The 62,500-nt window shown below is 41.7% G+C and overlaps 2 protein-coding genes across 3 annotated transcripts; both read left to right on the top strand.

Moving 5' to 3' along the window:
- Positions 1 to 18,170: 18,170 nt before the first annotated feature.
- On the top strand, positions 18,171 to 25,351 carry LOC311059460 (GTPase IMAP family member 8-like). Of its 2 annotated transcripts, XM_084077396.1 has the most exons (10): positions 18,171 to 18,290; positions 19,789 to 20,472; positions 21,041 to 21,521; positions 21,829 to 22,115; positions 22,459 to 22,686; positions 23,076 to 23,234; positions 24,450 to 24,472; positions 24,684 to 24,716; positions 25,143 to 25,210; positions 25,302 to 25,351. In XM_084077396.1, exons 1-8 carry the CDS (start codon positions 18,266 to 18,268, stop codon positions 24,702 to 24,704), a joined length of 1,908 nt encoding a protein of 635 aa, XP_083933522.1. In that variant the 5' UTR covers positions 18,171 to 18,265; the 3' UTR covers positions 24,705 to 24,716; positions 25,143 to 25,210; positions 25,302 to 25,351. The 2 variants fall into 2 exon arrangements, with proteins under 2 accessions (XP_083933522.1, XP_083933521.1); XM_084077395.1 differs by lacking the exons at positions 24,684 to 24,716; positions 25,143 to 25,210; positions 25,302 to 25,351 and having other exon boundaries at positions 24,450 to 24,659.
- Positions 25,352 to 29,079: 3,728 nt separating this feature from the next.
- LOC311059458 (uncharacterized protein) lies at positions 29,080 to 43,031 on the top strand. Its single transcript, XM_084077392.1, has 14 exons — positions 29,080 to 29,200; positions 31,226 to 31,909; positions 36,104 to 36,584; positions 36,932 to 37,218; positions 37,590 to 37,823; positions 37,918 to 38,085; positions 38,450 to 38,526; positions 38,618 to 38,667; positions 38,786 to 38,997; positions 39,497 to 39,735; positions 40,359 to 40,475; positions 40,671 to 40,818; positions 41,429 to 41,470; positions 41,596 to 43,031. The coding sequence occupies exons 1-14, from the start codon at positions 29,176 to 29,178 to the stop codon at positions 41,844 to 41,846; spliced, it is 3,015 nt and encodes a 1,004-aa protein (XP_083933518.1). The 5' UTR covers positions 29,080 to 29,175; the 3' UTR covers positions 41,847 to 43,031.
- The last annotated feature ends 19,469 nt before the right edge of the window (positions 43,032 to 62,500 follow it).

Here is a 62,500-nt window from a genome sequence, read left to right as displayed (position 1 = left end):
GACCAGATTACTTCAGCAGCCAGCGGCCGCAGGTGTTCCATATGTCTTATGATTTATGGACGGCGTCACCTTGACTTCTGTTCTACTGTACTTTAACGTGTATCAGTGAAACCAAGATGGCCAGCCAGGCCAGGCCATATGTTCTAATGGCGCTTTCTGATCATTGGGTCATTGTTGATTGAAAAGCAAATGAAATCGGTGTGGTCTTGTTTTTTGTGGTTGCTTCAGCTTCCACTTTTAACATTTATGTGGCGTCCATATTTTGGTGAAAATAGCCACACACTGCAACGCGTTGTCCGCTTGTAGTTTGTCTATTTTCCAACGAGTGTAAAATAGTTGCATAGTTGGTTAATGTGAATGAGTATGACAAGGAGAACCTTTTTCTTTTCTTTCCTTTTCTTTTCTTGCCTGAAGGTTCCAATGCAGAAAGTAGTGTAAAGGGAGTCGTAAACGTTGTTTACGTACTATTTCATTTGTATTATGTCTTGACTTCATTGATAGTCCACAATGTAAAGAGACTGTCACGTTGTGTGTTGAGTGTGGACCCAGAAGCAGACGAACAGCAAAGGCTTACAAGAAGGACATAATAGCATGGCAGGACCTTAGATGAGGAACACAGCGTAACACAATGGCTGTAATCAAGCAATAACTGTACAGAGTGAGTCCATTATGTAGGCTACAAGCTGATTGCTGAAATGGCCACAGGTGAGCAGTAGTCAGAGAGCTGCACTGCTGATGAGTGGAGACAGGTGTGTAACTGGGATTGAGGTGAGCTGTATAGCAATGTGGGAGTGGTCAGAGTAGAAAGACAGAAAGCAGGCAGAGAGACAGACAAAGAGAGAAACAGACAGGTGGAGAGACAGAACGTGACAGAGACATGAAACATAGGGTCAGGGAGTGACCTTTTGTAAGTAAAGGACCACCGGGTCTGGGAATCGAACCCAGGACTCGCTATCGGGCATCAGAGCCTTAACCACTGGGCTATCAACCGCCTCCCCCTATTTATGTGACTTTTTGTTCAATTTAGAGTCTTGTGTGATAATGTTCTCTCTGCTTTATATAACACGTCATCAGAAAACTTTTTTCCCTTCTTTTTTTACGGTGCAGGGGAAAACTGGCTTATTGATACAAAGCATGATTTAGCATCCGCTTTTGGCCAAGCGTTTAAACGCTCCTCTGGGCTGGGGTTGGGGCACCTACCAGCGGGGAATGTTAAATGGGAGGAGGTGTTACACATCCTCCCTGTGGGGAGCAAACTCTGCAATCTCTTGCTGTGTGAGAGGAAACTGGTATATATGCTGAGTGGTTAGTGAGCCCGCCTGGGGAGCCATAGCCCCCTGGTTGTCTCAGGTACGATCCCAGGCCAGGACAGCAATGTGTCGACGTGTGTTTCCTTGAGCAAGACTCTTCACCCCTAATTGCTCCCCGGGCGCCAATGGAGGGAGAAGGCTGCCCACTGTTCCTGGTTGATGTAGGATGGGTTAAAAGCAGAGGACGAATTTCACCTATGTGCATATATATACATATATACATATAATGTGACAAAGATAACTCCCCAAAGGAGTAGGGACTATTCTATTCTAGGGCTGGTACGCTGTCTATTCTCTGTGGGAGGTCATTATCAGGGCAACAGTGATGCTGAGGCGGTGGGTTCGCGTTAATTAAAAACTGTGCACTGCATACAGTAGTAAGCATTAATGTAGCCGTGTCATGTGAGGAGAGTAAAGACACGATGGCTGCACTGTACAGAGAAACATTCCTCAGTGTGATCTGCCGGGAGAATAATCAGACTTGTTCCCAGCACTGCTGCTTACATCTGAATGCAAATCTGGCTCTGTAAAATATACTGTATATATATATAAGGTCTCTGCAGAACCAGAACTAGAAACTTTCCCCCCCCCACCAAGCATGCTTTGATGAAAAAGAACCCAATATTGATCACATGAACCCTAGCGTCCCTATTCTGTGTGTGTGTGTGTGTGTGTGTGTGTGTGTGTGTGTGTGTGTGTGTGTGTGTGTGTGTGTGTGTGTGTGTGTGTGTGTGTGTGTGTGTGTGTGTGTGTGTGTGTGTGTCTAGGCTACAGATGTAAACTTTTGTTTTTCAAATTTGGTAGCCAAGGGCATGTGCACAAGTTGGTTGTGAGGGGCCTTCAAATGGCCGGCCAAACAGTTAGTGTCATGATTTATGACTTCATCTGCTTGACCCAGCACACACATGTGCATCTACGTAAGCATATTAATATCCGTTATACGATGACCATCAAGTACTTTATCAGAGATACTGCGGCCTGTGCACGATGATACAAGATATATATGTTCTGTTCCTATCCATTCTGTTCTTGTCCTTGTTCCATAACACTGTACAATACTGTATATATTCTCTATGTGTGTATTAAACTTGAGAGCTTGTCGTGTGATACTGCCTGGTGTCAACTGGTTCTCCGTGCGAACGACTCAACAGAAACCTTCACTCACCACTACAGCAAGGTACTGCTCAATATCAGCTACTGTATTATAGGAAGCGGCTCAATTTGGAGGAGGCGTTGTTTCCTTTACCCATGATTGTTGTCTGCTGTGTTTGACAAGTATGCCAACATTATTGTATGTAACAATGTTCTGCCTTATATGCACTTTGTAACTGGCTGTTTTCCCATTATCTGACTGCACTGGCAGTGTTTATGTCCTTTGTACAAGGCATTCTTGTACTTCAGTTTATGTGGACATAAATAAATATTGTGTGTGTGTGTGTGTGTGTGTGTGTGTGTGTGTGTGTGTGTGTGTGTGTGTGTGTGTGTGTGTGTGTGAGTGAGTGAGTGTGAGTGTGAGTGTGTGTGTGTGTGTGTGTGTGTGTGTGTGTGTGTGTGTGTGTGTGTGTGTGTGTGTGTGTGTGTGTGTGTGTGTGTGAGTGTGAGTGTGTGTGTGTGTGTGTGTGTGTGTGTGTGTTTGTGTGTGAGAGTCTCGGCCTGAGGATAGAAACTGGGCCTGCAATGTCATGGCAATCTGCATATGGCTACTCAGAAAGAGAAAACAAGATAAGGCCAAACGACAACAGTTCAGATTTCAGTTCAGAGTGATTTTTTTTCTCGAGTTTATGAGCCAAGACTTACATGTACAATGCAATGTAATGAACACCCTGTCTGACTCAATGCATGTTCCGGTCATTACTAGTTCCAGATTACATACTTGTTGTCCTGAACTAAGTATATGGGCCATCCAGTGTTTTCTCTACATGGTCACAAAAGCTAACACACACTATGTATGGCTGTAATGGCTCTGTTTGACAGCTGTCTGTATAGACAGGAACACATTATGGCAAATTAGCAGCCTATACCAGAGGGTGGGATAACAAAAGAAGAGGCGTGGATCCCCCCATAAATCTCTGTAATGGTTACTACAGCCTACATTTAGTTTACCAAACAATTCCCTACAGTACTGTGGTTTAGTGGTATGTAACTAGGTACATGTACTCAAGCACTGTACTCAAGTAGAATTTTGAGGTATTTTTACTTTCTTCAGTATTTACAATTTTCAATACTTTTACCCACTACATCTCAGAGGACCATATTGTACTTTTACTACTTTAGTTACTAGTTACTTTATAGATTTTGATTATTAGGTTATTATAAAACACACTAACCACTTCAGCCCTATATATATTTCACCCATTTGAAAATAGCAGATCTACAAGCTTGTAGATCGGCTATTTATTTATACATTTTGAACTTGCGACATTCTGCACAATGAGTACTTTTACTTTTGGTACGTTAAGTATATTTTGATGCCGATACTTTTGTACTTTTACTGAAGAACATTTTGAATACGTTGCAGTATTGATACTTTTAATTAAGTAAAACATGTGAGTATACTTCTTCCATCACTGGTGAGGATGAATTTAGTCTTACCAGTGGGTTCAGAGCAATAATGTCTGTGTGGGGAAAAGGCAAAAACTTCAAAATTCTATCCAAAGTGGTTATTGACTCTTCTCTCTCGTCAGTGCAATACAAATTAGAGTCTGAGGGTAGCAGGGAATGACTTTATTGGGAAATTCAAAGCTGCTTTGTGAAACAGACTTTTATACCACACGTAGCCCACAAAGCATGGAGGCAGAGTCCGATCTGGCCCAAATTTGCATCACACATTGAGGGGCCTTTTTCATTTGAAGGGCCCCATCTGTAATATTTTGATCCAGGGACCCCCAGAAGTAAAGGTTTGAGTAACAAAATGTTCGCTTTAAATATATATATATAAAGATTTGCACAAATGTTTTCAAAAATAGCCAAAGTGTAAAAGGTTAAAGTGGTTAAAATGATTGTGATGTTATCTTAACACATTTTGCTGGGGACTCCCTGGAACACCCCTAAGCAGTGGCGTGCACAGACATTTTGAGGGGCAGGTGCTCAAGTAAATTATTATTTTTTTGTTTACTTGGTCTTCTCTTTTTTCCCTCTACACCTATACCTCTTTGCCAAAAAATAGCCGATCTACAAGCCCAGTTCTCCTCAGAAAAGGGATGCTAGGTTTCGAGTGGTTATGGTAAAAAAAAAAATCATATCGCATAAAGATTTGGCGGACCCCCTGTAGTAATTCTGAGGACCCCCTAGGGGTCCCGGACCCCCTGTTGAAGACCCCTGCTGTAAACTGGAAAAAAAGGGCACTTCTGGTCAAGAGGGCAAAGGGCAGGTGCTCGAGCACCACCTAGAGTCTATCTGTGCACGTCCCTGCCCCTAAGGACCCCTGGGGGTCCCCGGACTCCTCTTTGAGAACCAATGCTCTATACAACGGAGAGCCAAAATCGATTTCACGTACACCCATAATGTCACTGTTGCCGAAACCCCCACTGCATATTGAATAAAACTGTATTGCATTTTTTTAAGCCTTACATGCAACTTGATGAGAGGCTTTCAAATCTACTGTAGCTCATCATCATATTTAGCTGATCGTCTCATCCATGTCTGTTGACCGTTAGATTTGAGACTACAAATACTGTATAACATGGAAGTGTTCCACAGGTTTTTCTTTTTAGTGCCTATGGGTTGTCTCCAAGTGATGCTGCAGCTTTGATGGCTGTATAGATTTTTCTCTGACAGCCCTATCATCAGTGTTGTGTGAATTAAATGGTTTTGTTTGTTTTGACACACAGAGGACATGGTAGGCAGGGTGAACAGACTGGATGTGGATGCGTCAAGAGAGAGTCAAGTAGAACCTGAAGTAGAAAGTAAAAAAAAAAAAACTGAACCTAACTATACTGTTTGTCCACATAGGGTCGATTGGTAAAAGGTAGGGTAAGTGATATTTTTTGGTAATTTTTCTTTTATTGTTTAAAAGGTTAAAGTACTATATTCTGATAGTAATCATTGCTACAGATCGTTTGTTCGGTCACAGGGGTCTCTCCAGCTCTTTAGTAAACAAACTATAGTACATTTTCAGGTAGGTGACAACATTTAAGCCAATCAGGAGAGAGCACTGAAGGCACTGATGCATTTTCTGTTTAATTAAGAGCTGAAGAGACATGGGAGACTCCTTTTACTGAATAAACACTCTATAGCAATGAGTATCAGAATATAGGGCTATTTAACACTTATTTTAACCAAAGTAAATCACTTTCCCTACCTTTAAGGAGGAAAGAATAAGTAAAATAACCATACTAAAACGGATAGTTCCAGTCCTTGACCCAAACTTACTAAATATATTAGGAATTAATCACATAATTATATAGCGAAACAAAAATCTACATAATATATTTAAACATTGGGTGAAAAAAAGGGAAAACATTTAGGAATGGTTTAAAAAGGAATATTTAGGTACTCACAAACCTTAAAAACAGGTCTATGATATTTATTTTCATTTTATTTCTTTAATTGTTTAACATTATTTTGTTTATTATTAATTTGATTTTTAGTTTTAAAACTTGGAAAAAGTAAGGACGCTACATAACTAGTACCAATGGATTCTACAATACTAGACAAAAAGTGTCAGCTTTTTCTAGTAATGTAGCATCCGTCAATACTTGTTATGTAGCGTCCTTGCTACTTGTTCTGTAGCGTCCTTGCTACTAGTTATGAAAGCTGCTCATTTGTGTTATGTAGCGAGGTTCTACCTGCTTATTATGTCTGGCACTAGTTATTGTCTCTGGGAATTTGTTCTGTACGTGTGCACCACTTTGTGTATGTTCTGAGTTGGACACTCGTTAGTGTGGTATTGTCAGTGTCTTTCACAGAGAAACCTTGAAACACTGGAGAATATCTCAAACAAACAGTGTGGCACATGAAAGACCTCCCACATGGTTTGTATATAATGGTATAGCCTTAGTGTGTTAAGTCCTCAAGTTCAATAGTCCTCCACAAAGTCCTCCACACTGACAATACCACAGTGTTCTCTGCGGTATTGTCAGTGTGGTATTGTCAGTGCCATCCCATCAATCATTCCGTCATCCATCAACTCTGCCTCAGTCACCACACGTTTTCTAATCTCCAGTCCTCTGATCATCTCCCAGCGCCTGCACATCAGTCTCTTCCCTTTTGGCTCTGCTCCAGCCTGGTTGGTGTTTGTACCACTGACTATGTTAAAGTTGGTAAGTGGAACAGGAGAGGTAAGGTTTTACATTTCACTCATAGATATTTTATGTTAAACACACTAGTTTGGAGGTGAGTGCCACCCCCACTGTATTTGTCAGTTGGTGTATTAGGGTTGTATTGATTTGTTTAGGGCAGATGCGTTGTTCAGTTAGACTTTATTTGTTTTATTGATCACTTTGATTTTCTGTCTGTTTTTGTTGACTCTCCCTTGTTGACTCTCCATTTTTTGTAAATATTGAATTCGCTTTAGATTCTTTGTTCAGTTAGTGATTATTTGTTTTATTGATTATTTAGTTTTGTGTCAACATGATCCCCTTCCCCCGGCTGCACTTCTTCCTGCTCCGCTCCGCTCACCAGCTGAGGCAGCCAGCAGTACGTGCAGCTCACCGTGCCGACGCTTGCATGCGCTCCGCTCCCTCGGTGTAGTGGCCCGTGGCCCAGTTGTTACCGGCGCCAGTCTGACCGAAGACAAAGTTGTCCGGTCTGAAGATCTGACCGAAAGGACCAGACCTCACCGCGTCCATGGTGCCCGGTTCCAAGTCTACCAGCACGGCCGCGGGGAACAAACTTGCCACTCGTTGCTTCGGTGTAATAGACGTTGATTCTCTCCAGTTGGAGATCGCTGTCCCCGTTGTATGTCCGGGTAGGGTCGATGCCATGTTCGTCACTTATGACCTCCCAAAACTTGGATCCAATTTGATTGCCACACTGGCCAGCTTGCATACTGACAATTTCCCTCATGTTGCCAATAGTAAAAAATCTTGGGCTGACGTCATGCACACACAACACAAGCCGTTGCCTTAAACACTGATTTGTACATACAGTACGTGTCCTGAATGTGCCATTGCTAGCCCATGGTTGCTGGTTGGCACCGAAGGAAAAAGTGAATGGAGTAATCTTCTCTCCTGTCAGTCTGTGATTTACCGTTTTTCCTCTATGACTTAGATTGTGTAAAAAACATTTCCTCATAGAGGAAAACACATTTCCTGAAACTCTAAGCTCATTCACTTAACAGTTCCTCAAAATCCTACACTACACCATTAAGGCAGTTGGCCAAAACACTATTTAACTTCTCGTTGTGTTCAGTCTGATTGCAAAACATTAAACACCGTTATCATGGTCTAGATGCATTCCTCTGTGACATTCTACTCAAAACTGGTTTTATTTTTCAATCCAATTTCCCATTCGTATCGACACACTTGTTTACCCTCATATTAGCTGAAAAAGTGACTCTATGGAGTTCTGTTGTGTTATGGTGTAAGGAAGATGTACTGTATACCCACAATTGATTCCAGTCATTTGGATTCCATAGAGCAGTTTACAGTAGTTGCAATTTAGTCTTAAACCCGAGAGGCAGCAATGCCCTAGAATGCCTTGCCTGCCAAAAACCCAGAGAATAACATTTCTATTTAGAATAAAGCGAGCAGTTGGGTCAACCACTTGTCAAGAAGTTTCCAGGGAGTTTGGTTGTGTTGCCTTTGTCTTATCTCACTACAACGCTGCCTGTGAACACAGTTTTTCCATCTCAAGCTAATTAGAAATCAGTTTTGTACAATCATGGTGGATAGCAGGCTCAAACGTTTAGATGTTGTGATAGAAAACACTTAAATCTTTTGTTGTGATCTTAGGCCCAATACTTCATAGTTTCATGAACCCACTGAACCATACAGTATGACTGTGTTTGTTGAACTTCTGTTGAAAGTCTAAGCCAGTATTTTCACTCAACAGTTTCACCGAACCTGTTGAACTTCTGCTGTACTTTTCTTTCTGTCCCTATGTAAGTCAGAGCTTCCGCGCAACCCCTGTGTTCATTCAACCATGATATATGTAACTCTGCTTCACCTTGTGTGAACTCAAATCATTACTCACACGTTGAGTCCACTACACCTGCTGTGCTGTATAAATGAGTGTAAACACTAGTATAAATGTGCTGTATACATTCATTTGACTTGACTGCTCTCAGTACCCTGTTTGAACGTTGTTGTTTTTTTGAACATGGGTGGTCAAGCGTGTCCATCCACACACGTCGTCTGGTTACCGAAGACAACACCCAGCCACGGCTGGGATAGATAAGATCTATAAAATCTATGTGTAAGAGCAGCTTGCGGTTCATTACTTCGACCACTCTGTTCGTGACTGAACCCTCAAAGGATTTAATCAAATCATTTGAACACATTCTTCTCATCGATCAATCATTTCAGGTTTCCAGCACAATGTGCCTGTGACATGCCTAGTGTTCTGAGCCGAGGAGCTGATGCAATGTTTTAAAACTACAATCCAGGATTTATTTTCATGAATAAAACTTCATTTTAACGAGGCTGTATGGTAGAGTATGTAAATACAAGCCCAGTATCTTTTGTAGCCTTTATCTGTGGCACAATAGTATTGTAGATCGTTTCGTCAAGTACATATTGTTGTGCTAAATAGGGTTAAAGTGGTCAAACTGTCCCTCATTTTGCAGAGGACCCCCTGGAACACCCTCATTATGCCTCAGTGATTTGTATGAGGGGAGGAGAGTTGTTATCAAGCCAAGTCCATTTTATGTGTACAGCAAATGCCTGTGTAAGCTCAATGTGCTTAAAATACCACAATAGTAGCAAAATACACCAAAGTAGCAAAAATACACAGTGGCCACCCTAATCCCCCACCAACACACATACAGAAAGCCTTGAAATATGTCTCTCTCACACACACACACACACACGCACACACACACACACACACACACGCACGCACGCACACACACACACACACACACACACACACACACACACACACACACACACACACACACACACACACACACACACACACACACACACACACACACACACACACACACACACACACACACACACACACACACACACACAGACACACACACACGCTTTCTAACCATCAAAGGTCTGGGAGTACAAAAAGATCCCCACAAATCTCAGGTCATCACTAGGTAATTTGTTCCAAAGAGCAGAGGGGTCCCTATAGAGACCACATGCACCCTCCTCACCAGACCCTACATGTTTCTTAATATGGCCCGGGAGGGCCACTATCTGGTGATCGGAGAGACCTGATTGGTCTCTGAGCAGTGAGCAGGTCAGAGATGTGTTTTTAAGCATTGATCGTTATCAGATGTGTGCAAGGGAAGTAGGTGTTATCAGACCAGATTCTTATCTTTCCCATGTGAACATTCGTTGTTCCAATTCCCTCATGAGAACCACGGCTTTATAAGGCTGGTGGCTCAGCCAGTAAGTGCACAGACCTTTCTACTGAGCATGAGGACCTGTGTTCTAATCTGACCCCCGCCTTGTCTTGCATATCACTCCTCTCTCTCTCTCTCTCTCTCTCTCTCCCCCCCCTCCCTGGGTTTCCTTTCTCTCTACACTGAACTCTCTGACATAAAGCATAAAACTGACAAAAAGAAAATCTTAAAAAGAAAAATATAAAAGAATGATGGCCTGCACATACAACAACCTAAATATAATTTATTGCAGCAACCAAACAGAGTAACCACCAATTTCCTTTTGTCTTTGACTTATAGGGCTATACAGCACGCTGCTGTAGCCCTATACATCAAATCGCCAATACCTGTAAATATTGTGTGCGTGCAGGCTTGTGCGTGCCACTGTTGATTTCGTTGACTAAAACTATGACGAAAAATGTTCTACTAAACTAAAGACTAAATATATTGACGAATGAAATCTTATATTTTGTCGACTAAAACTAGACTAAAAGTAAAACATTTCAGGTGACTAAAATATGACTAAAACTAAACTGAATTTTACTCAAAAGACTATGACTAAAACCAAATCAAAATTTGCTGTCAAAATCAACACTGGTGTGTGCGTGTGTGCGTGCGCACGGCTGCGCGTGCGTGTCTGTCGCTGTTCATTCCCTATGGTGCTGAAATGCGTGTGTTTTGCTACTTTTTCCAGCAAGTCATATAGTAGGCTGGTTATTGTACAGTTTATAGTGGGGGTGTGGCACCCACCGGCAAAAACTTAAAGCTCACTGTGAGCTTGTAGATCGGCTATTTTCAAAATATTTTTGTATACATTTTGAACTTAATATATAAGGGAAATAAGGGACATTCTACACAATGAGTACATTTACTTTTGATACTTTAAATATATGTTGATGACGATACTTTTGTCCTTTTACTCAAGTACATTTTGAATAGAGGACTTCTACAATGAGTATATCTACATTGATTGCCGTACACTATTTTTTATTTATTTTTACTTTTTGAGTACTTCTTCCATCACTGATATCAACATTGAGTGACTGAATGCATAATGTATTCTGTGACACTACAAGCATCACATTATATGTGTCATCTCTCAGGTATATGGGCGTAGAACAGGTCAATGTTCATGTTAATTCATTAAGACCTGAAGAAGCATCTGTGTCACTTTTTCATTTGAGCTAAAAAGCATTATTTTACACTTTGGCTATTCAAAAATAGCAGATATACAAGCTCATAGCGCGGCACCGAGTGCCGCGCTACAAGCTTGTAGATCTGCTATTTTAGAAAAATCGAGAAAATGTGTGCAAATTAATATATTTACATTATTTTAAAGCAAACATTTTTAACTCTTTGCTTCTGGGACCCCCTGGAACAACATATTTTGAGATGGGGGGCCGCGGTCAAATACATATAATTTTGGGGGTCCTTGACATGAAAAAGTTTGAGCACCACTGATATAGAAACATAGGTTTTTCACAAAACTGTTGGGATTTAGAAGACATTTTGTAGAAATCAGCTTCAGTTCTTTTAATTCAGTGTTACTCAAAAGAGAGGCTTTTTGGATTTTCACTTTGGACACACTGGGCCCCAAAAGGGCTCAACGACGAGGACTTTGATTTGCGACCTTTTCTATAAGTTCTCTTGAAATATTATGTTGCCTTCTACTTTATGTTACCACATATCACATGTGTCAGTGGCTTTGCCATAAAATGCTCTGTATTTTTACCTTTGTTCTGACATCGTTCCGCTCGTGAGTCATACAAACCTTTTCAATCACGGTGGCATTGTTCATTGCTTTCTTCTTTATGGTGGTAAGTTACTGTAGTCTGTGTGCAGACTCTATATTTCTATTTTAAATGTGCTCTTGTGTCCAGAACCTGGGATTTTATCCTTTTGGATGTGCATGCTTTGTGAACTTCTTGCTTGAATATGTAGTATGTACAGTCTACCAACAGTCTATCAACAAAATGCTGACGATATAACAATATAATTATCGTCGCTGCCTTTTCACAAGATACCATTGAAAAAATCCTGTGTTTTCCAATGGTTCCAGTGTAGTTATTATTTTAGTCACAGGCTCTTGTTAATATTTTTCATTGGATACTTATTTATAAGACCCACAGACCTCAACCTAACCGATCTAACTTAAAAGCCTATTTTTGCTACTTTTGTATGACATTGTAGAATGAAGAAGTAGGGCATTAATTTACTAAGAAAAACATACAACGTTGAAATTTGGAGATACAAGGTTTAGCAGTCTATCAACAGCTATCCTAACTAGCGCGTCAATGTTCGGCAATGTCGCAAGTGTCCATGCATGAGTGTCATCAAAAAGTCAATAGTTATTGACAGTGCAAAGGTGTTATGTTCTCATGTGGGGGGGGGGGGGGGGGGGTCAATCTTGCTTGTGGGGCCTGATGGGTGCCAGTGTTCATTTTGATTTTGATTTAGTTTTAGTCATTAGTAAATAAAACTTAATTTTGTTGTATTCATGTTTAAGTCATCTGAAATGTTTTAGTTTTAGTCTAGTTTTAGTCGACTAAATATCATAAGATTTCAGTCAACAAAACCTACTGTTGATTTTGTCGACAAAAAACATATTTTGGCAGGCCTTGATGGCGTCGTAATGCCTGATTTTACACTTGGTTGAATGCGGAAAATAGCAGATCTACAAGCTCACAAGCGTTGTGAGCTTGTAGATCTCCTACTTTCAAGTCATTTAGTTATTTTCAAGTTATGTAAGGCTCATCATCACTGCTCAACTGTGTCGATGCAGCTAATATACCATAATCCAGAGTAATTCAGACATAACAACCCCCACGCCAAAGTCTCCGGGGTCACCGACCCTTCCCGGAAAGGTCACCTCTTCACCACCACAATCACTTCACCATCTTTCAAGAAAAAGCCCTTCATCGATCTTGACAAAGTGGTTTTCTGCCTAGTGACATTAAAAAGTGGATATGCTGTATACAGTCAAGTAGACAAGTACATGTACTCAAGTACTGTAATTATGTACAATTTTGAGGTTTTTACTTTGTTCAGTATTTACAATTTTCAATACTTTTACTTCTACGCCACAACAATTAAAACTTTAGTTACTAGTTACTATGATTTGTTATTGTTGTTGGATTGTTATTACAACACACACTCCCCACTTCAGCCCTATATATATATATATATATATATATATATATATATATATATATACAGTATATATATATATATTTCTGCCATTTGAAAATAGCATATCTACAAGCTCGAACGTTTTCATATAATTGTAGTGGAGTAAAAGTCCAATATTGTCCTCTGAGATGTATAGTGGGGTAGAAGTAAAACTATTGAAACCTGTAAATACTTAACAAAGTAAAAACCTCAACATTTGACACAAGAACAGTACTTGAGTACATGTACTTAGTTACTTTATACCACTGACTGTACATACATACAGTATATCCACTAGGCAGAAAACCACTTTGTCAAGATCGATGAAGGGCTTTTTGTTGAAAGATTGTGAAATGATTGTCGTGGGAAGAGGTGACCTTCCCGGGAAGGGTCGTTGACCCCGGAGACTTTGGCGTTGTTATGTCAAGGTTGTTATGTCATCTCTGAGAAATCCCCCAAAAGAATGACTCTGGATTACGGTATTGGCTGCATCGACACGGGTGAGCAGTGATGATGAGGCTTACATAACTTTCAACAGACTTCATTTACTTACGTATTGAGTGGATGTAGACAGAGAGATCAATATCAGTTCCATTTACATATTGGTTGCGCGTTACACATTTGCATTTTTGATGTATTAAATAATGACTGTCACGGTCTCAAAAGGCTTTTATGGGAGTCCCTCAGGGCTTAAAACTAGTGTCTTTTCGGTCCATTTTCTGTTATTGTGGGGAAAGCTTCAGCTGAAAATAACCGATCGACAAGCTCACAACGCGACGCGTTGCATCGTGTTGTGAGCTTGTCGATCTGCTATTTTCAGCCGAAGCTTACCCCACAATACCAATGCTGGGGTTCAAGCGGTTAAGGGTCCAAGGAAAACAAACGCCGTCCATAGACACTCGATTGGTCATGGAGAAACTCCCAATAAAACCATTGATGGGCTAAAGATAGGAAGAAACATTGGGATGGATGCTAAAACGGGGGACTCCCTTCCAGAGTGGGCAGATGGGCAATACTGTAGGTAGGTGTTGAGTGGACCGGATCCAAATTAGACATCTCACGGTCTTCCCAAACCGAAAATACCTGACAATGCTCGAGACCTGTATGGATCCATGTTCTATTAATGTAATTTGGGTCAGGGTTGGTTCTGATTCTATCACCTCAGGTCCCAGGTCTGTTTATGTGTAATATACCCAAGTGGATACGAGAAGACCTGTACTCAGGAGAGAAACGCATGAAGTGCTGCATGATGATTAGGATGCTTATTGCTGCACAGTAATGTGAGTGTGTGCATGTGCACATGCGCGCCAGGCTGCCAGTTGTGTTGAGAGAGCAGTGTGTGTGTGTGTGTGTGTGTGTGTGTGTGTGTGTGTGTGTGTGTGTGTGTGTGTGTGTGTGTGTGTGTGTGTGTGTGTGTGTGTGTGTGTGTGTGTGTGTGTGAGCACGCGCGCATGTGACAGTAGGCTCTGTGTGTGGAAAAGTCAGGCATGTACTGCAATAATCATTATCCTAAATCAAAACAGGTCTGTCACACATGGCTAGGCAGAAACCCTCCCTAAATTTCACAGCGCACCAAATCATCTCACAGTGCAGGTGCTGCAGACGGGGCATGTACTGCAATAATCATCATCCACAATCAAAACAATCCTGTCCCACCTGGCTAGGCACAATCCCTCCAGTGGCTCTCAGACATTTTCCATGTCAAGGACCCCCAAATGAATATGCTTGTGGATAGGCACAGGGAACTCAAAAACAGTCAACACAAGGATTGGCTGGGGCAAACAGGTGACATAAAAAAGGATTCCAGATTTTTAAAAGACATGTGTTGTTTATTTAATTTTAAACTGACACTGGGTTACATAGACACACTGGCATTGAGACATGCAGATACACATGATAAGAGAACCAGCCTTTAGGGGCAAACAGGCCGAGCTACATGCAAGTTAGAATGCAAGCCATCATGCATGCCATCATGCCAACAAGCCACTCGACAAACAGGCTAAACCTCATGCACAGCAGGCAGGGCATACTGCCTTCACTGGGCTAGACATTCCCCTCAACTTCCATCACTTGTCTTCCAGCCACCCTTTTTACTCCCACAGATTTGGTTGTAAATTTAACCACTTCATGTCCAGTTTACTATGTACAGATGGTTTAAGTTATCAAACACTACGTACTCGTTCAGACCCACAGGGGTCTGTATTTGTCCCCACTCCTTTTTTCCCTCTACACTAGAATGACAAAACTCTACATATAATAAACAAACATACTGTTACGTCTCGCCCGTTTTCGCCTCCACATCCATGTTCTGTGGGCTCTCTGCACTCATCAGAGCCCCAGGCCAAGACGGCTCCACAGCACACCTGACTCCCGTCTCCAATCTCCTCACCTGCCCTTCATCTCCAATCACCTCCAAACTCCACAAGAGCCTGGCCTGCATGCCATATGGCGCCAGAACTTAATCAGCCTTACGTATGGTAAGGTATGGTAAGGTGGTCCAGTGTTTGTAGTGCTTCAAGCCTGCTTAACTTCGCAGTTGCAGCGCACTTGTTTTTTACTCTGTGAATTTATCACTGACCCAGCTTCGGGGGGCAGCCAGCGGAGCCCACACCCCTCTTCTCTCCCCTTGTTAAGCTGTGGTTAATACACTTGCCCTTGTGGGCTTTAACCTTCCATTTGCCTCTTCCTTGCTGTGTGCCTGGGTCACACACACACACACACACACACACACACACACACACACACACACACACACACACACACACACAAACGAGTCCTAACACATACAGACACAAAAACAACAAACAGAACTATACAAAACACTGACACTTTCCTATTTCAAATGACCAAGACCCTCCCCGGGGGTCTAGGCTTGTGATGCTGGTCAGAGCCGACTCGTATGCAGCGGGAGCCCGTGGGGGAATCATCAGTCTGGCACTGGGACAACGGAGGGGCTGACAGCGTGACAAACACCCACACCCAGAGCTGAGGACCTGTACGGCACTACTAGTTCCCCAGCACTATCGCAGGAATATTTCCCCTTGGCTCTTGCATTGTGTGACTGTTATATCAATAAAAAAAGGAGTTAAGAAGAAAAAAAGAAAAGAGAAAGGTAAGTACATTTTGGACTCAATTGTGTGCAATGAGGGACTAATTCTAAACAACATCATGCAGAAATGCAGAAACCCTATGAATACATTTTACTGTAGGCCTACAGTAGGCTATTTCAGAACATACAGCCACCTTGACTGGAGGTAGGCCCACTAACTGCCCAAAATGTGGGCTGTAGCCTACTGAACAGACAAAATAAATAAATAAAAATAAAATTCTGGGCCTGTCATGATAGGCGTACATTTTGTGAAAAAAAGTGATAATTCACCGTAACTAGTCGATCTACAAATGCGTCACCACAAATGGTGTGAACAGGGAAAATAAATCATGATACCAAGTATAGAGCCATGGATCCTGGTAAAAGTATACAGGATTGAAGTGGTTAAATGGATTAGTGTGAATCATTATATAGGTAAGTAAAAAGGAACCTATATTGAGCGCAGGTGGTCATAATGACGAGCTGTCTGTGCCCCTCCCCTACGCGCTGGAGGTAGATATGTTGATATTGGTACATTTCCAGCACTACATTAGCACATTGCGTCAATGAACCGCTTGTGCAAATAATCACACAATCAGAGCCTGAATCAGAAACACTTCATTGCTATTCCAAGTAAGAGGTACAGTTGGTACAGTACACAGAACACTTTAAATGTGGCGTCCCCAAAATTGTCCAAAATAGCAAAAAAAAGAGCAGATCTACAAGCTCACAACGGAACATACACTCACAATGTGTAGGAATTTACTATTCAGGCATTTAGCAGATGTTCTTACTTAAAATAAGGACTAAACACATACAGTACATCAAATGCAGAGAGACAGTGTAGTGCCTCAGTAAGATAACAGGTAAACCAAAACCCAGTCTAAACAATTACTATCAAAATAATAATCTTCATAATGTAGCATACTTTGAAACTATAGAATACAAGGTAAACAATGAAACTAGCATCTGTCATATAACCTAATACATTTTAACATTGTGGTCAAGAAGTATTGTGCATTGTGCCTTGGCCACTGCTATATGTCAGGACACTGTGTGCCCATGTGAACACAGAGATACAGGATGCGTTGACATGCATTTCATTGTAGTATATCAGAGCTGTTCCTTTCTGCTCCTTCCTGTGTCTGTTATGATTCATATCTCCTGATGACGCAATGTGACCAGTGCCATATCATTCTCTACTTGTTTAATAAACTTCACAACTTCTGGTGTGATACTGCCTTGGAGGTGTTATCTATAAGGCGCCACTCTCATCCCTCGCCACCCTTAATTAGAAAACAACTCTCAGGACAACATCAAGGGTCTCCTAAATTAGAAAACAGGCAGTTCTCACAACCAAACAACAACACTAAACCAAAGCTACGGTGAAAGCCAACACCCTGGGGAGACATATCTGATGATCTAGTGTCTGCCCTCACCAACCCTCGTTGCTTCTTGTTATTTTCCTGTGACCTTTAAAACAGAGTGGGGACATGTTGTACACATCAAGGCAGTGAGGACAACTGAGTTAAAATGTTGCCTATAGGGTCCTTAAAATGTCCATGCCAAGGCACCCCAAAATGTATATGAATTTGGTCACGAGACCCTCTTAAGATTATAAAAGTTTTCCAAAACAATAAAAATCGATGTACAGTACAAGCAGCGGTATTGGTAAATGATATGATGTACAAGGACCCCCCCCCCTGGAACCCCCTCAAGGTTCCCTGCGGGTCCCCAGACCCCACTTTGAGAACCACTGGCCTAGGGGTGCCTGGTGGCTCAGCTAGTCAGTGCACAGCCGACCCGGGTTCAAATCCAACCTGTCTTGTCTCGCTTGTCTCTCCTCTGTCTCTGACCTGGGTTTCCTTTCCTCTCTACACTGACCTATCTGTAATAAAACATAAAACGCTCAAAATGAATGAACAAACAAACAAACAAACAAACTGTTGCCTAAATCTGAACCGGACAAAACACGCCTTAAGAGAGAGAAAAAAACAACCTAATCATTTCCTGAAGTGAAAATATGCTGTCAGTTCTGTTTGTTAGATAAATAAAGAGATCTTCCGATGAGATCCTCTCACATTCAAGGTCCACACAGCCAATAGTCGTAACAGAGAGAAAGAACTAGATCTGCGCCAAAACAGTTCATGCACTGCCGTTAAACAAACTCTGGATTTGGGGGAAACTGAGAAAGCCATGGAGGAAGCGTCGTCTTTACCAGGTCAGTCTCTGATATCTGACATTATATATTAACCAATTTCTCGTACTAATTTGTCGTAACTAATTGGACTCAGAGCTAGTTGTGACTACACATCTGGTCAGTGGTGTAAAGTAACTAAGTACATACAACTCAAGTACTGTACTTGAGTACAATTTTGAGGCAGTTTTACTTGACTTGAGTATTTCCAATGTTCAATACTTTTAATTCTACTCTCCTACATCTCAGAGGCAAATATTGCACTTTTTACTCCACTATAATTATTTGAAAACTTTAGTTACTTGTTACTTTGTAGATTTTAATTATTATAACAAAACATAGATTAACCACGTTCAGCCATATATATCTCGGCTATTTTCAAAAGATTTTCATTAATTTTGAGAACTTGAAATGGCTGAACGTGCATAATGAGTACTTTTACTTTTGGTACTTATATTGGTACTTGGTATATTTTGATGCCAAGACTTTTGTTCTTTTACAAAAGTACATTTTGAATTCCGGACTTTTACTAATATTTCTATACTGCAGTATTGCTACTTTTACTTAAGTAAAAAATGTGAGTATTTTTTCCACAACTGCTGAGTGAGAAACAGCCACTGTCATGACAGTTCAGGTCAGGTATGCAATGTTGTTTATTTCCTTGTGCTATCTAGCCACATGAAACATGGCAAGCATTTTGTGGCTACATGGAAATAAAAACAGCTTTAGTTTTGAGGGAAAAAAAAACCTTGGCTGTCATCTGTCCAACAACTGAGCTTCATTTAGACACTTCAGCTCAGGAATTACCAATACCATTTATTAACCATTATCTATTGTATATATAACCATTTGCAGCAATATTAACCATTTACTGTAATGATATTGCGTTCAGATTTGGCGCCGTGACAGATTACCTGCTCAAGCAGGACTACAGATCTGAAATCACAAACCCCCAGAGCAGAACATGAAATACAGATATAACATGAATGAATGAATGAATGAATGAATGAATGAATGGAGGATATTTATTTTGAACATTGTTTAAAAAAAGACTAATAGAAAACAAAACAGAAGAAAAAAACAACAACAAAAATGTCCGAAAAGGATGAAGTGTAAAACGTATAAACTCCTACCCCCTTTTTCATTAGTCATTTTCACATTTTTCTAAATGTATTCACAACCTAAACATCTCCACTGCCTGTTAAAAAAGAAACTTTCAATACATAATTAAACTACCACATATCATAGCACAATCCATAGAACCACATACAATCCACAACTCATCCTTTTAACAATAAGAAGGATTTAAATTTTGCCTATACCCAAAATAGGGACACCATGGATGAAAGTGGTTAAAAGTGTATCATATTATATTATATTACATATTTGAATTATATATTATATTGTGAAAATTCTAATCTCTCTCTCTCTCTCTCTCTCTCTCTCTCTCTCTCTCTCTCTCTCTCTCTCTCTCTCTCTCTCTCTCTCTCTCTCTCTCTCTCGTTTGCTCTTACTGTAACAGAACTGAATGCTGTCCTTGTGGGATCAAAAGGGTCCTGGAAGCATCTGGTTGGGAACATCATCTTGGGTAGAGACACGTTTGCAACAGACATATCTTCTGAGAGTGAGAAGGGAGAGGGAACAGTATGTGGCAGGAGGGTCACACTTGTCAAAGCACCTGGGTGGTGGAAGGGGTATCCTCTGTGTGACACACCAGCGCAGTTCAAGACAGAAATGACGCTCTGCACCTCTCTCTGTCCCCCTGGGCCTCATGCTTTCATACTGGTGGTTAACACCAACCTAGTGTACAAAGAGAGCTACAAGAGGGCAACGGTAGAGCATTTGCAAACCCTCCACGGCGAAAACGTCTGGGACCACACCATAATCGTGTTTTGCTCGGGACTGGCCCACCCAGCCATCGATGACTACATTCAAAGTGAAGGGGTCCCGCTTCAGTCGCTCATGCGACAATGCGGCAACAGGTATCACGTCCTCTGCAATGAAGACATGAACAACAAGGCTAAGGTAAAAGAGCTGTTTGACAAAATCGACGCCATGGTGTCCGGCAATGGAAGCTGCCGTTACGAGAGTGACGGCAAGCTGATGCAGAGCGCCAAGGACAAGAGGAGGGAGGTGGTACAAAAAGCAGCCGACATGCGGTTGACCTCTCAAACACAAAAACGAAAACTCAGAGGTCTCATAACAGGTGAGTTAATTTGTAATTTTGGGATGTTTGGAAGATCAAAATCCATGGGCAACTAGAAAGGGGTGCTCTGCGGAGCACATATCTCTGCCAGGCTGGGTGGCCTAACCAGCTAGGGCTTATGGGCTGCAGTCGCCAAGTCCCGCGGAAGTTGTGGGGGAAATAGATATATGGTGCAACTTTTGGCATCTGTGGCACCCCTTAGGGCAGAAGTGACAGCACCTTTGGAGTTAGGCTCTCATAGAGTTCCCTCAACATGAGATCCCAAATGGGGTCGATTGGATGTTGCATTCATGATAGATGGTATTTCTTTGTAGACCCCACACATTTTGAAAATCAATTGGCAAACAGGTATGGAATATGTAAACCCTGTTTCTGTCACTGGACAAATCATGTTTCTTTGACAAATAGTGACATATGTGATAGACATTAGCTCCAGACGGACAGACAGACAGACAGACACAGACACACAGGGGCGAAAACATAATCTCCGTCCCCAGCCTTCGGCCTGGCAGAGAAAATTACAATGGAATAGAACTGGGAAATTCATAGCTACTGTTTGATCACACAGGAGGAGAGCGACCTGAACTGAGAATTCTGTTGCTTGGATGGGTGTTTGCTGGGAAGAGCGAGGCTGGAAACACCATTCTGAATGCTGAGGAGTTCCAGGCTGGCTGCAGAACGCTTAAATCCGCAGTGCGAAGTGTTGAGGTGGCTGGGAGAAAGGTCACCGTCGTGGACACTCCTGGATGGTGGAAATTCTTCCCCGCACTGTTTACTTCTCCCTCTGTGAAGTCAGAGGTCATAAGGGCGGTGTCTCTGTGCTCTCCGTCGCCAAATGTCATCTTGCTGATGTTTTGCCTGACCACGTCGTTCACAGAGGAACAGCTGGAGATCACGTTGGACAACATGAAGCTGCTGGGGGAGAGAGTGTGGAGACATGTCATTGTGGTGTTAACATGGGGAGAGTGCCTCGGAGACAAGACCGTTGAGCATCACATCGCCAGTGAAGGAAAGCCTCTCATGGAGCTCATCGAGCGATGTGGAAACAGGTACAGTATGCACCTCTGCTTTTGATATCCCCCCCTCTGCGGATATGTTTTATCATCCATGCTTCTGGTCAGATTTACTTTTTTGGAAATGTAGACTGTTGATATGTTTGATATTAGTCTTCGATACTATCACAATAAAAAATGCCTATTTGGGGCAAAACATAAAGGTAAATGTCAAACTTTTTCAATTTCTTACTATTTTTTTAAAATTTGTTCACATTTGTTCACATTTATTTTCCTTTACAATGATAGTGGTTGATAAAATCCCAATTCTTCCCCTTTTTTCTTTGCAAATGGAACCATGCAGGTATCACTGCCTCTACAGCAAGAACAAGGCAGACAGAACTCAGGTCACAGAGCTGCTGGAGATGATGGAGGAGATGGTGGCTGGGAACCACTTCTTCTATCTAAGCGCTGAACCTGAGAGAGAAGAGGAACCTCGTACTGAGACGGGGGGCAAAGGTGTCGGAGACAGCAGGGAAGATGAAGCTGCGAAGGAGGTCGTCCAAGAACTCGACAATGAATGGGATCGCCAAAACTGGGAAATGCGTCACATCGTTAAGGGGAATCGAAGTATGACAATACCACCTTTCAGTGAGTATCCAGATATGATCGGCTATATTTGGCTATTTTTTTTTTTTTGCCATTTCACAATGGGGGGCTGCAGCCTATGGCTTTTTGGCATAGCATGGAAACGTTTAGCATATTTCCATATACATTGTAAAACATTTATCAAAAATACTACTTTCATTACTATCAATGAGTAATAATATAAGGCAAGTTAATGTCAAAAGTTTTTTACACTTCATGAACACCAATGATGAGTTAGTTTGTCCATCATTGCCACATGATACGTCACGTGTAATATAATGCATTTTGAAAGTAACTTTCCTACAGTACAGATTTTAGTATTATGTTTTTGGTATTTCCTGTACAGTGGCGGTTTGTGAGCCGTCGTCGGACGTGTCTGAAAAGACGGAGGAGCAAAAGGTCCATGTACACAACCAGGCCAAGTCCTTGGAGAAGACGTGGAGAAGGTTTCAAGGAGAAACTGAAGATGTTCAAAGACCTGACCTGACTGCTTATTCAATGCTGCTGGACAGAGAGTGGAACAGACGAGAGACATGCATGGAACTAAATCTGGGGAGAAACATATGGACTATTGGTGATTACATGAAAGCATTTTAGTAAAAAAAATCACACCCAGCGTGAAGTGAGCGGTGTGGTCATCACGGAGATGGAAGCTCACTTTTAAAAAATAGTGTTTTTTTTTAAGGGCATAGTCCTATTTATAGGTTATTAATTTCATCATGTGTCTCGCTAGCCAATCACAGTGCTGAATAGAGTCAGCCAATAGAGTCAGCCAATCACAGTACATCTAGGGGTGTACTAATGTAGAGGGGTGTGCTATTATGAGCCAATCACAGTACAGCGAAGGGTGTACTAATGAGGTGTCCAAACCCCACTTATAGGAGCGGCTACACCGCTCAAAAAATGTAATTAAGTAAATAAATAATAACCTCCCGTTTTATGATTTTTTTTCTTTTACCATAGATGTTCAATCAGAGCCTGATGCTAAAGAGACACTGAGATCCTGTAAAAAGGTACAATCATGGCTAAAAGACCATCATCTGCATGGCCCTAACTACAAAGATGGTTCAAGCTCTGGACATGGGACAGCCTCTTTCTGCAGCTCCGATCGCGAAGAAAAGTGTGCGTAAGAAACCTAACCTATCTCCTTTACATTCTCTGTGTGTGTGTGTGTGTGTGTGTGTGTGTGTGTGTGTGTGTGTGTGTGTGTGTGTGTGTGTGTGTGTGTGTGTGTGTGTGTGTGTGTGTGTGTGTGTGTGTGTGTGTGTGTGTGTCCATCTGTGGACACCTATATCTCCGGCACTGTTGGCTTGATCCCAGCGAAACTGTGCACACGTACTCCCTGGATGCCAGTTTCACATTCCATCCTAAATGGCAACTTCAGAACATTGCTGGCCCACACTAACCTACCTGACTGACCTGGTCGGAGACCTGTGCTCTGAGGAGCACTTTTTCTAGTTTATTTAAGTTTGTATTTATTTATTGTTATTGTTATATCAAAAATAAATATCAAACATATGAGACAGTCCACATTTCCCAAAAGGAAAGTCCATGAATTTAATTCAGTGTGACCAGAAGACACAATATATTCCCACGGGCCAAAATGAATGAACAGAATGTCCAATGTCTGCAGTATAAGGTCTGTGGTTAACATAAAGCCTAAGATTATGCGATTAATGTTTTGTTTTATGACATAAAGGTTATTTGTCGATATTATATTGTTGAATTAAACTTGTTATACATAATATCATAAGACTTTTTTGTTACATAGTTTATTTTCTTAATTTTCTTTTATCATCAATGTCAAAATTACAATCTAGAACAGTGGTTCTCAACCCCCCCCCCCCCCCCCCCCTCCTCATATTTGAACTCCCCAAAAATAATCATATTTGAACCGGGGACCCCCCACCCTGACTGGCATTAAATCTTCGGTTCCACAGATAAATATTGTGAAAAGAGCCGATCTACAATTGGCTTTTTTAACACCTCCCAAGGCCAGGCGTGGTGAGCTTGTAGATCGGCTATTTTCACAATCTGTGCCTCTTTCTTATATTATTAATTTGGCCAATGTTTTGACCAGTTTTTATAGTAGCCTACAGTTTGTTGATTACTTTTGATGCAGTAATGGTCTTTTTCTTTTCCTTGTTTTTGAGGTGTATTAAAAAGGGATATTAAAAGTCCTTACATTGTCACTTCACTGTCATCTGGGGACCCCCCAAAATCATGTGGGGGGTCCCGACCCACAGGTTGAGAACCACTGATCTAGAAGATAAAATGTATTGATGACATTTTATCTTCTAGATTGTAATTTTGTTTATCATCTTTTTTTTCACCCAGATCCCCACCAGGAGGAGATGGATGTAAGTAGAAGTAATGAAACATTCATAAAAAACATTGAAAGGTAACAGTAAAACACACCTCACAAATGAAGAGCAGTAAAATGTATTAGTTTCCATCGCTGTACTTATTGATACATGCACTGAACTGGAGCAGACATTGTAGTGTATACCATTCAAAACATGACTTTGACATGACAATAACACTCAGGCATAACATGACTGTGTTCAACAGGAAGGTATGGCTCCCTGTTAGATGCACTAAAAGGTGAGCTTTTTCTGTCAAACTTCCTTTGTGCATCAAATCTGCCCCAAAGCATGCTAAAGACCCACCTTTTCACTGGAGATGACTCTTGAGTTTCTTGTTGTCCTAGTCTAGTCTTCTTTGTCTTCTCCTATGTTTTCTCTTTTTTATTTCTTCGGGCTGCGCCCCAGGCCAGTGTAATAACTGGTTGGGGGGCTCACTATAAATACCGAATTTATGAACCTTATGTTTTACCTCAGGTACTTACTGCACTAGATAGTTACGGTATGTGTAAATAAATTATGTAGATATATTGTTGTTGCTCTCTCTCTCTTCCCCTTGCTCCCCCTGCCCCCAATTTATTCTTCCCGTTTTCTTTTTATGGAAATAACAAAAACGATGGAGCTTGCAGAAAAAATAATTTCACATAATAATTTTTCCACCATCCAGTTGCCGGCCCAAGTCAGCCATATGTGTCAGAGAAGTTGCATGAGGTCGATCATTCAAACATGGACATTGTGAGTTAAACCAGCTCCTCTATAGAATAATCAGACAGATTGAACAGCAGGACAGTTGATGATTGTTTACTGACTGCTTTCTCTCTTTCAGACCAACAGTCTCTCTCTTTTTGGCTTTCACTGCTCTCATCCACAGGACCACCTTCCACCTGTTCCATTTGTTCCAGGTACAGACCCTTCAGATATCAACTGTACCACATGATATCCACAGATATTTTTTCTTTCACCATACCGATCTGGAGACAGCTTATTTAATACATCATGTTATCCTTTGATTTGTGTAAAGACAAACAGGCTGAAATGTGCTATATAAATTAAATTAAATTGCCTTGCCTTGCCTAGGGTGTACACATCTGTATACTCTATTATTTATTGACTGTGTCTTTGTGTTCTGCACCAGGTGTGATGACTGTATAGGGTGTGTATATTATGTCTGTAGACTTTATTAACATTAACATTAACTTTTTACTGCTGTGCTGTCTCTGGCGGCCTGAACTTCCCCTGTGGGATCAATAAAGGTTTCTATCTACTGTATCTATCTATCTATCCATCTAGATTCTCTCACATTCAAAGTTCACACAGTCAGCAGTCATCATAACAGAGAGCTAGAACTCTGCCCAGAACAGTTTGTGCAAATCTTTGAAAAAATATATATTAATTTTTAACACAAGTCTTTGCTTCTTGGGGTCCCTGGAACAAAATATTTTAAGATGGGGGGTCCATGGACAAATACATATAATTTTGGGGGTCCTTGACATGAAAAAAAAAGGTTTGAGAACCACTGATATATAGCAACATAAGTTTAAAAAAAACTGTTAGGATTTAGAAGACATGTGTAGAATCCCCCAGAAGGTTTGATTTACAAGCATTCGCTTAAAAAATTTATATCTTCAAAGATTTGCACAAACCTTCACAATTTTTCAAACACAATAGCAGATCTACAAGCTCATAGCGCGGCACTCGTGCTGCGCTATGAGCTTATCTGCAATTTTTTGAATAGCCAAAGAAATCAAAAAATGACACAGATGCGTTGCCGGTCTTAATGGGTTAACCACTTATGCCCTTCGTTATACGATGAATAGTATAGCAGTGTGTGAGTGGTTTATAGAGGGTATGCGTGTGACATCATCATCAAACCCGGAAGTTAATGCAGGAATGCCTACTGAGTGTCAAAAAAATACTTTCTGGCCTTGACAGCCCATGCATCCAAACAGAAAAGTCATATCTGATTGCATTAAACAACATTAAACAATGTTAAACTCACTTTGCATGTTGCTTTGCCACTCGCTTTGCCACTCGATGTGCCATTCACTTTAAGCATGCGCATACCCTCTATTTAAGCAGTCACACCTGGCTCGAGTCAAAATATTGGACTCAGAGCTAGAGGTGTGACCACACATCTGTGGTGCATCCAGTTCATCGATGCACACAGGCTAGAAGAGACAGCAGGCAGAGTGTGACTGTTATATCAATAAAAAAAGGAGTAAAGAAGAAAAAAAGAAAAGAGAAAGGTAAGTACATTTTGGGCTCAATTGTGTGCAATGAGGGACTGATTCCAAACTACATCATGCAGAAATACAGAAACCCTCAGAATACATTTTACTGTAGGCCTACAGTAGCCTATATTTCAGAACATACAGCCACCTTGACTGGAGGTAGGCCCACTAACTGCCCAAAGTGTGGGCTGTAGCCTACTAAACAGACAAAAAAAAAATATATATATATATATAAAACATTAAATGCTGATGTGTTTTGTCATAATATGTGTGCAGCATTATGGTGCTGTCCTTGTGGCTTACTGATGAGCAGCCACCCATCACAGATTGTTAATGCACCGGACAAACAAGGTAACATTTAAACACTTGAACCTGAGCATCCCTATTCTGGGCAAAAAAAGTGACAATTCTCCCTTAACTAGTCGATCTACAAATGCGTCACTACAAATGCGTCACCACAAAGGTACAGGGGGAAAAAATCATGAGACCAAGTATAGAGCCATGGATCCTGGTGAACTAAGTATACAGGATTGAAGTGGTTAAATGGATTAGTGTGAATCATTATATAGGTAAGTAAAAAGGAACCTATATTGAGCGCAGGTGGTCATATTGACGAGCTGTCTGTGCCCCTCCCCTACGTGCTGGAGGTAGACATGTTGATATTGGTACATTTCCTGTCACGGTCCGCTCCTCGGACCGTGGACTGTGACTTTATTATTTAGCCCGTGTCTGACCTTATATGGTATTGGACCCTTTTGGACCCTTTTGGCCACTCTTCCTGTTGTATTGTTCCCTGTTCTCCTTGTACCCTTATTCTGTAGTGTTGTCTTGGTGTTTCCTGTCTGCCCTAGTTGTTGCTTCCTGTCTTGTCTCACCAGTATGTCTTTGCAATTGTAGTTCACCTGTGTCTTGTTCTGTTACAGCCAATCATGTGTTAATTGTCCTTTGTTCTCACCTGTGCCTAGTTAGTCCCTGTCTATTAATATGCCCCTCTGTTTCCAGTCTGTGTTGGTTCATTAATGTTGTTACTGTGTTCTGTCTGTTACCTTGTGTTGCTGTGTATTCCCTGTTTAGTTAATAAACCCCCCTGCATCTGTACTGCTCTGTCTCCGCTCACTGTCTGCGCTTGGGTCCTACAACTCTCTGCCCCGCACCGTGACATTTCCAGCACTACATTAGCATATTGAGTCAATGAACCGCTTGTGCAAATAATCACACAATCAGAGCCTGAATCAGAAACACTTCATTGCTAATACAAGTATGAGGTACAGTTGGTACAGAACACTTTAAATGTGGCGTCCCCAAAATTGTCCAAAATAGCAACAAAAAAAAGAGCAGATCTACAAGCTCACAACGGAGCATACACTCTCAATGTGTAGGAATTTACTATTCAGGCATTTAGCAGATGTTCCTACTTACTATAAGGACTAAACACATACATCAAATGCAGAGAGACAGTGTAGTGCCTCAGTAAGATAACATGTAAACCAAAAAACAGTCTAACAATTACTATAAAAATAATCATCATAATGTAGCCTACATTAAAACTATAGAATAAAAGGTAAACAATGAAACTAGCATCTGTCTAATAACCTAATAGATTTTATCACTGTGGTCAAGAAGTATTGTGCATTGTGCCCTGGCCACTGCTATATGTCAGGACACTGTGCCCATGTGAACACAGAGATATGGAATGCAACCGTTGACATGCATTTCATTGTAATATATCATCGCTGTTCCTTTCTGCTCCTTCCTGTATCTGTTATGATTCATATCTCCTGATGACGCAATGTGACCAGTGCCATATCATTCTCTACTTGTTTAATAAACTTCACAACCTCTGGTGTGATACTGCCTTGGAGGTGTCATCTATAAGGCGCCACTCTCACCGCTCGCCACCCTTAATTAGAAAACAACTCTCAGGTTAAACTGATTTTGATGCCATTAACTAATTTAGCTGGGGACCCCCCCCTGGAACCCCCCCAAGGACCCCTGCGGGTCCCCAGACCCCACTTTGAGAACCACTGGCCTAGGGGTGCCTGGTGGCTCAGCCAGTGAGAGCACAGCCCACCCGGGTTCAAATCCAACCTGTCTTGTCTCGCTTGTCTCTCCTCTGTCTCTGACCTTGGTTTCCTTTCCTCTCTACACTGACCTATCTGTAATAAAACATAAAACGCTCAAAATGAATGAACAAACAAACAAACAAACAAACTGTTGCCTAAATCTGAACCGGACAAAACACGCCTTAAACATACCTTGAGAGAGAAAAAACAACCTAATCATTTCCTGTAAGTGAAACTATGCTGTCAGTCCTGTTTGTTAGATAAATAAAGAGATCTTCCGATAAGATCCTCTCACATTCAAGGTCCACACAGCCAATAGTCGTAACAGAGAGAAAGAACTAGATCTGCGCCAAAACAGTTCACTGCCGTTAAACAAACTCTGGATTTGGGGGAAACTGAGAAAGCCATGGAGGAAGCGTCATCTTTACCAGGTCAGTCTCTGATATCTGACATTATATATTAACCACTTTCTTGTACTAATTCCTTGTAACTAATTGGACTCAGAGCTGTTGTGACTACACATCTGGTCAGTGATGTAAAGTAACTAAGTACATGTACTCAAGTACTGTACTTGAGTACAATATTGAGGCAGTTTTACTTAACTTGAGTATTTCCAATGTTCAATACTTTCACTTCTACTCCATGACATCTCAGAGGCAAATATTGTACTTTTTACTCCACTATAATTATTTGAAAACTTTAGTTACTTACTAAATTTGAATTATTATTACAAAACATACATCAACCACGCTCAGCCCTATATATTTAGGCTATTTTCAAAAGATTTTCATTCATTTTGAGAACTTGAATTTTGCATAATGATTACTTTTACTTTTGGTACTTTAAGTATATTTTGATGCCAAGACTTTTGTTCTTTTACAAAAGTACATTTCAAATTCCGGACTTTTACTAATATTTCTACTGTATACTGCAGTATTGCTCAGGACTGAGTGAGAAACAGCCACTGTCAGGTCAGGTCAAGTATGCAATGTTGTTTATTTCCTTGTGCTATCTAGCCACATGAAACATGGCAAGGAGTTTGTGTCTACATGGAAATAAAAACAGCTTTAGTTTTGTGAGAAAAAAAACCTTGGCTGTCATCTGTCCAACAACTGAGCTTCATCGACACTTCAGCTCAGGAATAACCAATACCATTTATGAACCATTATTACCATATATTGTATATATAACCATGTATGATATTGCATTCAGATTTGGCACTTGTGACTCTACTCATGTGATATTACAGATTACCTGCTCAAGCAGGACTACAGATCCGAAATCACAAACCCCCAGAGCAGAACATGAAATACAGATATAACATGAACATACTGTAACATTGAACTTTCAATACATAATTAAACTACCACATATAATAGCACAATCCATAGAACCACAAACTAAATGCCTCAGGGAGGAGGCCGGGGAGGTGGAGGAATTTTGACACAGACAGCTGATGACGCTGACAGCTATGCACATAGAATGAACAGCCGAACAGAGGCTACCTTAAATGAACCGCCAGAGAGACACTGTGGGAATGAGGGCGTGAGTGAGTTGGCTTGTAGCGAATGAGAAGGACGTGAGGTTGAAAGTACTGACTTGTGGGAGTATGAGCCTTCCGTGCCTACATGAACTATCGCTACGCTGAATTTAAAGGTAGGGTAAGTGATATTTTTTGGTTAAAACAAAAAGTGTTTTGTTAAAAGGTTAAAACACTATATTCTGATAGTAATCATTGCTATAGAGTGTTTTTTCAGTAACAGATGTCTCCCTGTCTCTCCAGCTCTTTAATAAACAGAAAATACATTTTCCGGTAGGTGTCAAAATCTCAGCCAATCAGGAGAAAGTACCCATTTTTAAGCTTAATTTGTATAGTGTTCCAGTTCCAATTTTGCCTGCTCATTTCTTAGTGTCATCACTTCCAATTTCACTTGTTTAATCTGTATCCTGATTGAGTTCTCTGTCCTGGTTGGATAAAATTGGAAATGAAACTGAAACTGAAACGAAAATGCATTTTCTGTTTAATAAAGAGCTGGAGAGACAAGGAGACTCCTGTTACTGAACAAACACTCTATAGTAATGAGTACTATCAGAATATAGAGCTATTTAACACTTATTTTAACCAACGCAAATCACTTACCCTACCTTTAATTTAGACACTTCAGCTCAGGAATAACCAATACCATTTATTAACCATTACCATGTATTGCATACAGTATATAACCATTTACAGCAATATTAACCATTTACTGCAATGATATTGCATTCAGATTTTTATTCAAATGTTGCCTATACCCAAAATAGGGACATCGTGGTTGAAAGTGTTTAAAAGTGTATTGTATTATATTATATTTTATTACATATTTAAATTATATATACAGTCGATATACAGTATATATATCAAAATTCTAATCTCTCTCTCTCTCTCTCTCTCTCCTTTGCTCTTACTGTAACAGAACTGAATGCTGTCCTTGTGGGATCAAAAGGGTCCTGGAAGCATCTGGTTGGGAACATCATCTTGGGTAGAGACACGTTTGCAACAGACATATCTTCTGAGAGTGAGAAGGGAGAGGGAACAGTATGTGGCAGGAGGGTCACACTTGTCAAAGCACCTGGGTGGTGGAGGGGGTATCCTCTGTGTGACACGCCAGCGCTGTTCAAGACAGAAATGACGCTCTGCACCTCTTTCTGTCCCCCTGGGCCTCATGCTTTCATACTGGTGGTTAACACCAACCTAGTGTACAAAGAGAGCTACAAGAGGGCAACGGTAGAGCATTTGCAAACCCTCTACGGCGAAAACGTCTGGGACCACACAATAATCGTGTTTTGCTCGGGACTGGCCCACCCAGCCATCGATGACTACATACAAAGTGAAGGGGTCCCGCTTCAGTCGCTCATGCGGCAATGCGGCAACAGGTATCACGTCCTCTGCAATGAAGACATGAACAGCGACGCTAAGGTCAAAGAGCTGTTTGACAAAATCGACGCCATGGTGTCCGGCAACGGAGGCTGCCGTTACGAGAGTGACGGCAAGCTGATGCAGAGCGCCGAGGACAAGAGGAGGGAGGTGGTACAGAAAGCCGCCGACATGCGGTTGACCTCTCAAACACAAAAACGAAAACTCAGAGGTCTCATAACAGGTGAGTTCATTTGTAATTTTGGGATGTTTGGCAGATTGACATACACGGCCAAGTCCTGCGCAAGTTGTGGGGGAAATAGATATATGGTGCAACTTTTGGCATCTGTGACACCCCCTTACTGCAGAAGTGACAGCACCTTTGGAGTTACGATACGATACGATAATACTTTATTGTCAGTTTGCACTGAAATTTGTCTTGCGACCCAGAAACAGCCATGTATGCAACATATAACAGTACACACATTTGACATGACACAAGAAAACAACAAAATACAAATACATACATAAAGACATGCAAAGACAAGAGCAATGTCCACCACTCAGCCTACCCCTGGCTTATAACTCCTGATTAAGCCTCAATGTCGTCTGATGGACAAAGGACCTCTTCAGTTTGACCTTATTGTATGTAGGAACACTGTATCTCCTTCCTGAAGGCAGCAACCTATATTCTCCATACAAAGCATGGCTAGTGTTTGAAGTGATATTCCTTGCCAACCTTATCATACTGTTATCATACGTAGATGTATAGAGCCACAATCTTTGAACAAATGTTCACTTGTTGCAGCAGTTGTGACTTTAAAGCTACAGACAGACATCCATACCAGGTGGTACTACAGTACTGCAGGACACTCATAATAACAGAAGTGAAAAACAAAAGAAGAATCTGTCTACTAGCACCAAAAGATCTCAGACGGCGAAGGAAATAGACTCTTTGTTTTGTCTTCTTACCCACTGATTCAATCTGGTCTTTCCATGACAAAAGGTGGTCTATTACTACTCCTAGGTATGTATACGAACATACCTGGTTGATCTGTTCACTATGAATAGTAATAGGGGATCTGTGTATCTCTAGTGGGGCACCAAAAACAATCTCTTCTGTCTTTTTTGTGTTAATGATAAGAGCGTTGTTATCACTCCATTCCACCACCTTATTTACTCTGTGTTGGTGCAGTCCAGGATCACTGGAACTATCCAAAAGAGAAATCAAAACTGTATCATCAGAGTACTTTAGAATGTATTGGTCTGGCTTGTCAGTGCGACATTCAGACAGACATTTCTCAGTACTACAGCTGTCAGTATAAAGGGTGAACAATACAGCTGAGCTTACACAACCCTGGGGAGCACCAACATTAGTGGTTAATGCTGAGGAGAGGGTTTTGTTCACTTTCACCCTCTGTACTCTGTTAGTAAGGAAGGAAGCATACCAGTGAATTAAGTATGGATTCAGTTCCAACTGTACCATATTTGACACCAGAATATCAGACTGTATTGTATTGAAGGCTGAAGAGAAGTCTAAGAACAGCACCCTTGCATGATTCTTATTAGACTTATCTAGGTGTTTTGTAATGAAGTGGACCAGTGTGACAACCGCATCCTCTGTACCGCAACCTTTCTTATAAGCAAACTGACAGGGGTCAAATTTGTCTTTAGTTATACTCACAAGATGTTGCAACAGTATTCTTTCCAGTGATTTCATGGTCACTGAAGTAAGAGCTATGGGTCTATAATCCTTATGTTCTTTTGGACATTGGATTTTGGGTAATGGTTTTATGTGTGAGGTTTTCCAACACAGAGGAATTATATGTGTGTCTACAGAGGTTTGAAATATTGGTTGCCACACAGGAGCCAACTCGGATGCAAAGTTTTTGAGGAGAAAAGCACTGCACTCGTCCGGCCCATTAGCTTTCCTTGTGTTAGTACACCGAAACACTTTCCTGACATCCTCTTCAGTGATGATAATTCTGTCTGAGGGGGCAGGTGTTACAGCCTTAAGTATTTCAGTGCACTTAGAGGAATCGCCCAATGATTCGAATCTGGCATAGAAAGTATTTAGGTCATTGGCAAAGCCAAGTTCATTGTCTGTCACAATAGGTTTGGTTGGGGCTGACATTCCTGTCATGGATTTCATAGTATCCCACGCCTTTTTGTGATTTTTAGCTTTGAACGCATCCTCTAGGTGCTGTCTATGTGCCAATTTTGCCTGCCTCATTTTTGTTTTTAGCTTATTTTCTGTCAATTTGAGTGCACCGAAATCTTTGCTTATGAAGGCTGTTTTCCTTTCATTTATTATATTCTTTATGTCCTTGGTCACATATGTTTTATTGTTCGGATAGATTTTAATTTCCTTTGTAGGAACAACCAGCTGTACACAAAAATTAATGTAATCATTTGTAACTGTGGTTATTTCGTCCAATGAACCATCTCTAAAAGTGTCCCAATCTGTACAGTCCAGGCATGCTTTTAGTTGTTCCTTGCTTTCATTTGTCCATGTCCTAACTACTTTCTTCTCCACCTTTCCTCTCTTCAGTTTTGACTTATAAACTGGAGTCATGTACACAACATTATGGTCAGAGGTATATAGGCGGGCCTACCTTGGCAACATATGCATCTGGAATGTTCACATAACACTTGTCCAGAATGTTATTTTTCCTAGTCGCATCCTTGACATACTGTACAAATCCTGGCAACACAGTGTCTAGATAACATTGGTTCAAGTCTCCAAGTACGATTGCTGGTGCCTCTGGGTACTGTAGTTGTAGTCCATGTACACAGTCAGCAATGGTTTTTGCTGCCTGTGCTGCTCTTCCTGGCCCTTTAGGAGGCACATAGACTATGAACAGTAGAATGCACCCAAATTCGCGGGGGAGATAGAACGGTCTTAAAGTCATGCCCAGGATTTCCACGTTGGGATCGTCCCATATCCCGAGTTTGACGGAATGGGATCGACACCAGAGATCATTAATGTACACACATACTCCACCGTAACCACTCCCTCCACCTCTGTCCAGTCGCACCAGAGTGAATCCGGGGACCTCATAGAGTGAGTCTAGTTTTGATGGTTTTAACCAGCTTTCAGTGAAACATAACAGTGATGCCTCACGAAATTCGTAGCTGTACCTTGTGTATGTTCTTATCGTGCTGATTTTGTTATCCAAGGATCGCACGTTGGCCAGAACGATAAAGGGGAGCGGGGGGCGGGTGAATCTCCTCTGTAAACGGTTTCGAATTCCCCCTCTTTTTCCTCGTCTCCTCCTCCTCTTTCCTCGGATCAGTTCCACGGGTATGTCATCCAACACCGGCAAGTGGACGTGGCCCGCCGTTGTGTTCGGCTCCGGCGGCCGTAATGCCAGTAGTGCAGCTCGGCTGTACACATGGACGATCCCGGTAGCGCCGTTTTCACGCCAGATGTTTGTCTCGAGCCGAGTCCCCGGTTCTATCGACCAGCACTTTCCACAGAAGTTACAAATGACCAGGATCAGCAGAGCTACCTCTGCGGCTCTCATCTTGGCGACATTGCACATCTTTACATGTGACGACATATAGACACGGACAATACAAATAACTAAACAATAAGGCACACAAGCAAACTCTCAGGTCGCGGTGCAGCCGCCGAGCAGCGCACACGGAAGCAGCGTCACAGCGTCACGAAGCAGCGTCACAGCGTCACGAGTTAGGCTCTCATAGAGTTCCCTCAACATGAGATCCCAAATGGGGTTGATTGGATGTTGCATTCATGATACATAGCTTTGTAGACCCCACACATTTTGGAAATCAATTGGCAAACAGGTATGGAATATGTAAACCCTGTTTCTGTCACTGGACAAATCATGTTTCTTTGACAAATAGTGACATTTGTGATTGATAGTGACAGAGATAATGTGTAATGATTTGTGAGAGTTTTGGACTAAATATGGAAAAATGATCTCAAATAGTGTATTTTGAAGAAAATGCTAAATTAAAGAAAATATAGTTAGGTAGAACTGGGTGTGGCCTATATGGGGAGTTGTTTTGAGCCAAGGAATCCAGACATAAGATTGTTTGATTATACATATGGTTCAAGAGAGTTATATGGTTCAGGAGTTATAGGCCAAAATGTCCTTGGCCCTAAAGGGAGAGTGCATGCAAAGTTGACACTAATTGGTCCAGTGGATGGACGGACACACACAAATTTGATTGCACATCCTATGGTTACAGAGTTACAGGTAAAGGTGGCTGAGGACAACCATGAGGACAATTTGAAAGATTCGGTGCGTGTGTGTTTGACCGGTCCAGCGGGTTGCGAGATTAGCTCCAGACAGACAGACACAGACACACAGGGGCTAAAACATAATCTCCGTCCCCAGCCTTCGGCCTGGCAGAGAAAATTACAATGGAATAGAACTTGGAAATTCATAGCTACTGTTTGATCACACAGGAGGAGAGCGACCTGAGCTGAGAATTCTGCTGCTTGGATGGGTGTTTGCTGGGAAGAGCGAGGCTGGAAACACCATTCTGAATGCTGAGGAGTTCCAGGCTGGCTGCAGAACGCTTAAATCCGCAGTGCGAAGTGGTGAGGTGGCTGGGAGAAAGGTCACCGTCGTGGACACTCCTGGATGGTGGAAATTCTTCCCCGCACTGTTTACTTCTCCCTCTGTGAAGTCAGAGGTCATAAGCGCGGTGTCTCTGTGCTCTCCGTCGCCAAATGTCATCTTGCTGATGTTTCCCCCGACCACGTCGTTCACAGAGGAACAGCTGGAGATCACGTTGGACAACATGAAGCTGCTGGGGGAGAGAGTGTGGAGACATGTCATTGTGGTGTTAACATGGGGAGAGTGCCTCGGGGACAAAACCGTTGAGCATCACATCGCCAGTGAAGGAAAGCCTCTCATCGAGCTCATCGAGCGATGTGGAAACAGGTATGCACCTCTGATTTTGATATCCCCCCTCTGTGGAAATGTTTTATCATCCCTGCTTCTGGTCAGATTTACTTCTTTGGAAATGTAGACTGTTGATATGTTTGATATTTATCTTTGATAATATCACAATAAAAAAGGTGCTGATATTTAAACCTTGTGTGCATGCCTATTTGGGGCAAAAAATAAAGTTAAATGTAAAACTATTTTTTTTGTATCCAAAAAATGAATTTGTTCACATTTGTTCACATTTATTTTTCCTTTACAATGATAGCGGTTGATAAAATCCCCCCCCCCTCCTTTTCCCCTTTTTTCTTTTTTCGTCTTTCTTTGCAAATGGAACCAACCAGATATCACTGCCTCTACAGCAAGAACAAGGCAGACAGAACTCAGGTCACAGAGCTGCTGGAGATGATGGAGGAGATGTTGGCTGGGAACCACTTCTTCTATCTAAGCGCTGAACCTGAGAGAGAAGAGGAACCTCGTACTGAGACGGGGGGCAAAGGTGTCGGAGACAGCAGGAACGATGAAGCTGCGAAGGAGGTCGTCCAAGAACTCGACAATGAATGGGATCGCCAAAACTGGGAAATGCGCCACATCGTTAAGGGGAATCGAAGTATGACAATACCACCTTTCAGTGAGTATCCAGATATGATCGTCTATTTTTGTTTTTTTTGTGAGTAAGCCATTTCACAATGGGGGGCTGCAGCCTATGGCTATTTGGAGGCCCTTAGCATGGAAACGTTTAGCATATTTTCATAAACATTGTAAAACATTCATCAAAAATACTACTTTCAATACTATCAATGAGTAATATAAGGCAAGTTAATGTCAAGTTTAAGACATTAGAAAATGTTATTTGTAGTTTTTTACACTTCATGAACACCAATGAAGAGTTAGTCTGTCCATCATTGCCACATAATATGTCACGTGTAATATAATGCATTTTGAAAGTAACTTTCCTACAGTACAGATTTTAGTATTATGTTTTTGGTATTTCCTGTACAGTGGCGGTTGGTGAGCCATCGTCGGACGTGTCTGAAAAGACGGAGGAGCAAACGGTCCATGTACACAACCAGGCCAAGTCCTTGGAGAAGACGTGGAGAAGGTTTGGTCTCCAAGGAGAAGCTGAAGATGTTCAAAGACCTGACCTGACTGCTTATTCAATGCTGCTGGAGAGAGAGTGGAACAGACGAGAGACATGCATGGAACTAAATTTGGGGGGAAACATATGGACTATAGGTGATTACATGAAAGCATTTTAGTAAAAAAAATATAATAAAAGAAATAAAAGAAATAACCTCCCGTTCATGATTTTCTTTTTCTTTTACCATAGATTTTCAATCAGAGCCTGATGCTAAAGAGACACTGAGATCCTGTGAAAAAGTACAATCATGGCTGAAAGACCACCATCGTCAGCATGGCCCTAACTACAAATATGGTTCTGGCTCTGGATATGCCTCAGCCTCAGCCTCTTTCTGCAGCTCCGATCACGAAGAAAAGTGTGCGTAAGAAACCTAACCTATCTCCTTTATATTCTTCTGTGCTGTGTGTGTGTGTGTGTGTGTGTGTGTGTGTGTGTGTGTGTGTGTGTGTGTGTGTGTGTGTGTGTGTGTGTGTGTGTGTGTGTGTGTGTGTGTGTGTGTGTGTGTGTGTGTCCATCTGTGGACACCTATATCTCCGGCACTGTTGGCTTGATCCCAGCGGAAATGTGCACACGTACTCCCTGGATGCCAATGGGAGAACAAATGTTGTCCAAACTCCCCCTGCTCCCAATTTCTTCTTCCCGTTCTCTTTTTATGGAAATAACAAAAACGATGGAGATTGCACAAAAATGTATTTCACAAATGTATTTTTCCACCATCCAGTTGCCGGCCCGAGTCTGCCATATGTGTCAGTGATGGCATCATTGTTGCATGAGGACGATCATTCAAACATGGACATTGTGAGTTAAACCAGCTCCTCTATAGAATAATCAGACAGATTGAACAGCAGGACAGTTAATGATTGTTTACTTACTGCTTTCTCTCTTTCAGACCAGTTTTACACCGACAGTGCACAAAGTACAGACAACCAATGAATACAGGTAACTGTATTTCACCACTGTGATTATAAATTAACTTGATACAACATGTGGCATGATTAGACATAATGAAGTCAATACTGTAGGTGATATCAGAAACAATGGTTGCTTTGTGTCACAGGTTCAAGTTCCCCAGGACAGGGCTGTTCCAGTGCACTGTGACAGGGTTGGTGTTTGCAACGACAAGGGAAGGAGAAGTCCTCTACAGGACTGTTCAGTGGGATGAAAGATGGCTCCAGTCTAAAGGGGCTCCTGCAGGGCCTCTGTTTGACATCCAGTGTCCTCAGAAGTCTGTCTGCCAGCTACACCTGCTGCACTGTGAGGTCACACTCGGTGAGGCGCTGCTCTTCTCATTGTCTAATCATCAATTTTTTGTTTTGTCTTTCTTTTTGTTTTTAAGTTCAAAGTGACACTGTGAAACAGACACTAATATGATTGTAATGATATTATGCCAATAATATGTTGTAATCCAATGTGGGATGTTGTATTTGATGGTTTAGGTATATTGTTAAAGAGATAATTGTTTGTTAATTCTTTTTTTTTCTTTTTTTAAGTTTTGTTTACTGTAAACTACTCTGATGTTTTAAAAGGGAATGTTGCTGATGTTTAAATTACACCCTATCCTGTAATGAGGAGGATGTGAAAATCAGACACAACATTTTCAAATGCCTTCTTTGAGAATGAAAATGAAAACCATCAGCCTACATAACGCTTGGTAGGCAAGCCTTCGACACACAGAACACATTTGTGTTGTGACTGATTTTCCCGTCCTCCCCACAGAATGTTAGGATTCATATTAAATGATCTGCACAATGTTAAAAACCTTTCACAGATGATGACCTTTCTGTGGCCCACATCACAGATGAGGGGGTGAACTTCTTAAAACCGCTGAAAGTGACCAAGACTCACGTGGTTGTAAACGTGCCCCATCTGTCTTTGTTTGGGCTGTGGATTTCCAACCTGTTGAAACCTAAACCAACCAATGGTCAAGTTCTGCTGTTCCTTCGAGCACCAAGCAACAGACTTGAGATGAAAGTATTTCTGCTGCCAAGCAATGTGCTTATTGAAGAGGTAAAATATGTTCTGTTAAGTAACTAGCATCTCGGAGGGTTTGAATCTATTTAAACGTATTGTACTAATTCATTAAATGGATTCAGATTTTGAAAAGACAGACATGATAGTCTGTAGTTGTGACGACAATTTAAGATAAACCTTAGTATAAGGACAGAAGAGCAAAGTCAAAGTACCGTGGTAACAAGGCCTGCGTACATAGCCACTAAAACCTGCCCATGTACCAGACATTATGATTGAATTATGATTGTCTGTCAATCTGGTAAAGGTGTTTGATTTGATCTGATTTATTTGATAGTACATTAGAATTATCGGGATAGTGCAAAAAGTAAGAAGACTTAATCCCAATGCGGTCTCAGAATAAATAATTGCAGCGTATTGTAGGTAAAGTATCTAACTAATAGCACATGTGTTATTCTATTATAGCCAAATAGAAATCACTGTAGTAATAACATTCAACAACAAAGACAGTCATAAAACCAATGTTCAAGAAATAGATGGATAAATAAATAAATAGAACATTAGATTAAAAAACACCCGGTAACAGCCATACGAACAGGATCCAGTGCAGAGTAGACCAACCAGGTTGCCCCTTGCTCTATTTTGTCTTGGTGTTCTTGTAGGTGATGGCCAAGACCAACAACAAAGAGGATAAATACATTGACACTTCTGCAGACTGTTTTCTCACCCCAAAGGAAGTCTACAGTCTGCACTGTCCTCCACATGACGCACAACCTAAGGTACCAGTGTCATACACTATGACTGACTTCCAAAATTTGCAGGCCCTGGGTAGGCAACCCGGGCCTGGCAAAGACCCGCGCTCTTCTAGTTATTATTATTCATGATAACAATAATAATACATAAAAAACTAATATTGCTAGCACCACTACAGTAATAAAAGAATGCAATAGTAAAACAGTTCTATGTGTCTTCAGGCTTCGCAGCCTTATCGTCGGCACTACGGACCAAATTACCATCCAACATTTGAGGTGTTCATGGATCTCAGTTCAGAAGTCGTCTCATTGGAGGTACAAGGACCTGAGGAGAAGCAAGTGTGGACACATAGCAACCTGAGGGTTAAAGGTATACTCATTCATTTAGCTTGAATTATGGGTAACTTTTCATTGCTGTTTATTTATGTATTTGTTTATTTGTCATAAGACAATATACAACAAATTAGTTGCACCAGATATAGCTATTAGCTCATTTGCATCTGTTGTCCTCGTATAGACGCCATCGCCACACAATCAAAACATCTAAACACCGCTGGTTGGATGTCTTTGTAATACACGCAACATATTGAAAACATTACAGGACGACTTCACCCATTTGGTCTCACCACGTCTTAGCGGTATGCAGTCTTTTTAAGTCACGGGGCAAAATAACAGATACCGCATTGCACCCTTAATTAACATATAAACACTCCCCCATGCCTAACATATGCTGGCGAGTCTTATTCCTTAAGTGTTCGCGTTCAGCGTAATAGGGATTGCGCATAAGATCGTGGCGTTATCACCTAATTACTGCATAAGACGTCAAATTAAGACCCACATAATAGGGCTCTGTGTCTCAGAGGAGGGCTGTGGACAGTTCAGAAACCTGCCTACATGAGAAAGTTAAATATTTTACTATTTAACTATAATATTAACAATGTCTACACTGCAATAAAGGCTTTCACTACTCTCCTCCACAGGACCACCTCCACAGGACCACCTCAACCAAAGATCTGTTCCAGGTACAGACCCTTCAGATATCACCTGTACCACTTTACATGATATTGATTTGACATGATTTCTTTCACCATAAGGATCTGGAGACAGCTTTTTTAATACATCATGTTATCCTTTGATTTGTGTAAAGACAAACAGGCTTTCTTCAAGAATAATCGGACGGCTTTGGTCAGCAAAACCAAGAACGTGGAGTCCATCGTTGATGATCTGATAAGTGGGGGGTTCCACGCTGAATTGGCTGCCAGAGTCAGTGCTGAGAACACAGACCCAACGCGCATGAGGAGGATCCTTGACAGTGTGACCAGCAGGGAATTAGCAGAGGTCCTGTTCAACGCCCTTCTTAAGCATCAACATGATGTCATGATGGAACTACTGGGATAAAACCTCTCTATGAATTCAGTGATGTCATACATCTTTCATATCTGATACAAAATGATCCGGGGATCGCACGCACGCACGCACGTACCATCAACCTCATAGACACATGAGAAACAGAAAAGGTACAAAACCTTTTTAAAAAACACCTCTAGCCAAGTCAAAAAGTAGTCATAGACTCAGACCTAAATTTAAACAGCCACGTTAACACAATCACAAAGTCAGCCTATCACCTAAAAAATATATAGCATGGGTTAAAGGACTTGGTGTATGTCTCAGCAGGTGTCTTTACAGCAGAACACTGCTGCTCGACTCCTTACTAAAACCAAGAAAGTGGAGCATATCACTCCAGTTCTTAAATCCTTACGGCCGGTCTACACCAGACTTTTCAAAGCAACACGCATATACGCACACACGCACTTTTAGATCCAGTCCTATTTTAAAGCCTGCATAATATACGGGGCTCGCCTATCTGTGCGCTTGGTGTAGCCGGTATCATTCAATTGGATCTTTCCAAAGGCACTGTATGCGCACAGCATTGTTCCACGCATACGCACGCTTTGAAAAGTCTGGTGTAGATCGGCCGTTAAACTGTGTGTCAAAGAATTTATTTCAAAATACTGCTGTTTGTCTGTAAAGCTTTAAAATGGTTTAGGGCCAAAATATATTTCTGATTTTGTATGATATCATGAACCATCCAGACCTCTCAGGTCATCTGGGAAAGCTCTGCTTTCTGTTCCTACAACCACAAATAAATGTGGGGAAGCAGCATTTATTTTTTATGGACAAACTCCCAGAAAACTGCACTTCTGCTGCCACTCTTATTTCTTTTAAAACACAACTAAAGACCTTTCTGTTTACTGCTGTATTTGATTGAGTTTTATTTTATCTCTCTTTTCTTTTCTCCTCTGCACTGTAACTGTATCTATAAATGTTTACTTATTTTGTTCTATGCATTCCAATGTGTTATTGAGTTTCCTTTGCTTGATGTTTTGTGTAAAGCACATTGAAATGCCTTGTTGTTGAAATGTGCTATATAAATTACATTAAATTGCCTTGCCTTGCCTAGGGTGTAAACATCTATATACTCTATTATTTATTGACGGTGTCTTTGTGTTCTGCACCAGGTGTGATGACTGTATAGGGTGTGTATATTATGTCTGTAGACTTTATTAACATTAACATTAACTTTTTACTGCTATGTTGTCTCTGGCGGCCTGAATTTCCCCTGTGGGATCAATAAAGGTTTCTATCTACTGTATCTATCTATCCATCTAGATTCTCTCACATTCAAAGTTCACACAGTCAGCAGTCATCATAACAGAGAGCTAGAACTTTGCCCATAACAGTTTGTGCAAATCTTTGAAAATATATATATCATTTTTTAACACAAATCTTTGCTTCTTGGGGTCCCTGGAACAAAATATTTTAAGATGGGGGGTCCATGGACAAATACATATAATTTTGGGGGTCCTTGACATGAAAGAAAAAGGTTCGAAAACCACTGATATATAGCAACATAAGTAAAAAAAAAAAAAAACCTGTTAGGATTTAGAAGACATTTGTAGGATCCCCCAGAAGGTTTGAGTTCGCTTAAAAAATGTATATCTTCAAAGATTTGCACAAACCTTCACGATTTTTCAAACACAATAGCAGATCTACAAGCTCATAGCGCGGCACTCCTGCTGCGCTATGAGCTTATCTGCAATTTTTTGAATGGCCAAAGAAATCTAAAAATGACACAGATGCGTTCCCGGTCTTAATGGGTTAACCTTAACCACTTATGCCCTTCGTTATACGATGAATAGTGAACATAGCAGTGTGTGAGTGGTTTATTTAAGCAGTCACAGCTGGCCCGAGTCAAAATATTGGACTCAGAGCTAGAGGTGTGACCACACATCTGTGGTGCATCCAGTTCATCGATGCACACAGGCTAGAAGAGACAGCAGGCAGAGACCTGTCATGACAGGTCGGGTATCTGGCTTTTATCTTGTTTGTTTCCTTGTGGCTACAGTATTTATACACATGATACACCAAGGCATGCATGGTCAGCAGTTTGTGGATACATGGAAATATATATTATTATTTTTCTGAAACCTTGGCTATTGTCTGTCCAACAATTGAGCCAACAAGCATATCATGAGCCTCATAGCATAATTGCCCAACTAACCTTTTGGTCAAATTGACATTTCTTTGCCTAGCTCTATTCCCCTAACACTGCTGCATCATTGTGCCTTATTGCATATGTCCTAAGCCAATCAGAATGCTTGTTACATTCCAAAATTACTTAGGCAGAAAGTGCTTTCATGTAAACGTTTTGACTTAGGCAGAAATGATTGTGAAATGTAATGAAAATGATTTGAATGTAACAAGCATTCTGATAGGCTGAGGACAGTAGAGTAGAGTTATGATATAAATAAAAGCAGATAAACATGACTTAGGCAAAAAAAAAAAATTACTTTATGCCTATAGGTGACTTAGGCAGAAAGTCATTTTCTTTTGTTTTGTCTCTCCTGAAAACCTTAAAAATATGAGTTAGGCAATTATGGTATGAGGTGAGCTTCAGATCAGCAACTTGAACATTTTGAAAATGTAGGGGGAAAAGTGTATTATATCATCAAAATCCTAATCCATCTTCTCACCCCCCCCCCCCCCCCCCCCATCTCATTTGTTCTTACTCTAATGCAGGGGTCTTCAACAGGGGGTCCGGGACCCCTAGGGGGTCCTCAGGAGCTACTATAAGGGGTCCGACAAATCTTTGTGTGATAGGATTTAGTTTTTTTTACATTAACCACATGAACCCTAGAATTCCTTTTCTGAGGGGAACATTAGCCAAAAATAGCAGATCTACAAGCTCTCAACGCCTCACACTGCGAGGCGTTGAGAGCTTGTAGATCGGCTATTTTTGGCAAAGAGGCTATAGGTGTAGAGGGAAAAAAGAGCAGACTAAGTAAAAAAAACAACTTTAATCTGAAACACAATTTTATACAATATAGAGTAGGGGGTCCCTGCATCATCTCTCTCTCTCAGCTATAGGGGGTCCTTGGCCTGAAAACGTTGAAGACCCCTGCTCTAATGTAACTGAATGCTGTCGTTGGGATCAAGAGGATCATGGAAGTAATCTAGTTGGGAACATACTGGGTAGAGACACATTCACATTCACAGCAGGACAGATATCTTCCATGTGTGAGAAGGGAGAGGGAACAGTGTGTGTCAGGAAGGTCACACTTGTCAAAGCGCCTGGGTAGTGGAGGGTGTATCCGTTTTGTGACACACCAGCGCTGTTCGAGAGACAGAAATTATGCTCTGCACCTCTCTCTGGCCCCCCCGGGGGCCTCATGCTTTCATACTGGTTAACACCAATCTAGTGTTCAAAGAGAGGAGTGTGGATGTTGGGGAATCAAGCCGTTGGAAAGCACGTATAGGGCAGGTCCATCTGGTCGCCACAAAGACACTGAAGATGTTCAAAGACCTGAAGTGACAATATTCAATGCTGCTGGAGAGAGAGATTGGAACAGACGAGAGACATGCACGGAACTACATTTGGGGAGAAATAGCATGGACTAATTGGTGATTACATGAAAGCATAAAAAAAAGAGCATGGCTATTGGCTAGAGTCATGGCTCTACCTACATGCTTGGATCAGGCTCTGGATATGGATATGAGACAGCCTCCTTCCGCAGCTCTGACCATGAAGAAACCACCTTCACATTCTTCTGTTCTGATAGACAGAAATGGATTCCAATTGAAATTCCCTGCTTCCTAATAATAGCTATTGATTAATTATATGCAGGTAGTTAGTAATGATTAAAGTGAAATCTTAAGAATATTTCTTTAATAACTGGTCACCATTGGTTGCCTACGATTAAGATTAATTCTCCATTTTTGGCTCCATTCATAACCCCAGCAACAACATTTTGTTTACATCCTTTGACACACATGCCAACACGTGCCAAGTCTATTCAGAGTGAGCAGACCAGTTGAGCAGGTTTGCCTTTGCCTCTGTATGTCTTTCATTAGAGCTCACTTGATAACCAACTCTCCTATAAATTATATATATACTTGGAGATATATATACTTATTATATATATAATATATACTTAAAAATTGTTTCCTATCGATTAGTCACCCCATGGAGACTTGACATGGAGAATGACTTTTTTTTTTCTTCGCATTCCTAAGCCAATAATTTGATACCAGCGGACCGATAGGCTGCGGTTCCGGTAGGAGACACAAAGATTGATTCTTTGTGTCTCCTACCGGAACCGCTGCCGCCTGCCGGTCATCAAAATATTGGCTTAGGAATGCGACAAAAGCAAAAAAATGTCCATGAATTCAAGTCTCCATGGGCTGACTAATCGATAGAAAAAAAGTCATTTTGGGGGTGAACTATCCCTTTATTAAGGCATCCCTGGGTAGGACACCTGGCCTGGCATAAATATGCACTGCACAGAGCATCCCTCTCTAGATGAAAGTGTTTCAACTCACGGTCAATAGAGTGTCCCTGAGTAAAGTATAGGCTAACGATAAGAAACCAAATAATTGATTTGTTATGATTTTATAGGGCATATCTTATATTTATCTGTCATATTTCTCTGATGTATGTCTGTCATAACAACCCAATGCGTCTAAGGACTTTGGCCCAGGCATAGACAAACTCCAGTAAACGCTATCTGGGCATCCAGCCAGGGACTCTGATGGGATTTTTGTTTTTACGATGGAATGAAATGTTCGCTCAATGTGTTCACCCCAAATAACCTACAGTATCTATAAGAAGGGCCAATTTCCATAATGTTTATAGTATACTCAAATGATGATAGAAATAGTAGTAGCCTCATGTACCTGCTTTCTGAATATTAGTATTGAGTGCATGCCGCCTGCTTGGAATAAACTCCCATTACACTTAAGACGCAGGTACCCTCTGTAGACAGTTTTAAAGCACAGCTCAAGACTTATTTCTTCACTCTTGCTTTTAGTTGATTTCTTCTAAATATCTGTGTTGTTATTTATGTCTTTATTGTTTTGCTTGACTCCCTGCCTTTTGTTTCAACCAATATTTTTTATGCCATTGTTTTTTGCCATTGTTCTATTTTTAGTTTTTAGTTTTTTGCTCTGTAAAGCACTTTAAGCTGCATTTATGTCATGAAAGGTGCTATATAAATAAAGTTTATTATTATTAGTAGTAGTATGTTTATAGGTTAGTGTATTCTTTTAGGAGACAGTGTGTACAATACAAAATATGAGAGATGTTACTACTACTGTGTTAAGTCCCCTGCGTGGTAATCCTGGGTCCCACTGACCGTGCAAAAGCAGTACTGTGAGGTATTCATTTGTGATTCTGGAAGGTTCAGACCACTGTTGCTCAACTTCAAGTCCGGGGACCACCAGGGGTCCAAATGGACCCGTGTTTCCATTTGTACACTGTCAGAGTTAAATGAACGCTGATCATTGTCTCCGCCAGGCCGAACTCTGTCCGTCCGCACGTGTGTGTGTGTGTGTGTGTCCGTCTGTCCGTGTACAGCTATTGGCCGGCACAATTGGACAGATAGGCGTGAAAAATCGGCCTCATGGTGGTGCTATAACAGGCCGATTCGTGTTTTTACCCATAACTGGACTGATCGGCTTGAAACTTTGCACGCACACTACCCACTACTATTTGACATTTCAATTTTTTTATATTACTCCTACAGATTTTGTCGAAAGTTCGAAACATCACGCACATCGGAATACATTATTTCTACAGTCATGTGAACCAGACAGATCTGATATATGATTTTTCATTATTCCATCCTGATTGGCTGAGATTGGCATCTGAAGTTTGCAGGACTGGTTCGCTTTGAACAAAATGCCAATACATTTAACAGTACCTCAAACACAAAACTGTATTCTACATTCTACACACAAATCAACATACATGTATTGTGTCTGTGCGATAACTTCATCAAAATGAATCCCTGATCTTCTGCAGATTCCACTTACCTCTCTATAATGACTGAATTACGAACATTGCTGGCCCACAATAACCTACCTGACCTGGCGGACCTGGCGGGCTCTGAGGAGCACTTTTTCTTAGTTTTATAGTGTGTACATTGGAGTCCCACTGTCCCAGAGATCAAAACGGTATCAAAATGGGCATCCACGGCCTAAATGGATATCAAACTGGGAGTCTTTGAAATTAAAAAGGTTACTCAAGTGTACTGATGATTAGACAGTTTAAGAGGATTGAAAGGTTTCATTTAGTTGCTGCCCTACCGCCCTAAGAGGTGCCTGCATTTAAATGACACACACAGGTTGGACAAAATCTGTAATTGTAGCAATAAGGAAATACAAAATGGAGGTGGAAATGTTTGCTTGTACAAGTTACGGTTCAAGAGTTATAGGTCAGGTGTGACGGTTCCCTGTATGTGTAGTTGCTTATATGTATTTCACCTTCATATGTTTCACTCCACTGGTTATGAGTTGTTTGCTTTGCCCTCCTAATTTGTGTGTTTCTATTTGGTTCCTAGGACTAGGTGAGCAGAGTGATGAAGGTCATCAGGCTAATTGGCGTGCACCTGGGCCCGGGTGCTCACGCCCCTATATAAAGCCTGCTCCCCAGCTTTCTGTCAAATCGCTGACTCCAACATTTGTATTAATACATACAACACTCGCACCCACACTACATAATCCACTCATGCATACACACATTACGTTACTGACTTTACTGATTTCCACACCTCATATGTTTATTTCTGGTCTGTTTATTTGGGTTAGATCAGTAATAAAATAAGTATACTTTTTACACTGCGTCTCCCTTGTTTTTGCTATGTTCCCCTGGTTCCCCTAGGCCAGGGTCATAATATAGGCCAAAACTTAAAGCGGCCTGTTTTTGTGCCACCATGAGTCTAATGTGGGAAAAATAGGTTCTTCTTTGGCCTACTGGGAGTATCAGTACAAAGTGTCACACCGATCGATACAGTGGTGCTCGAGATTAGCTGCTCACAGACAGAATCAAGAGGGCGAAAACATAATCCCTGTCAAACGGTTTAGGATCATAGGGTGCCGGGGATGGGATGGATGGGATAAGGCTCAATGTTTGGCCCCAGTAAAGAGTTGCTGTCAAAAGTAACAGTATAACTCTTGGAATCCGAGCAGAAGAGCATTGATCATCTCACTCAGGGTGGCATTTTTTAAATTACCCGTTTGGTTTTGAATAATGATGTTGTGCAAGGTCAGGACCAGAAGAAGTATTGTGACGCATGTACACACACACACACACACACACACACACACACACACACACACACACGCGCGTGCGCGTAAACCCAAAAACCATACGTCGGAGTAGTGACCTATTTTCTCTTCCACTGCCAACAAACACACACACACACACACACACACACACACACACACACACACACACACACACACACACACACACACACACACACACACACACACACACACAGGACAGGATGCAGGGCACATACCCACAAAGGGAACATAAATTTAAAATATACTGCATCCAGGAAGGACGTGTTTGTTTTCTGAAGAACCCAGAGAGAAGATGTAAAGAGGCAAAACAGATGGGGGGGGGCACAGCAACTTCTTAAGACTTAAAGGATGATTTAGTGGGGCGGGGTTCTATGGGTGGTGAAGGGGTAAAGTTCCTGTCCACCAGTGTTACATCTTTTTTTAAAGACAAAAAATGTTATACCTTTTTTCACTGACGAAAACAAAATAAAAAATATATGAAGAATTTTGTCAACAAATAAAAACTCCAGTAGAACGCGTTGTGACCTTGTAGATCAGCTGTTTTTGGCACACGTGCAGGTAAGTATAAATCAGGCATTTTACGACAGCATCAAGGCCTGCCAAAATACATTTTAGTCGACTAAATTAACTGCAAACTCCACTAAAACTAGACTAAAAGTACAACATTTCAGATGACTAAAATGACATCAAAATGAGGACTGAGGTTACGATTCCTCTGTGTAGCTTGGCCGGGCGCTCCAATGAACACAACAATTGGCCATGTTTGCGGAAGGGAAACCCGCAGGAGAGGGCATTCTTTGTCGCCGCTCTACGTTCATCAGGGAGTGGAAATGGGAGGAATAGCGTGTTCCTCTGCACACGTCACGTCCTCCCGGTGAAACTCCTCACCGTCAGTTTAAAAGAAGCTGATGACTCCATGTGTATCGGAAAATATGTGTGGTTTTCTACTTCACTCAGATTAGAACCCAGGTCTCTTGCGAAGGGGCTTCAGGCTGAGCTACTCTGCCACCTTCACCCCACTTTGACCTCTCTCCCCACCAGGAAACCTTATCCGGATCAGGGGCACCAGCGTAACACCCAAGATTTCGAACCCGGGTTATAGCTAAACATCTCCCCCGCTAGGTCAAGAGGGAATCCTATCGAACCCGGGTCCCTCGCGTGGCAAACCAAACATCACAAGGAGTTAATGCCTATAGCAATTCCCAACCTGTGGAGCGTTTTTTTCCATCATGTCACAACAATGACACGATTCATTTACAGTACAGTAGGTTACAGTAACAGCATTGCATTGGCCTATCAACTGGCCCCCTTTTGGTTGAGGGGGCGGAGCCAAAAGTACACCCTGCGTATGTCACTGATCACATGACCTCAATCAATTCTTCAGTTCTAGGCAACATAGAAGGGGGGGGGACTTTTTTCTTATTTCCACACAACAGTTCTAAGGTGTATTAAAGACAGTTCAATGTTGAAAATGAGTACCACAAATGAGTTGAAAATGAGTACCACAATGTAGAAAAACTTTGTTACAAGGAAAAATGCCTGTATTCAAAATGTTACTTGAGTAAATGTTCAAAAGTATTTGCATTTGCATTTTCACCATGTGAAATTCATTGAAAACACCCGTCCTTGGTTCTGGTGACTGATATTGTCCTTCTAATGCGTGAGGAAACCATGTTTTTTTCAATTACTTTTTTCATTATTTTTTTCATTAATTGAAAAAACACGGTCTCCTCATGCATTAGAAGGACAATATCACGGACGGGTGTTTTCGATGAATCCATCATGGTTAAAATGGAGTCTGAAGTTACAATGGGTCTGTATAGGAAGGGGGCGTGTCTGTTAAAATGAATATCAAATATCTGAATACTGAATCAAGGAACTTAAAAACTGCCTGGGGTGCTCACAAAAGTCAGAGTATAGACGTTAAAATGACCCCAAACTTGTTTGAAAGTGAAATATCCCTAGTACAGCACTTGAGTACATGTACAGTCACTTTCCACCACTGTCAAAACATTACAGCTCGGAGGAACAGCATGGAACTCCATGAATGACCCAGTATAATTTCCGAGGACAGGAGGGAAGTCAGCAGAGCACTACTGACCTTTGCAGGCCCCGGGGTTGAGCTTTTCAGGGGCAGGCGCTCTAAAAACATACCACTTCCTGTCACTCAACACGCTTCTGGCCGCGGTCGCAGATCTCCACAGGGGCCAACGGGGATAATCTCCCCTCTGGGCTAAAGGCGATCCCCATGTCCCCGGGTATCAACACCAGACATTCTTGGAGGTGGGCTAACCTGATTGAGTTGGACTTGAAGCTACAGCTTGTAGGTCTGCTATTTTCACCGTGCGACTGAGTATAAGTCAGGCATCGAGAGGGAGGGGGTATTGTATGTATACTGGCGGCATTAGCAGGCATTAAGCAGCATTAGAGGGTTTTCTTGTACATTATGGCATTATGTAAACAGTAAGAAAAACAAGGGCTTTTGTGCAGCTAGTCAGCCTCGAGCGGGGCTTACTTAACTGGCTTGAAGACCTAAGGAGGCCACATGAGAGAGATGCAGGTGATGGGGAAATTGGCCAGTAGAGGAGAGAGCAAATTGAAAATGGTAAATTGAGAGAACTCGAGGAGAGGAGATGAGAGGAGAGGAGAGGAGAGCGGGATGAGAAAATGGTGGGAGGGCATGCAGTATTGAGGGCTGATCTGGTACCATATAGAGACGTCAGCAGACCTATAGTAATTCTCACATGCAGGGCACACATCCCTCTACTACACAATGAATGAAGACAAGAGAAACACAGAGCCAGCTAAGAGAGAGTCATGTGTAAATCCCATGACATCTTTCTTTCTTCCTCTCCTTTCAACCTCTCTCAAGCATTGCCTCTCTATCACTTCTGCCCGAATCCCCGTGGCTAAACTTCTGCCTGGAGCCGGAGAATGGAAGAGGATACTTTATTGTTCTGCTGGGGATACTTAGAAAGTCCCCAACACTCTCTCGCTCTCTCTCTCTCTCTCTCTCTCTCTCTCTGCCCACTTTATGCCTCTGTCTTCTATTCTCTCATCTACTATCTCCCTATAAACCTGCCATTCCTCAGAGCTGTCTCAAAGGATCATGGGGATGGAGAACTTGGCACGCTGATCTTCATCTGTGGCGTGTGTGTGTGTCTGCGTATATGTTTGTGTGTGCGTGGTTGTGTGTTCCACCAATAAATAAACACTAACATGCCACAAGCATACATGTGCACGCACACGCGCGCACACACACACACACACACACACACACACACACACACACACACACGCGCGCGCGCACGCGCGCACGCGCAAGCGTACTCAGACAGCTCAGACAGCTCAATGGTTTTGGAGGAGATTGAGTATTTAAAAGGCACAAACAGAATGAGAAAGCCTCTCCCCTTCCTTCCTCAAACAAGTGAAGCTATAGGGATTCCAATCTCTCAAAGCCTTCCTGCACACACTAACATCCTCAGCGTGAATTCAAGTCAGAGAGTGGAAAATTGGACCCATGTGGATTCCAGAGTAAAAAACTAAACAAAACAACAACAAAAAGTATTTAATGCTAATTAAGTTTTATTTAAGTCAATGTATATATTGTATCTTTGGCTCCTGTGCTGTGCCTGCACTTCTGGCTTCTGGCCAATCTTACGTTATCTTAAACACTTACGGTTTGTTTACATGGTGGAATAAATGCAGACCATTTTCTTGGCTTAATAGTGATTGATTGAATACTTTATTAGACAGAAATGTAAACAGCACAAGGTACAGTCAGACATTTAGGCTGAAAGGCCTATAGGGGACTCCATGGGGAGTCCATTGTGGTCCTATGATAAGGATACAGACAATCTTACAGTAGATTGATTGGGAAAATTGATCAAGCAATGAAAGGAAGGAAAAGCGGAGAAGCCTCTGCAACTGATGGGTCCCCATGGAGTTCTACAAAACATTTTCACTTACATTTTCAGAGATGTATTTGCAGGAGTATTTGAAAAGAAGGTAAGGCCACCCACCATGACACAAGCCATAATTTCAGTTTTGCCTATAGGAGCTGTCTGAAATGTGACTCATATATCTGCCTTTTTCAGTCGACAACAATGGAAACAAGCCTTCTGCTTTTTTGTGTCTTTGATCTACGTTGACGTTTGTAGTGCTGAGGGACTTTTTTATTTATTTTGTTAATACATTTTTTAATTCTATATAAGCTAGACCATGCACAAAAGGTTTCCATTTAAAGTAGTCCAGAGACAGATTCACATACCTGTGTTTCAGTGAAAGTACAAAAGCCAATCAAGATGTACGTTTACAGAACCAAAGTAAAAGTACTAAAATTATTAAAAACGTATTGAAACTTTTAAAAACATAGCCAACCTATAAACTCACAATGCGTCGTGATGCAATGCGTTGTGAGCTTGTAGATGGGCCATTTTCTCATAGCCAAAGTTTAAAATAGAGCTTATTGTGTGTGTTTTGTATTAATAATCAAAATCTAATCAAAAAGTCACTAATAACTAAAGCTGTCAAATAATTGTATTGGAGTAAAAGTACAATATTTGACTCAATATTTGATGTAGTGAAGTAGAAGTTTAATGGATATACTCAAGTAATGTAAAAGTACCTTAATATTGTACTCAAGTCCAGTACTTGAGCTAATGTACTTAGTTACTTTCCACCACTGCTATAGACTGCTGTTCCTGTGTTTGTTCCAAAATCTAGATTTATCTCTTCCTTTATTTGGAATAAAAACATTCCAAGGATTAGAAAATCATATCTAGACAGACAGAAGGAAGCAGAACTGTCTCTACCAAATCTTTTGCACTATTATTTGGGCTTCCAACATTTACACAGTTATCTACTGGGTACCAAGGATATTATAGTTAACTGAAACTGACCAAATAACGACAGAGAGAGAGAGAAAAACATTTTACTTAAATAACAAAAAGTTGAGCCGCACACTGATATTGCTGCCATAGTCAGAAACATTTATTTTGAAATTATATGACTGACTGATATTCCAGAAAATGTCTTGTCAGGGTTAGGGTTAGAATTTAGTTCAACGTCTACGTACGACATGGGTTATTACGATTTAAGATTATCCATAGACTCCACTGTTCCCAGAAGCTGATCCAACATGTTCTCCTTGCCATCAAGATGAAGCAACCCTTTCTCACATGTTTTGGACTTGCTCAACCCTGGCTCCATTCTGTACTGCTATTACCAGACCCCAGCACATGTTTGAGGTATAGCCCCTGCAGAAGCACAAAGGTTAATATTGCTACAGTGGAAATCTAACAAGCCACTGTCACACTCCCAGCGGTATAGAGAGTGTTATGGCTAGGCTACGGGTCAGCTAGAAAAACATACTTTACCTCCTGAGCGGCATGGCTCAGGAGGCAGAGAGGCAGCTTTAGAAAGTTTCAAGGTTCCCCCGCTCCCCCTGAGTTAGTACTGAAGTGTTCTTGAGCAAGACACTGAACCCCAAACTGCTGGTTGGTTGGTGTCTTGCATATTTTCCTCTGCCGTCTGTGTATGAATGTGTGCGTGAATTGGTGGATATTATGCACATTATAAAGCGCTTTGGATAAAGGCACTATTATAAACGCAGCCATATATTCATAAGAGGCTTTTTTTCAAAGTCTGCTGATCCTTTCGCTCTTACTTTCAACATGAATTTGTATCTACTGTACAAAGCAGAAGTAGGTCTCCATGAAGACTGAACCCCACACCCCCTGTTTTCATTCTCTGTTGCATATTATTTATTTCATTTACATCTGTTTCATGTGCCATGTAATATATTATGTGGTTTGATGTGTGCTAATAGGGGTTGACATAGTCTCTCTCTCTCTCTCTCTCTCTCTCTCTCTCTCTCTCTCTCTCTGTATCTGATCCTCCAGAAGCTGAGAAAGCCTGGTAACAAAAAGAGGATGTTACTGATCCCCAAACCTAAAATTACTTTTGCACATTTGGGGGAGCAGTTAGGGGTTAAACAGATGAACCCTAGCGTCCCTATTCTGTGGCAAACGTTCGGTGGAATATATAGCAGATCTACAATCTCAAAACGCGCCACCTTGAAACGTGTTTTGCGAGCTTGTAGAGCTGCTATTTTCCGGAGATATTTAATGCAGAGCGAAAAGCCCTAGAAGTTTAGATCCGTGGGGAACTAACTCTCAGTGAAGTATATATATATAGGGTTTAAGTTGTTCAGTGTCTTGCTCAGGGACACTTTGACATGAAGCCTGGCCTCGAGGAGCAGAGGAATCGAACCGGGGACCTTCTGATTCTCCGATGGCCGCTCTGCCCAACGATCCACTGCTGCCACTCCAACGGCGTGCACTTCTATACGTCACTCCTACACCCCAAGGCTTAGGATGACTTTAAGTCGATCCCTGTGACAGTCAATAAGTCCATCTGTCCTCTCAGTGCACCCTTCACGGCTTCACCAATACGACCCTCCACTGACTCAACCACTTAAGCCTCGTTTATACTTCATCATACAACGGTGTTGTGCGATGAAAATCCCGGCGAGTTGTGAGCTTGTAGATGTGCTATTTTTTGCCGTGTGACACTGGCGTACAATGGAGTATAAATTATTAAGCATGATAGTCCTATAGGCCATTTGTTTTAGAATGTTCACCTATAATGACATATCGTGACTCACAGAACCACTTAAACCCTTTACCGTTTCACTGACCGGGGAACCCCAGGGGTCAATACTTGGCCTCCTTTTTCCCCTCTATGTCGAATCTCTTTAAAATGGCCGATCTACAAGCTCCAAATGCATCGAAAAGCTAGGGGTTGTGAATTTATAGATTGTGTTGAACGCTTATCTATTATGACATGCACCAAATAGGGACAACAGGGTTAAATGGTGCATTTATACTGGGCCTTTATCCAAAGTGCTTTACGATGTGCATTACATTCACCCATTCACGGTAGAGGAAACCATGCAAGGCACCAACCATGCAGGAGCAGTTGGCGTTTAAAAGTGTCTTGCTCAATGACACGTTTTGACTTGAGGAGCCGGGGCTTCGAACCAGGAACCCTTCGATTTCCAAGCAGCCAGCCGCGCTACCTCCTGAGCAATTGCCGCTCCGGGTTTATGAGGTTTAGTAATGCAGACGGTGTCATGAGCCTCTGCAATTACCCTTTCTCACATACAGTATGTATGAATGTATGCATTTATAACATGGTGATGGCATTAATCCATTAAGACCGGGAACGCATCTGTGTCATTTTAGATTTCTTTAGCTATTCAAATATAGCAGATCTACAAGCTCATAGCACGGCACGCTGTGCCGCACTATGAGCTTGTAGATCTGTTTTTTTTTTTTTTATTGTGAAAATGTGTCCAAATCTTTGAATATATATATATTTTTAAAGCGACTATTTTTAACTCCAATATTTGCTTCTGGGGGGGTCCCTGAAACAGCAAAATATTTTGAGATGGGGGTCCGTGGCCAAATACATATCATTTCGGGTGGTCCTTTACATGAAAAAGTTGGAGCACCACTGATACAGTAACATACTGTTAGGATTTAGATTTTTTTTTTAGACATGTACCGTACCGCACTATGAGCTTCTATATCTGCTATTTTTAATGCGTTCCTTAATGGATTAACTGATGCAGGCCTTTGCCCCAAGGGTCTGTTTTTTTTACACGACCCGGCCTGGGAAATCTTAATTGCAACGTAATGCAGATGAGAAAATTTGAAACGCTGTCCTCTCACTCAACAGCCACTGTCATTACATCCTCGAGCAAGGAACGTAATTACGAGTAGTTTTTTTTTTTTTTGCATATTAAGTGGGCAGCATTAGAAGACAGCAGATTAAGAAGTCTGCAGCAGGGTATAGCTGATTCATGGACTTTCCCTGCATTAATGAATGTTATGCGCTGTGCACAAACAGTATATCAGGGATGGAAAGTGAGTTTGTACTCTGTCCAATCGACTTCCAACTTGGCGTCTGTGTCGCAGATGACCCGTGGATGGGTCAGACAGCCGGTGGTGGTCCATACCCCAAAATCCACAAATGTCTGTATCTGTCTGTCTGTCTGTCTGTGGGTCTGTGGAGGACGCAATGGATCTCTGTATGTGTGTTTGTGTGGAAGGAGGGTAGGCATCGGCTTCCCTGATTGGCCAACACAACCCTCACGGATTGGCCAAGTTTTGCGTCACGTTTGTGCTGCACCCATGTACATATGTACTGTAAGTGGTATCATGCTAGAACTCCCTTCTCCCCTTTACATACAGTAGCAATGCATGATCTGGCTGTCTGTCTGTTTCACATGTATGCCCATGTAGGTCATCAACACAATGTCAGCTGTTTGTGATTACATCAGGGATCCCTGTATCTCCATATTTAGTCCATTGGTTGTATGGTGGGTACCTCCGACAACGGGTACAACAGACACTCTCACAACGAGTTGCTATGGAAAAGAATATACTTCCAAAATCATATTTCCACGCAGGGTAAAGGAAACGTTTATTCAAAGATGATTATCACATCAGAGCGTGGCGTTCTAGTCCAAGGCTATAGCAAGACCTCTCTCTCACCCTCTCTCTCCATCACAAGATCCCAACAGAGCAAAATCGCCCAGAGGACATTAATCTGAGACTGTTCTTATAGTTGTCCACTGACACAGACATGCCATCCCTGAATAGTCATATTGTACGTGTAAGCTTGCTATACTAGGTGTTTGAGCAGTCGTTGTATGGGGGGACAGCTGTTGACTGGACTTTATGGTTAAATGACAGCAGCCAGAGTTATTGGACCCCCCTGCCGTGGAGCCAAACAGTCTCAATTCAAAGTTTAAATAGAATGAATGGACATATTTATATATATGTGTGTGTGGTATTGTTGTGGACCCCAATCCTTTGACTGCGATAAAACCAGCGGTAAAACCGGAGACATTGGTGCCCCCAGGCCAAGCAAAGGCCATAGCATTCTCTTCATTACAATCCAGAAAATGTATCCTGTGAAGTTGGAAGAAGGCTATGCCACCTAACCATAAACGGTGGATGGAGGAGGTGATGACATACCTAAGGATTTAACATTCAAGATATAACATCCAAGGAGAAAAGCAGTTCAGTTAGACTCTTTCGTCAGGAATAACCATTTATTGCAATGCCATTGCATTCAGTTCAGCGGTGTGACTCTGCTCCTGCGATACTACAGATTATCTGCGCAAGCATGATAAAGAATCTGAGATCACAAACACCCCCAGAAGCAGAGCATAAGATACAGAGTTACGCAACAACATAGAACACTTCAAGGGCATAAGTTAACATACAGATTAACATACAATCCACATAACATACGTTGCACAGAAACAAACATTTAAATATTGAGCCCTTCAAAGACACGTGTATCTTAAAGTCCTTTGAGATACACATATAACCATACCATCCACAGAATCATACATTACTTATATGGCAGAGGAGGAGGCTGGGGATTGATTTATTGATTGAATACTTTATTATCAGTTCATGAAAGCTCATGAAAGTACATTCAATACAATGTTATCTAAGCGGTTTTAAAACCCAAGAAAGCCTATGGCGTGTTTCCATTGGGGTCCTTTGTACTGGGAGGTGGAGGGAGTTTGATAATAGACAGCTGCAGGAACAGCACCATTACTGAACATGAAGAGTGAACAGCGCTCTGCTTAAAAGACCCCCTAAGTGAACCATTAGATTGAGGGCGTACTGTATGTGTTAGCTTGTTAGCGAATGAGAATGAAGGGAGCTGAGTGAGGTTGAACGTGGAAAGACCGTCTGATGTAATGGGTGTAGATATTAACTTGTCAGCGAATGAGAATGGGGGGAGAAGTGTGAGGATGAGTGTGCCTGCCGTGCCTACATGAACTATCGATGCGCTGGATACATTTTTAAGCGTCTAGAATTTCCTCAAAGGATAAACTGATGTTTCATGAATTATTAATCTTAATCATTGTATAGTTTTGTTTCTTTTTATACCCCTGGACAATGTGTGTGTTGTAGCCTATAGGTGGTTTGTGGAGACCTGTGTAATTGGGTGGGATCGTGTAGGGTGTGGGAAGGGTTGGAATGGATTTACTGTCAAAAGAAAACTTGAAAAAATCAATACAAATATTGAAAACAGAATGACTGGATAGGTCAGGGACTCCAAGATGCCTGGAGGCATCCCTAAGGTTCTACAACAGAAATGATTTTTGAAAAAAATAATACGCACAATTTGGCATTCTGTACATTTCTGCCACGACGAAGTACAGCAAGTACAATGGGTACCGTATTGCATAAATGGAGGGTGAGGCACGCATCCCCAATTTGCATTGCTCCTGACCTGCATAACTCCCGAGTGGGACGGGCGCTAATAGACTCTACATTCAAGATTGAAGACTCAATCATTTATTACCACTTCAATGAAACATTGATTGAAATGTGTCTTGCGTGTGCTCAGGGTAGACCAGTGGTTCTCAACCAGGGACTCTCAGGGCTTCTTGAGGGGGTTCTAATTTAAATGGACTCTTACAGGTCTTACGGGTCCATTTGGTTCCATTTGTACACTCTCAGAATTGTGGGGGGTCCTTGAAATACAGACGTTTGAGAAGCACAGGGGTAGACAAAACAATAAAATACAAATAAGCAACAGCAAATACCCATGCATTAAACAAAAAAAACACCAGGGGACACAGTCAAGTCAAAAGTCTGAATTGATGGAGAGAGTTAATGGCCCTCACTGCCCTGGGATATGTGCAGTCACTCACGGAAACAAGTAGTTCTGTTCTTAATACTTTGCAACCTTTTAGGGGGACAAAAATTGCACTGGCAGGATGAGAGAGGGACCCCTGATTATTTTTCTTATGATTAAACCTCTATTTAACGCTTAACCACTTAAGCTCTACATACGAGTACGACAAATAGCGAACATAGCCGATCTTGTGAGCTTGTAGATCAGCTGTTTTCACTAAAGAAAAAAAATAAAGAAACATGCACAAAGTCAATATAACTTTTACTGTAGTTTCACCCTCTGATAATCTAATAAGCTCGGAGCTCTGTGGTTATAGCGTCTGCCCTGAGATCGGGAGGTCGGTATTCGATTCCCCGGCTGGGTCATACCGAAGACTGTAAGAATGGGGCCCTATGCCTCCCTGCTTGGCACTCAGCATCAAGGTATGGATTGGGGTTAAGTACCTGTGTCATACTGGCATCATGTCCAGGGGGTGTACATGGCTGTCAAGCTGCCTACAGAAACAGGAGATAGGCTCTTGCCCTATGGGCCACATTGATTGGTAAGGCATACTTATATTACGGTGCTTTATCCTCTGAACAAAAACAGACTCTACTCTTTAACCTCTGGAGGTGTGATAGACACATTAGCCATCTGGGGTTACTGGTGATGGATACAGCTGATTCGCAATCTGTGCTGCCAGGCCCTCACTCCCTGCCAGACAGTGACAGACCAGGTAATTTACTGCTACCATTCTTTTTCTCAGTGTCTTGACAGCAGAGACAGCAAACAGAATGGTGACAGGCTCCGCCAACATGGATCCACCAGGGACAAGTTTGGACTCGACTTCGATCCCTAACCTTAGCCTCCCTTCAGTGATTATTTCTAGGATTATTGGCAAACACTTGACACAAACACGCACTCTGACACAAACACGTGCGCACACTCAGACACACACAGACAGACACACACACGCACGCACGCACGCACGCACGCACGCACACACACACACACACACACACACACACACACACACACACACACACACACACACACACACACACACACACACACACACACACACACACACACACACACACACACACTGCAGCATTGATTGAGAACAGAGTGTGTTGGTTTGTTAGTTTTTCATCAGACGTGTGCAGACAAGCAGTATGTGAGAAAGCAGGTAATGGACGAAGGGTGAGAATTGAAAATGCAATGAGAGAAGGAAAGCATGTGATCAATTGGTAAATGGTGCATTTATATAGTGCCTTTATCTAAAGCGCTTTACAATGTGCATTACATTCACCCTACAGATGGTGGAGGCAACCATGCAAGGCACCCAACCTGCTCTGCTCATCGTGAGCAGTTGGGTTCAATGGGGACACTTTGACACTAACACAGGGGGAGCCCGGGATCAAACCGGGAAGAAAGCGACTGCTCTACCTCCTGAGCCACAGCCGCCCGCCCAGTACATGAAAGCAGTGGGGGACAGTAATTAAGTACATTTACTTGAGTACTGTACTTAACACATTGTGTGCCAAAAACGGTTCCATTTTTGAGAATCCATGCGTCATGTGCCATAAACGGTCCGGACCGTTTTTGACCCTTTTTTTTTTATACGTGGGGCCCACGTGGGGCGCTCTAACGAAACGTTGGGTTCATCCAAGGAGTCTCTGAGAAGGAGACGCCGGCTGTGGATCCATGTCAAAAATATTTCCGGTCGGCCGCTCCAATGTTAACTCCTTGACTAAAAGCTTAATATCTCCATTTCTTTTTAACGTGGTGGAAGTGAGACGTTTTCGATCGGCGATCACTCTGCAATGGAGGATCGTGTTAGAAATATTATTGTTCCAGGCGTTAGTCGGCACGCTTTGTTTACATGCACTTCCGCGTTGGGGCTTCTACAGCACGAAACGTATCAACGTAAGTGGATGTAGGCACTGAATAGCAGGCACTGAACGTACAATATTTTAATAAACCTCTGGCACCCGATGTGTTAAGTAATTTGTTTCTGCACTTTATCTGACTATTTGTATGTATGACTTCATTTAAAAGACAAATATTGTACTTTTGACTTTTGAAAAAGTACCACTTAAGCCATATTTATTTTCCTTTTCCCCCCCAATTTAGTCGTTATGCTAATTAATTCCTCCCCACACACATGTCTGTGTTGTCAGTCACTCCTACTGACTCACCTGCCAGTGAGGAGCCCCCACTAAGAGGACGTAGAGCCTTCGTTCAACTCCTCCCGCCCAACACTCCCTGCTGACAGGTGCCGCCCCAGCCCGTAGGAATACATAGAGACACCCTCCCCGGCCAGCTTCCCTCGCCCTAACACTAAGCCCTATTTCTTAAAGGGATATTTCACTTTCAAACAAACTTTGGGTCAATTTATCGTCTACACAGGCTTTTGTGAGCCCCCCCAGACCGTTTTTTTAAGTTGCTTGATTCAGTATTTCGATATTTGATATTCATTTTATCAGACACGCCCCCTTCCTATACAAACCCATTATAACTTCGAACTCCATTTTTAACATGTTAGATTCATCAAAAACACCCATCCTTGGTTCTGGTGACTCACCCTGCCCTCCTAATACGTGAAGGGGGTGTGTCTGATAAAATGAATATCAAATATCTAAATACTGAATCAAGCAACTTAAAAACGGTCTGGGATGCTTACAAAAGCC

The sequence above is a fragment of the Gymnoscopelus microlampas genome (genome assembly GCF_963454915.1).
Source record: "Gymnoscopelus microlampas genome assembly, chromosome: 14".
Lineage (NCBI taxonomy): Eukaryota > Metazoa > Chordata > Actinopteri > Myctophiformes > Myctophidae > Gymnoscopelus > Gymnoscopelus microlampas.
This window is presented reverse-complemented; position numbering and strand designations above follow the sequence as displayed.

Bases quoted from the DNA above. Each gene is read 5' to 3' on its own strand.
- LOC311059460 (XM_084077395.1), top strand. From the start codon at position 18,266: ATGGAGGAAGCGTCGTCTTTACCAG. The intron at 18,291-19,788 runs GTCAGTCTCTGA...TTACTGTAACAG, and splicing joins GGAAGCGTCGTCTTTACCAG to AACTGAATGCTGTCCTTGTG. The intron at 23,235-24,449 runs GTGCGTAAGAAA...TTTTTCACCCAG, and splicing joins CTCCGATCGCGAAGAAAAGT to ATCCCCACCAGGAGGAGATG.
- LOC311059458 (XM_084077392.1), top strand. From the start codon at position 29,176: ATGGAGGAAGCGTCATCTTTACCAG. The intron at 31,910-36,103 runs GTGAGTTCATTT...TTGATCACACAG, and splicing joins ACTCAGAGGTCTCATAACAG to GAGGAGAGCGACCTGAGCTG. The intron at 38,086-38,449 runs GTGCGTAAGAAA...TCCACCATCCAG, and splicing joins CTCCGATCACGAAGAAAAGT to TTGCCGGCCCGAGTCTGCCA.